The sequence below is a fragment of the Alosa sapidissima genome, chromosome 16 (assembly GCF_018492685.1).
Source record: "Alosa sapidissima isolate fAloSap1 chromosome 16, fAloSap1.pri, whole genome shotgun sequence".
In the NCBI taxonomy this organism is placed as follows: Eukaryota; Metazoa; Chordata; class Actinopteri; order Clupeiformes; family Clupeidae; genus Alosa; species Alosa sapidissima.
In genome coordinates, this window is record NC_055972.1 from 17,550,190 (window position 1) to 17,621,575 (window position 71,386).

Below are 71,386 nucleotides of genomic sequence, written 5' to 3' on the forward strand. Positions count from 1 at the left end.
TTTTCCCCCTCAACCCATTACTAAAGCCCCCCACAGTGTGCCACTAGGTGCAATCTAAAGGGCACGGCCCACTGCTGTCAGTTTAAGCCTGTGCTCCATCATGTGCCCCAACAACGACCAGGGCAGAGAATGACCGCTCCCATTACGGACACAGCTGAACAACAGACAGCGACGTTGGAGGGAGCCAACACCACACATTAGGGGAGAGAGGAACGAGATAGAGAGAGCTGCCTTCCACAGATAAAAGAGCAGCTGTGACAATTCCTCTCTGGATCGATCGCCTGTGTCTCGGTTTGAGACTTTAAAGATCCTGACAAAGGCCTCAGGCACCTCCTTTGAGCCACCCCCCTACTGATTATAGCACCCCTCGAGCCCTGGCTTCTGCTTGCCTGTGGCTTTTCAGACAACTTTTTTTACAGCATGTGGGGAAAGGTATCTATTTATGTCTCTATATAAAGACTCTCAAATAACCTGAGGCTCTGAGATGGACAGGTGGCCTAAGTGGGACTTAGTAACAGTAAGAAAGCGATAGAGGTCGATGCACTCCTGAAGGCCACTTTTACCGCTGAGACTAAGATACTAAATACTCATTCCGTGCCGAGCAACTTGCTGAGCTGGCATGACTTCCAAAGTCAGTGATCTTTAAAGACCATTGTCAGGTAGGCTCTGGTTCAACCCCAGTTAGGAAAGAGTCAAGCTTGACCTTCCTTACAGGGCCCATCACTAGTCTGTGGAGACATTTCTAATAATTTATTGCTCATGCTGCTTTAGTGCAAGCAGCTCTCTCCTCATTATGCATGATCATCCTCACGTTGTGCTCATTAGCAACGTGTCCACATACACTTCATCATCCGGACACAGCCATTTATTACGTCCGTAAACAAGAAGTGGACAAGAGACTGGTTCCATAAACCACTCAACTCCACAAGCACCCACCGTGCAGTAGGCATCCAATTTCCTACTATAGTTTCGTTACATATTTTACTGCCAAGATAGACCTGCACCAAGTATTTAAAATGCACTTCTTAGAGCAGCATCATGATATATTATGTTTTGGAGTGCTGAGACACAAAGAGAGAGAAAAAGGTTAAAAAAGTTAGTGCATGAGAGAGAGAGAGAGAGAGAGAAACATAAAAATGAAGGAAATGTTGTATGAAGATTAACACTGTCCTCAGCTCTGACTGTGCACTGTCCATTTCACAGCTTTTACAATATGTGCATACACTTGCAGCTACCACCAACCCCCCTAAAAAGGTGCCCTGGAGGGCCTTCAGAAGCACAGAGCCTCTGAGACATGGACCACGCTCCTCTGAATCACACACGTCCGATCACCACAAAGCACTGAAAATAATGACACCACTCAAGAACATTACACAACAGACTGGCCCAAGAATATGAACCATGATGCTGTTCTTGGTTATTGTTAACATTCATCATCAGCATGCTGTTTTGTTCCAGGGGCCAGTGTTTGGCTGTTTTGAACACGTGTAGTCGTTTAACCGTATTCGACCTGCTTGTCCCTCCCCATCATCTCTGATGTGTCTGCTGGAAAAAAGAAAACGTCAAATGTCCCCATGGCAAAGGGTACGGCATCAATCAATAACTTACCTTCAGCTTGGAAAAAAACAAGGTCCACCCCCACCACCGAGACAAATGTGGGTTTGAGTTTAATGTTATTAGGCAATGTCATTAGAGACTAAATACTTAACCGTGTTTTTGAGATGTGGCTGTTCGGATTATTGCACTAGGAATGATATGACAAATTGTGCTGACAGTGATGAAGCGGAGCAAACCCACTCGCTTGCTCGAGAGACTCCCTGTGGGTAGAAAAAAAACATTTTTTTCCCCTCTTCCAAAAACAATCCTTGAGAAAAGAAAATAAATTTGGACACTGGCCGGGCACTCCAGTGTCTGGCTGATGCATTGATGTGGACACCCCAATGCATTACGTAACTGACTGCTGCGTGGCTCTCGAAAAAAAGCATGTGCTTGACAGCGAGTGGCATCCACATCCATTTTCCACCGCACAGCTGTTCATATGATTAGAGTAGATCGGAAACCCATGAAAGGAAGCCTTGGCAAGAAGGTGTGATTCCTAAGTAGAGGTGATACCTTTGCTAAGCACCTTAAGCTGTTAAGCTGCCTCTGACAGCACCTCCTGAATTCATCGCAGAGTGACTCAACTGCATCAATTAAGAGGTAGTGTTCCCATCTGTGAGTCTTTTGTTAGTGTCAAGGGGAAAAGGGCCCTGTTAGAACCGAGCCGGGGGGAAAGGCCTACTAAGGGGAAGAAGAAAAAGAAATCAATAAGGCCAGAGCAGCTCCCTGCTATGTATAGCGTGTCCTCACTCCACCTCCCAAACTCCAACTCCTCCTTCGCTCTCCTGATTAACTTTGTTTCTCCGGCACCTTTGGGGAGGTGCTCTGGAGTTTGCTAATGATGAAGGCTTCAGCTCTCTCTCTCTCTCTCTTTTTTTCTTTCTTTCTCTCTCTCTCTCTCTCTCTCTCTTTCTCCCTCTCATCTGGTGGGGAGTGAGCCATTTTAAGAGCTGTTACCTAACGCCCATCTAACTCCTGAATTCATTACTTGAATGGCTTGATGAAGAGTCATTCAATAGCTTAGTTTGTCATAACCTCTGCCTTCCTGTGGAGATGGCGGTGGTGAGTTCCAGACAGCTAATGTGTAATGTGAAGTAAAAAACTGTAAAAGTAATGTGTTCAGGGTGGCTTCAGGTACATTTGGTGAAATGAACAACAATTACCACAGGGAGTAAAGTGCATTTGGCATGAGACAAAAAAAAGTTTCAGACACTCTCCGCTAAAACCTCACCTCACCTCACCTCACCTCACAAAGCTCAAATGGAGGAACACCCCTCTCTTCTACTACCAAGGGGAAAGTCATGAGAGAAAGATTTCCCATGCTCTCCCAAGGCATCTTGTCCAATCACACATTTTTCAAACAGTGTGAAATCTGCTTAGAGAAACAGTGTATGTCAGAGTAAGATTGTTGCCACTTTTCATAGTCTCTCTTAGGACTGAGGACAAAAAGGATTACGAGTACACCAATAATGTAAAAAGACAGGAGCAAGGCTCAGTATAGAAAAAAAGACATTTGATGAGGCCATATAGACTTAAATATCCAATAATCAAACAAACGGTCCACTGGTTTTCCAGTAATTGGGATAGGAATTGTGTTTAAATTATTCACACTTAATTAGTGATTTCTGCCATAGTGCATGTAATGCTCAAATATTGCAGGATTTGTCATTTTCCCGAAATACTGTTCTTCAATGAACATTAATGAATTAATACGTCTGCTGTTTACAGAATTGTTTTTAAAGTGCTGACTGGACAAAAATGATTCATCCATACTCCACAGTGTTTCCAGGGCTCCCTGTATCTTCAAAACATGTATCACAAGACCCAGATTCAGTCTCTTTCTCAGCTGCTCCTATACCATTCAAGATGAGTTACAAGTTCACTGAACTCTGTTGGAGAAGAACTGCAGGGATCTACTGTAAGATTGTATGGCATGTGTGCAAGTAGAAATGTACAGCTAAGATAGGCAGAGGATGGAGCCAAACTGCTGTTTGGTTGTCCTTGAGTAATATATTGCAGTCTCCTACAGGCTCAGCATGATAAATAACCTACAAAATATAAGCTATAAACCACTATATTTTAAAGTATGGTGATCCAGTTCAGGATGTTTCTGACCACACTCGATAAGGACAAACATTATGGATTTATCTGAACTAATTATTGTAGAGAGTGCGCAAACAGATGATGCATCCTGCACAGAAATGTGCGATCAGGAGGTCTTGGCTATTAATTTGCTAAGGAGACGCCTACTCAGCAAAAAATGGGGAAAGGATGAAGTACCATAATTTCTCCATTATTGATAATATATTCGCCGCGGGCGAGTGGTTCACACAAGGACGTCTCTATTCAAGTGCTTCAGGCCGGGGGGTTACTAAGGTGAGAGGGAGGTATGTGCTGGAAGGTAAGAGGACACAATTAGATTGTCAAGAGATATTCTGCCTGCCTGTCCATGCCTAAACACATATGCAATGACATGCAGTACAGCGTATGCACACATAAGCAGAGAGCAGCCTGTTGCAGCATCCCCACGATGGACCAATTTAATTGGGCCTTTTTTACAATAATTCACAAAATCCCTTCTTCAATGTCAAAGTGAAAGCAGATTTCTACAAAGTAATGTAAATTAATTAGAAATATATAATACAAAATAAGCAATTCCATAAATACTCATCCCCTTCAAGTGAGCATTTAGTAGATGCAAATTTGGCGGCAATTGAAGCTTGGAGCCTGCATGATATAGGTCTCAATTACATGTAGGCTTGCACATCTGCTGGATACTGCAATTTTACTCCATTTTTCTTTGCAAAACTGCTCAAGCTCTGTCAGGTTGGAAGGGGATCGAGTGTGAACAGCCATTTTCAAGTCCAGCCACAGATTTTCTAAAGGATTGAGGTCTGGGCTTTGACTCGACCACTGCAGAACATTCACCTTGTTGTCTTTAAACCATACTGTATACTTTGGCTCATTGTCTTGCCAGAAAAGTAAATCTTTGTAAGTTGTAGTTCTCTTGCAGACTGAATCAGATTGTCCTCCAGGATTTCCATATATTTGGCTGAATTTTTTTTTGCCTTCCAGGGCCTGCTATCGAGAAGTATCCCCACAGCATGATGCTACCACCACCATGCTTCAAGTTAGGGATGGTGCATTTTTGGTGATGTGCAGTGTTTGGTGTCCGCCAAACATAGCATCTAGTCTGATGGTCAATAGCTCAATTTTGGTCTCATCAGACCAAAGAACCTTCTACCATCTGACCTTGGAGTCTCCTACATGTCTTTGGCCGAACTTTAGCCAATATTTAATAACAGCTTTGGCTTTGACTGGTGAAGAACTCTGCTGCTGAAGCTTTCAACTTCTTCAGAGCTGTCATAGGTGCCTTGGTGGCCTTCCCCACCATTATTCTTCTTGAACGGTCACTCAGTTTGTGGTGACGACCTGCTCTTGATTTGTACATTTGCCATATTCCTTACATTATATGGATTTCAATGAACTCCAAGGGATGTTCAGTGACTTGAACATTTTTTGTATCCATCCCCTTACTTATGCTTTTCAATAACCTTTTCTCTGAGTTGTTCATGGTGGAATTATAGCCAGGAATACTGACTGACCAGTGACTGGACCTTCCAGACACAGGTGTCTTTATATTACTATACTATCAACATTCACTGCACTCAGGCAATCTCCATTTCACTAATTGTGAGACTACTAGCACCAATTGGCTGGACCGCTATTGATTAAGGTCAGTCACTTTAAGGCTGGTGAATATTTATGCAATCGCTTATTTTCCATTTTATATTTTTAATTCGCTTTGACATTAAAAAGGGATTTTTGTAAATTATTGTAAAAAAAAGCCAAATTAAATTAATCAAGATTCCATTTATAAAAGCAGTAAAAGGGGAAATATCCAGCAGGGTGAAGACTTTTGTGTGATCATGTTGATTATGCCATTGCATAAAAGACCTTTAACAGAAAACATCTATTCTCCGAGACTCTGCAGCTGTGGTGATACAAATCTCATAAATGCTCTGTCTGAGTGGTGAGTGGTGACATCAGTCTTTAAAGGCTGATCCTTATATTAGCATGCTTCAGGGTGATGGAAATCACAATCCCTGGCTAACACTGGCTCCCCATTAAGCTCCTATTCACTACCTGTCTAGATCTCCTATTGATTACGGTACTCAAATACCATGGCAACAACTTCATTTTGTTTTAACCTCTATTGTTAACATTCTAAATGTAAATGAAACTAAAACTAAACTCAGAAATGGGAGCATACCAGGAAAAAGAAAATGAATACTCAGTAGGCTTTAGAACAATCATTTTTTCTCAGAAACACCACTGAAATAGTGCTAAACCAGATTGGAATACAAATTTGAATAAATTAGTTGAATGAATGGGAACCACACATGACGGGTTACAATTTACATTAAAGGAAATGTGTTTTTTTACATTAAAGGAAAAGTATTTCTGTCAAATGAAAGTTTCTGGATGTTCTCAAAAATTGACCAATCATAAACGATCATTGGATGACTGAGATCGTGAAATCCTGAATAGTCGAAAGCAAGAACACTCAGATAAGCACTGCATACATTTAGACATCATGTCACAGTTAGGTGACCAAGGCCGAAATCTTCATCAGAACACCATTCTTTGACTCAGCAGGGGAATATTACACATATTACATTTTGTTTGTTATAATATTGTAACCTTATGTTGCAATATAGAGAAGAAAGCTCAAGGTGAGAAGCTGTTTAAATGGCAAAATTTTAATGTGCCATGAAGCAATTTCCAAATAAGTGACAGTAACAGGACGCGCGCACACACACACACGCACACACACACACGCGCGCATGCTCACATGCACACACACACATAAGCAAATAAGAAAATCTAATGCCTTTACTGACAGACTATGTTTTTCTATTCATAAAACAGCCTGTAATTTAAAACTGCTCTTTGTTGTGTTGTGCTGTTATCTCCTCGTTGCTATTTTAGTATCTTGCTGATCCACTGTATGCATGAACACCAAATTCTAATGAAGTGTGGAATAAGGCCAATTTGGCTCAGTGTCCTCTTTACTAACTGATAGAGAATGATGCAGTCAAATCTGTGAATATGGGAACAAATGACATACACTTCATAAGGAAAGTAAAAATATAGTGATTATGGACCAACACCAAGCGACCACAACTATACGCACAATTCATCCAACTTAATGCCAGAGCTTATCAGCTTGGACAATGGCAATGTCTGTGAGCTAAGATAAGTGCCGCCATGCAAGCATCAATCAATCAGCCCCGTTTCACCAGTCCCACTGATGCCCTCTTACATGACCGACTTCAAGATTTCGGTTCCTATATCATTAGCGGTGGGTGTCACTGTAGCCACACCACCACCCAGCACACCATTTAAGAAACACTGCTTTACAACTAACAGCAGGCTGAGAAGTCGTTTATCATCTAAAATTAATAGTCTGTCTGACCTTGTGGCCTCTGAGCTGACTTTCAAATGTCTTTTAGTGGGGGGAGATCTTTAAAGTAGAGCCCTGCGTTTTACATAGAAAGCATAATGGGAGATGAAGCTTTTTGCATTTTATTTTGCAAAGGTTCATTGTGCTTCCTTATCCTGTCACAGGATTCACAGCCTTAGCTGTGTCTTTAAATCCCCTGTCAATATTGTGTCTGGATGACAAGAAAGTCCTCATTAAGAGCACATAGGCAGAGCTAACAGGGCCATCTCGAGGCCTCATTAGCAGAGCGAACCCTGCTGTCTAGCATTCAACAGAAAAAAAAAAACTCCCAAAAAAACTGTCCCATCTTCTTGTCCACCCCATCGCACTTGAGATTCGGCCAGCCCCTGGACCGTGGACAGTTCCATCTTGGAGGAAATGAGTGAGCCGGGGGCCTTAATGCCTCAGAGAGCCACAACAACCAGGGACTATGAAAATGGAACGCATGCATCAGCTGCAGCGGTGACAGACAGACATGGAGTGGGTGAGGAGGAGGGAGAGGTGGCTTCTGGCCTCCAGAATAGCCAGTGCCTGTCTTCTCATCAAGGAAAGAGAAGAGCAGCGGCTTAATGAAGGCTTGGGAGGTCAGCCAGCATATATGGCAAAGCAGGTCTGCCAACTGTCCAGAGCCAGCCTTTAGTAACCATGCTGCAGTATTCTCTTTTTTGCCATCCCCATCTTTTTCACAGTTTTTTTAAAAAACGTACAAAGTACACAGTACATTATATATGCCTACCTCCCTCGGTCTAAAAGGCAGTGTGCTGTCCATTGACGAGTGCAGGAAAGAGCATGAATAATGGTAAGCCTTCTTACATATGCTTTTAGCTGGAATTAAAAAAGCTGTAGAATATGTGAAAGCCAATTATGCCACCTTCCAAGGCCACAACCCATTGTGGAGGTATTACATTTGCATTTATTTAAACCGCTCAAAGGCGGATTTAGTATATCTGGAACTCACAGAAGCGGATGTAATTGTTGCAATAATTGTCCTGGGATGTATGAATGTCACAGTGCTAACTATCATAACATTTTCAACATACATGCATCACAAGCACATGCCTCCTGTCCAGTTGTGATTACTGAATGTTTTATGAGCTACTTTACACTGGATGTAGCCAGTGTACAAAGGACTTAAAGAAAATGACCACAAAAGCTTTCACTATTTTGTTTGTCTTTATTTGATTTTCCACTGCAACTATTTACTATTAGCTAGCTTAGAAATGTTAAACATGTTGAGGCCTATGAACAGGCATTGGTACTGTTACAGTTAGAGAATTATTTATTACAATATTACAATTTTAGCATATTGCCTGTCGCATTACGCATAATTCAAATTAGGGCCCTTAATGATGTTCATGGTATTCACTACAAGATTCAGATGTAATTGTATTTAAATGTAGACAGCTTGGCTGAGTTAAAAGTGTTATTCCATTTATCATCACACTTTGAATATTTTCTATGGCATACCTCATGTTAATGCCAAACTGAGTTTTAGCCTACGTATTCTCCTTAATGAGAGACGGCAGGGGGATGCACAGTATAAGTATGCCACCTAACCAGAGTAATAAGGCGATAAGCAGAGGCTTTGGTGCCTTTGTTTAGCATCTAGAAGATCATTTGTTGGGTAAATGGTGTGTGGGTCAAGCGGAGCATACATCCTCATTAGGCAGAGTCTATGTGTCCTCGCCTCTGGGTAAACCACGAAGAAGCAGTGGGGTGTTTAAGGCCATCAGTCCAGCTTTGGATGCCAACTTCATCACATTGGAACCAGCAATGTTATTATGGCTAGATTACCTGGGGAAATAAGCAGGAAATCCAGTGGACACATAGCAAGTTCTATGCGATGCCTGAAACAGCTCTCTGGACGGGCACTTCATCCATACTTGCTGCCTGCCAGGCCGCAGTGGGAAGCGATTCTGAGCAACATGAGAGCATAATTGCTGTGTTTCTGCCTGCCTGTTTGCAGGTTTGTTCTTGTTAAACTTAAACTAACCCATTATTCACTGGGAGATCAACCCTGAAGTCCACTGCAGTGCATAGAGAAGAGATTATTTTCACGTGGCACTCGAAATCCCCTTGAAACAACCACTCATAGAGAAACAGCTGGTGCAATTTTCAAGATATTAAAGGGTGGAGCATGTGAAGTGTTTGTAAAAAGATCCAGTCATACTGGAGGAAAGAGATCCAGGACGTGTTTATCATTACATATGGGCATGAAACAATGGTCTACCTGATTCTAATTACAACACTATACTAATCTTTTTTTATTAGTTCCTCATAAGCATAGATGACTCAAATTTTTTGTTAAACACATCCTCAGTGCTCCTAACTTCTTCCTAATTGGCATTCCCAATTGAAGCAGGGTTGTGTTTTGTTTTATATATAAATTTTATTTTTTGTCTCCCTCAAGGTTCACTCACACCCTTCTCAGCATATTTAAAGGGCTGCTGAGGAAAACCATGTCAGAACAAAGTGTGAATAATTACCCATGTGTCTTTGTATCAAAGTGTGTGTGTGTGTGTACAGTACACTAGAGAGAGTGATAGATGTAAAAAAAGGGAGAGAGATGTGGAAAAGAGAGAGCAAGCGAGAGAAAGAGAGAGAGAGAGAGAGAGAGAAAGAGTTTCATAGTTGGTTTCATATGCCTACCTGATCTGATCTGCATAGGCTGCATTGATGGAATTCCTTCCAAATGAAGGTGATTGGATTTTCTCCAGAGGCCCTCTTCCCCCAGACCATGGAGTGAATCCCAATGAGTCCCCTTCATCAGAATAGTCTAATTTCTCCCGTTTTCAATTTGTGGTCTGACGTCTGCCCCTCAGCTTCTTACTCTAGACCGGTGTCATGAGACTTCGCTGAAAGGCTGGATGAGAAAGGAAGGAGTGGACACAGTCACAAACAGGAAAATTGGGCCGGTTGTTTTTGCATAATCATGTGCATATAGACAGACAAACTGCACTGACAACAAGTCCTCCTTCACAGAGATAATTAATGGCAAAAGTGAAATCAGAGTTTGAAGAACAGGATCAACAAATAAAATGCATATAACTGAGACATCGAAACACTGGGCCCCTTCTCTGCAGGGTTAGTTTTCATTGGGTCTTCCGTCTGTGGTCATCATTGGGACTTTGACTGATCCTTGGTCCTTTGGCCTGTGCTTTATTCTCATCCTCGTTCACTCCAGCTGCCCATTGCAGCACTGATTCTGGCAGATTAAATTATACATAACTGATTACAATATTACACTTCCTAGCATTGTGGCTTTTTATTTAGCCAGCTAGAGGATGAAAAATGACAGCCTCTGGAAGTAGCTTTATGGCAGTGGGGAAGGCCTGGGAGGTGGTCAGCCAGATAAGCCCAGCAGATTTGTGATCTATGACAAGCACACACACACACTCTCTCTCTGACAGCCTGGTGATAATGGGTTTAAAGGCCTAACGAGCATCAGAGCAAACTGTGATCAGGGGAACGGTGCCTAAGGGAATAGGAGGACATGAGGTGACAGCCAAGAGCCCTCGGCAGAGGCAAATCCAAACGCCAGAGCAGCAGTCGAAGATTTTACTGTGTCAAAATAGATAAGCGACAACGACATCACACAACTGTTCAAAATCATTCAGCAAGCATTTTTTCCTTAAACTTATTTTATTTTAATGTTTGCGTTTGTTTACATACACAGGACGGTGCTGTTGTGCCAGTCAAATTTCTATACTTTCTATTGACTGTGCCAGTCAAATTTCAATCAGAAGTATTTCTTATTCTTATTACATTTGCAAAAACTATTACAAAAGCTACTCTTGTTAGTACAGTGGCTAAGGCCAGATTTTTACCTGAATCGTTCAGTTTTTGCAGAAAGCACGAAACTTGGTACAGGTATAGTACTACCCCTAGTGATCAAAAATTGAAACGGACCCCAACACATAGCGCCCCCTAGTGGCCCCTATCTTGACTTCAAATACGGCCACCAAAATATGCCCTTTTTTTCTACATTTATAATGCTATGCTGCTTTTAACACATACTATGACGTGTCTATAGCCATCTTTCAGCATTATGAAATGCATAATGAGACAATCATGCATAATTAAAATGGCAGACATGTTGGATTTTAAGGAAGTAGCCATACATTCAAAAACTGGGGTGTGCGTTTAGGCTATGTGTGAAGTTTCGACTGTGTGACTAAACCCTGCACTTCCCTGGGCTCAATCCTTCTAATTTGCCCCCTAGAGGCTGGCATGCTAGCAAGGAGGCTAAAACCCATGGAGGCTAGCGTCTGTCAAGTCTCTTAAAGAAACATATGCTGCCTTTTGGGAAATTAGCTATTTTGTCTTCTAGCCTAGAGTTAGATAAATTAGTACATACACCCAGTCATAGTTAGATAAATTAGTACATAACCCAGTCCAACACATCCTACTGTTAGCCTAATTCAATTGAGGTGGGTGGGGCCAATTAGCATATACTAAAGTTTCTTTTAAGGCTTTTTGTGATTGTTTGAAAAGGTCCATTTTGTTTTATTGTAGTTTAACATTTTGCATCCCATAAAATGATTATGCCTGTCAATGAAGCTAATTTAAATACGTAATACCTTATGACTTTAGCTCCCTCCTGGCACATTAGGACTCATGCTAGTCAGTGAACCAGCACTTTTAGGACACTTGCTAGTGCATTCAGCAGTGCATTGGGTGTGCTTTGTGGTGGAAACACCAAAAGCTCAAGACAGGTAAATTTGAGTATCGTCTGCATAGCAGTGATAATCAAATTCATGGGAGCGAATGGTCTCACCCAAGGAAGTTTGTAAATAAAGAAAAGTAGGGGCCCTAATACTGATCCCTGAGGCACGCCTGTGGTGAGGTCATGTGCCGTTTAAGGTAGGATTTAAACCAGTCAAGGGCTTTTCTAGACATCCCGGTTCAGTTAGTGTAGAAAGGAGAATGTCATGGTTAACAGTATCGAAGGCTGCAGATAAGTCTAGTAGAATGAATACTAATGACTTAGCAACTTAGATGAGGACTTAGCTACTCTCGGTCACAGACAGAAAAGCAGTTTCAGCATAATGACTCTTGAAAACAGACTGCATAGGGTCTAGCAGGTTGTTCTGATATAGTCCAAGACTTGCTTGAAGACCACTTTCTCCAAAAACTTTGACAAGAAAGGAAGAAGGGAGATATGTCTGTAAAAACAGGAATGGTTTTAGAGGTGGTGGCAAATGATACATTTTGCATCTTTATCCTCCTTGACTAATTTTTCACTAGTTTCACATTTGGCTAGGGTCAGTGTCCCTACTGGTAGCATAAGCCAGTACCTGGAGCCTACAAACGTTGCACAGGTAGTCCAATCCCTCCAGAATGGCACACCAATACATTCCATTGCCAGAAGGATTGCTGTGTCTCCCAGCGCAGTCTCAAGAGCATGTAGGAGATTCCAGGAGACAGTTGCTCTAGAAGAGCTGGGAAGGATGGTAGAGGGTCCTTAACCCAGCAGCAGGACCAGTATCTGCTCCTTTGTGCAACAACAAACAGTAGTCTGCCAGAGCCCTACAAAATGACCTCCTCCAGGCCGCTGGTGTGAATGTCTCTCACCACACTGTCAGACTTCATGAAGGTGGTCTGAGGGCCCGATGGCCTTTGGAAGGACCTATGCTCACTGCCCAGCACTGTGCAGCTCAATTGGCATTTTGCCATAGAATACAAAATTGGCAGGTTCGCCCTGTGCTTTTCACAAATGAGACCAGGTTCACCCTGAGCACATGTGACGTCTAAAGATGTCTTGGAGAATGTAATTCTGCCTACAACATCATTCAGCATGACTGGTTTGGTGGTGGACCAGTGATGGTTTTGGGAGGGATATCCTTGGAAGGACGCACACACTTCTACGGGCAAGACAACTGCACCCTGCTCTTAGGCATCAGGATGAAAACTTCAGACCCATTGTCTGACCCTGTATTGGTGCAGTGGGCCCCACACTCCCCTGACTTAAATCCGATTGAACACCTCTGGGACATTATATTTTGGTCCATCCAACACCGCCAGGTTGTACCACCGACTGTCTAGGAGCTCAGTGATGGCCATGTCCACATCTGGGAGCAGATCCCCTAGGACACCATCCGCCGTTTCATTAGGAGCATGCCCCGATGCCATCAAGCATGTCGGGGCCATACAAACTACTGAGTACCATCATGAGTTGCTGCGCTGAAATTCAAGCAAAATAGACTAGCTTGCTGCATCATTTTTTCCACTTAGATTTTCGAGGGGTAATTTCAGTCCTCTGTGGATTGATCATTTTCATTCCCAAATAACAAAGTGGCATCCTTTTGTTCCTAACATATTACCCAGTCCATATCAGTTTGAATCCTAGAGCCTCTAAAACTGTAACTCGGGAATATCCCAATACTCTTTCAGTAAATATTGAAACAATAGAGTGTTTCAATGAAATGTGTGCAGTGTCAAATGTTTTGAGGAAATTGTCACATAACCAGAGCTGCTTACTTCCTGGTTGCACCTTGAGAAGAGGATGACGGCCTCACAGCTCCCAAATAAAAGGTTTTTAAAGTATGTTAAAATAAACATAGGACAAATATTTTTTGTACACATGGTCTTTAAGGTGTCTAGTTATGATATATACATTTATAATTATTCAAATGTCTTTGGTGTGTTTGCAGAATGAGTAAATATGTTAACGGTCACAATAGTGACCAGTGGGATAGAATGTTGTATCTAGATGCACACATACTTCTACACCTACAAACACACACACATACATACACACATACAGAGACATACATACACACACTCACACACATACATACTCACTCACACACACACACACACACATATTCACATATTCACACACACACACACACACACACACACTCACAGACATACACAGACATACACACACACACACACACACACACATACACATATTCACACACACAGACATACACACACACTCACACACACACACAAATATACACACTCACACACACAGATACACACACACACATACATACACACTCAAACATACACACACACACACACACACACACAAACACACAAACACACACATACACACACAAATACACACACACACAGACATTCACACTCAAGGGGACTTCACATTGCACGCGACATGCACTTTGCCTGCTGCTCTCACACACCCACCTGCAGATACACACACACACACACACACACACATATATATATATATATACACGGTCATAAGAAATGTTTACATTATTACTAGGAATTCTGTTTTGAGGCATCACAAGCCTCAAAGTTCATGTACTGTATTGTTTGCGTGTTTGGAGGTATAACTGAGAGGTCAAGACAGACCTGACTGCAACTGACATCATCTTTGAAAAATGTTGAACTCCACTGAATGATCATTTGCTTATTAGTACTGGAATGACAGCTAAAACATTTTGCTCCAAAGCTACATGTATTTTCAAGATCTGTTTACAGACTCCGAAGTTGCAAACCCAGAGACATCTTAACAACGCATGTCTCACTTCCCCCGCTGGGTTCTCATGGGACAGAAGTGTGATGGATGGGACAGAAGTGTGATGGTGGAAGACACAGCTTATCGAAAGGGGGACAGCCCTTTGATCTGATATCCAACACCACCCCTGAAGACCCCAGCAGCACAGTGTTCCTGGGAGAGCAGCATTTGGAAGTCTTGTGTACCATCCCACAAAAAGACCTTGGTCAGAACATCACGAGAAAGATTGGATCAATTTAAAATAGTGGACCTGCTGTGGGCAGAATAACCCCCAAAAACAGCAAGGATCCGAAGGTTCCAGGTAGTCGACCCTGACCTTCAGACTAGAGAATTTTTATTTTGTTGGTATACTTTAACTGGAGAAGGAAAGATTGAAGAAAAAGAAGAGGAACACAGGGTGTGGGGGAACGCCCCCTATTAATAGAGCCAAGCGCCGCCCTAAGCACATTTTGCACACACATACACATTCTAAACATTGTGCACCACATGAAAGCAACCCACCTGTGATTTTATTCTATTGCATTGTGCACCACAAGAAGAATGGAAACTGGCTTTGGTTGCATTTTCTTAGCTGTTTCTATGGTAGATGATGTCAGTCTTTCTACTGTTGTTATTTTTATTCTCCCATGATATGTAACTTCCTTCCACATCCTAAAAGTCCTCTGTTTGTTATAAGCTGATTCATATTTTATGTGAATAGTTTAATGATTCAAGTCTTTATGACTTGAAAAGGGGGATTTGAAAGTGTTGTGAATCAGCCTCATTTCTGTAAATGTACATACTGCGTATTTCTTATGGTCATCTGTGATTTTTGTACCCATGTGTACCCTGTGTGTGTCTTTGGTCTGTATGGAAGCATCCTTTGTTTATCCTTGAATTCAATGAAAGCTTGTCTAGAGGCCTTTTGCCTATCACCAGGTGTGAAATGTTAATGTTTGTAGAACAGCATGTGTCCAGGCCTCTGAAGGACTTCCCAGGAAAGGGGGTAGTTTTAATTAAAAGACAATAGAAGCTGGCCAAAAGGCCACATCCCACACACACCACACCTTTACCTTGCATATTCATACTAGTAGGTCACTCCTTCTCTTTGTGTGTAACTTTGAATATGGTAGACTGTTTCTGTGTAGTCAGAGAAGTCAGAGAATACTGAGAATCTGGTGAAATCCATGATGGGGTGAAACAAACATGTACTTCTCTCCCTTCAGGGCCACTGGCCCCTCATTGAAAAGAATAAAGCCTGGATCCTGATCTTGCATCATCCTGATTGAGTCTTAAGAGAAATATGGTAGTAAAAAATATACTATCAGTTATGGAGGTTCCAACCGTGAGATTAAAATTTTGGATTTAAATTGGATTCAAATTTTGCTGAGAGATCTTCAACATCGTGTTTGACGGCACACTCTTAAGGTAAGGTAATTGATATTTTCTGGTGGTGAGATATTATGGAGCTGAGTCCTAAATAGTTCTTGTCAGACTATCGGGCTCCAGCAGGGAGCTCTGTTGGGCGTTAGTAACAAGCTTGTTTTGTTCCTGTAAATGGCCCCTAAGTATTATTGAAAATACTTTCGTCTCTATGAGACTGGCGTTAGAACAATAGTTCTGGAAATAGCCATGTATGTTTTAGACAAACATATTCGGTCCTATGGACACAATCTGGAGCTTATCGGATTAAGCTTTTCAGGGTAGCCGGGGTCTTGGCCATTCCCCACTTTACGGCTACATTTGGGGGGACTGCTTGCCTTAAGAATCTCTCACCTGAAAATGAAATTGCATAAGAGTCTGTCTTGTCTGTCTTGTCACTGCTATTGTCAACATGGGCCCTGAATGACCTGACTGCAGCTGACGTCATCTTTGAAAAATGTTGAACTCCACTGAATGATCATTTGCTTATTAGTACTGGAATGACAGCTAAAAACCTTTTGCTCCAAAGCTACATGTATTTTCAAGATCTGTTTACAGACTCCGAAGTCGCAGACCCAGAGACATCCTAACGACGCATGTCTCACTTCCCCCGCTGGGTTCTCATGGGACAGAAGTGTGATGGATGGGACAGAAGTGTGATGGTGGAAGACACAGCTTATCGAAAGGGGGACAGCCCTTTGATCTGATATCCAACACCACCCCTGAAGACCCCAGCAGCACAGTGTTCCTGGGAGAGCAGCATTTGGAAGTCTTGACGAGTTGGGAGAAGCAGGGGATTCGGTCGATGAAATGTAAGATTTGGTGGATGAAATGGAAGAGGAGCCATTGAAAGATCCTGGGGGTGCTACTGTTAATATAACTATCAACAGTATTAAGATAGGGGATAGGCTGGCAGTGGTGTATGATGATCACTGGTGGTTAGGAAAGTCCATTGATGTAGATATAGAACACCAAGATGTGAAAGTTGAGTTTTTGCATTCTTGTGGTCCTACTGCCAATTTTCACCCTAAATATAGGAGGAGGGTAGCCTAGAAATCTAGACGTACCCCTAGCAGCTGCAAATGTAATTTGTAGCCAGGGTAGTCTAGCAACTCTCTGTTGGCTTGTGAGCTGGAAAAATCAAACTTCGATCAGGCCAATCATATCGTGTGTAGAGTCGGTGGGCGGGCTTAACATAATGATGACAGAGTTGCGACGGTTCCACATGAATTCCTTGCTACTTGAAAACAAAGAAGATGGGTGCTGGAAAACAGCGGTCTTTGAATCGCGACTGGAGTTAAGCTTTTTTTTTTAAGTTGGCAAAAGTTTGATCAACTAGCCAACTAGCTCCACTGGTGGGAAAGCGCATGGGACTCATGAGATGTAGGCAGTGTTGGGAAGGATACTTTCAAAAAGTATTCTGTTACAGAATACAGAATACATGCCCAAATAATATATTTTTGTAAAGTATTCGATCTGAGTAACATATTCTGAATACTTGGATTACTTCCGCATTGAATTGCAATGCAGCCATCAAATCCTGCTTACTAAGCAGGCCTATTCTGGTGTGTTCTTCTGTTCAAAATGGCTGAAGTGTTAGGCCCACATAGGATAATGTAAAGTCAACTAAGCTACCTGATACAACTATAAAATAGCAAGGTGACCAGTAAAACTACAGCAGGCGACTAGGCTAGGAGGAGGGATGTCGGTTTCTGTCCAGTGAAAGATTTTGAAACAGCAGGGATAGCTTGTCCCCTCCAAGCAAGCCAGACCAGCTCTATGCCATAGCCCCTGATGTTATGGACTTCATAGAGCGTAGGCATGTTCAAGACCTCTTGTCCAATGCCCAAGTCCCGCAGGTTAGACAAACTATTATATATAAATATTTAATACTTGGCTCTACACCAAAGGCAGTAATGATTTACTTACTTGCTGAGAGAAATTGGAGCAAATCATAGAACTTACTTGCCTGAGGTCCTGTAGAAACTCTTTCTTTGAAGTTTGATACCATTTCCCTTGATACTGCCATGTCAAAACTAGGTAAATATCTTTAATCAGTTTGATTCTCGATTAGTTTGTCAACACCGTCAATTGTGTGTCAACCCCGTAAAATGTATGTTTCTTTTGTTCAATTGAGTGTGTTCATACATTAAAACACCAACTTATCTACATGCATCAGTGTCTTGTGTGCACAAAAGCACTGATTAAAAAAATAGTGAACTAAATTAAGGTAATTTAAAATGGCTTATTCCAAAACAATGTAAAACTAGATGTACCGCATAGCGGTACAAAATATGACCGCCGCGCAGTCCTGTACATCCTTTCCGCGAAAATAAATCACACTTCAATTTGTCTCCATATTTTACTCCATCCCCCACTCTTGAAACTTTTGTGTATGCTTGTTTGGCATGCCGGAGTGTGTGTGTGCGGCTGCACAGAGAGTAGCCTACTGGTGCTGAAAAGGTGAATAGATTGTAGAATAGCCAAAGAAGATGTAGCATTGTTATAAAACCTTTAACATCTCTAAACAATCACAAGTAGGGCAGTTCATCACAGTTCATCCATTGCAACTGGATTGATGAAAGGTCACTTACACCTGTAGGCTGTACACATTGTATTTGGGAAAAGCAAAAGGTATCAGCATAATTTTTTTTATTTATTTATTTATTTATAAACAAAAACATCTCTGTCAGTTCCGTGCCGTTTTCAACAGCTATCAAAAACAAAGGTCATTTTTGGATGGATGGATTTTTTGTGAATGTTTCTTCTTCTACATAAGATTTGTCATCTTTAGTTCATGTAATACTTTATTGTCAATGCACAAATTAAGTAACAGTAGTCTGAAACGTTATTGTTAATGCACAAATTAAGTAACAGTAGTCTGAAACGAAATGCTGTTTTACATCTAGTGGTGCAAATAACTGACATGTCCAAATGGGCCTTGATGAAATGCGTCGCTAGACTGTTCATACACATTTTAACGGGCCAAAGTTGAAGAGCTGTTGTCCTTTATTGTTCGTGCAAATATAGGCTGATTCATGTTCCCTTGCATTGTGTAACTGAGGTCCAAATAGCGGGCAGATCAGGCTGGGTTCACCAAGCCTAGTCCATAGGCACCCGATATTGTTCACGCTCTGGCTATTCTAAATGCAAAAATGCATCAGGGAGTTATGAAAAAACTGTAACTAACACACTATCCTAATAGAAAGCTGTTAGCTTCCCTAAGCTACAGGTAGGCTTATAAGGTAGGCCTATTTACAACATAAATTGTCAATAGGCTATGCTGGCGACACAAATAAAATCTCCTTTGGAAACCAATGGCTTACGCCATACAGTATCAAGCGGACTTAAACTGCCATATCGTGGCGAAAAGTTGTAATAAAATTCACGCAGCTCCATGAGTCAAGGAAAGCGCGAATGAAGTAGCCACTTCTAAATGGGACCCACTACACAGTAGCTTAAGGTGTGTTGCTAAAGCAGCCATAATGAAATGAAGGTGTCATTGTTTGGATACTTCACACACACGTGCTTTTTAATTTCACAGACTACAACTACCAAGCTGGAATCAAAGCACATCGATTCCCCTCTCACACCCTGCACGCACTTAAAACAAAATAAACAGGCGTCTCAGTCTCACACATGTATAGGCAAAACTGTATCAGACCAGTGTAACGTTGGTAAATCTTCCATTGAACAGAATGATTTTTGTAGCACATGCAACAAATGACAGTCGAAAGATACAATTACAGTGCTGCTATCAATTTGCTTGGTATAACCGCATTTATAGTTTTCTACAAATGCAATCAATCAAATTGGCCTCCATCACTCAACCAACGCTAACGGTAACATTACCTAGGTCCTTATTGATATTATAAGATTAACGTACCTGCAGTAAAAACCAAGCATGTCCGATAAACATCCTCAGATTTATTTCGGCTTCAAGAAGAAATGGGAATTACATTTCATGTGAACATCATCCTATCCTTATTAGACGTTCTCTGCGGTAAACTATACTTGTAGGAAGCGTCCATTGTTATTCCAACCCACGTTTAACTTCCAACAAAATTACGTCTCACTGCAACGATGCGCCATCTAGTGGACAAACGACTACTTGAAATGCAGCCATGATGATGATGATGAATATATATTTTGGCTTTCTTTTAATCCTACTGAATTTGTAATTATGTATCGGCCGTTCTAATACCGATAGTATGTGGGTGCCTGTGTGTGTGTGCATGTGTATATGTGTGCACCGCCATCTACAGGCCAATGAGTGTACAGTCACTAAATGTACACATAATCTATTTTTTTTAAGACCCCCCCATGGATGAAATTCTACGAAACTTGGGGGGGGGGGGGGTGCAAATCACAAATGAGTGATTATGGGCCAGATTGATGTGGGCCCTTGAGACCAACATACCATAAAAGATTCTTCATCCTCGGTGCCACGGTTCAGGTAGTTATTTAGGAAAAACTGCTTTTTTTGCGGTTCGGGGTCCCAGCACGGGGGGGGAGTGGACCCCGGGGACGAAACAAAATTTTTCCTAGTGGGGCTACATACCCACCAAATTTCATGTGTCCCGGTGGTTCGGTGTCCCGGGTATCGTTGACCAAAAATTCAGGAAGTAGATGACTGAAAAAAAAAAAAAAAAAACGTTGACAATCCCTATATGACCGCTTTGCTAGCTTCGCTAGCGGCGGTCATAATGATATTAAAAGTGTATACAATGCAATTTATCACTAAACCTTGCTAAGGCACACCATTTCTACACACTTAAAGACTTTACAGTGTTGTTGAATTGATCAAACACACACAAAAACATATTTTCATGTATTAGACGGAGTTGACAAATGACAAGTTACTAAGTCAGTAAATGTCAATTTTCATAAAAAGTGGTTAATAAAAAACCTGTTCCTTTTCAGGCATGATAGATGAGATCTATGTTTATGATGATATCCAATTCAAATTAATGTAGTATCGATTTTTTGTTTGTCACTTTTCAAAAGTGCTTTTGTCCCTTATCTCAAGGGACAAAATAGCCTATATATATACGCACACACACACACACACACACACACACACACATATATATATATATATATAGATATGCACACACACACACACACACACACAATATGCACACTAACTCTTACACCCCATGCAGATACACACACACAGACCATATATACACTAACTCTCACAACTACATGCAGACACACACGCACGCACAGACATACACATTCAGGGTTCTATTTTAACGAGCCGAAGCTCCTGGTAAATAAACAAAGTTTACATATTTTTCATATTTATTATTGCCATTGGTCTCAGTGTTCATATCAGTTTGAAAACTCCTGTCAGAATACCTTTATTTTAAACAAAAAAGCAATTTGAGCAACCTTTCATTGAGTATACGCATATTATCCCACCGGTCACAATTGTAAAGTGATAAAATTGAAAAGTGATAAAACTCACTTTTTCATCTACTTTTCTACATTTAAAAAAAAAAAAAAAAATATTGATTACTTCAAAGGGTTGCTAATAACACATGATTTGCATATTTGCATGTCTGGGAAAAATTTGGGCTTAAATGGGTTAAGCAGCTGCCAATTAACCAGGGATGCTGCTAAATAAAAATAAACACTGCAAAGCACCCCTATGCCAAATTAAATACTACCTACCACCACCATCCTGCTCACTGAATTATTACTGCACACCCAGCATTACAGATAGAACTGTGGAGCTCTTGCGCCGGTACTGTGCCCAGGGAAATGGCGAATTGCTGATGGAGAATTGCAGATCTCAGGAGAAATGAGAGTTAGAGATAATCTTAAGAGGACATTTATTCTGTGCCATCACTGTAAGTTCCAGTATGCTGACGACACCTTGTCCTCACATGCCCTTCAAGGCCTCTGCCAAATGGCTTTCCAGGAAATTCTGAAGTTTGTTTTCAGCCTAACTCTCACTTACTGTGTGTGTGTGTGAGAAAGAGTGATAGAGAGAGAGAGAGAGAGAGAGAGAGAGAGAGAGAGAGAGAGAAGGGGGTAATCACTTTCCTTGCTTAGCCTTTATTCTATTTCATGTGCACAAAATCTAATAGCACCAGTCATGAGGACAATGTGTCATTTCACACTGAACTCTCGAAATGCCAGCATGTGCCCATGTTATCTCTTGTCTCTGACATGACTTTCTTCTGAAGATAATGCATATTTCCCTATTCAGATTCCTCCGAAGCCTGGCCAATTCTAGGTGCTCCCCTTTTTAACATCTGATTTATACATACCACTCTTAAAGGTCTAATGGCTCCTTTATCTTTTTTTCTCCTCTTGCTCCCTTGTATCTCCCCCATGGCTACTGCAACACAACACCATACGACCCACTGAGGTCCTATTTATACAACTGTGTGATATTGCATTGCTGACAGATGCTACCCCAACAATGCAAAGAAACACTGCAGATGAAAACACAAGCCCCACAGCTCACAGGGCTACATGCATATTGTAGCACACAGTGTGTGTACTGTACATCGTGTCATGATTCATCCTAGAGACAATGGTGACTCAACATCTCAAACACTGCTTGTGTTATTTTTATCCAGTTTTGAGTTCATGTTGATTGGGCCTTCTTCCATATGTGCTTGCAAACATATTCGTTCAGAAAGTGAGAAAAGCTGTGTCATTTTCATAAATGAACAGAAACAATACTGTTGCTGTAATATCTAGGAGTGTAAGCTTTGTCAGACAGCACATGTAGCCCACATGTGTTAGAGACAGCATGAGTGAATATGTGGTCAGGACAGAGAGAGAGAGAGAGGCAGAGGGGGGCCATATAGATCAGTATTAAATAAATAAATAAATAAATCCACAATCTGAAAAAAGGATATTTTATCTGAAAAAATACAGAGACCTAACATAGGCGTGCATAATTATACAATGACTCACAGTATTTTTAGCTGTGTCCCGTTTCAGGAGTATGGTTAAGTATAAGAATAAATACAATATTTACATCTGTACATTGCGGCTGGGGATGTCCGCCTCCTTGTTGTCCCTGTCAAGCTTGCCAAGTCGTGGACACCTCAACAGGCACAGGCCAGATGAAATATACAATTGAAAAGAGGGTGGGAATAGTGCAATATCATATACTGTAGACTGAGGTTTAAGATTAAATCTAAATATAGTGCAAGGCAGTTCAGTGCAATGATAATGTATTAATAACAATATTGTAACTGTAAGATTGAAGTACACATGAGGTAGATATGCAGAACAATGTTGATGACTTTGTTCAGTGCAAGGGTGGGGGCTGTTTCTGAGTGTTCAACAGAGTGACTGCTTGGGGGAAGAAGCTGTCTTTGTGTCGTGCTACCTAGCACTGGTCTTCTGTGACCGCATAGACCGGACTTGGCTGGACCAACATTTTTTTTAATGAGCCCAAAAGAACGGAATAAGAGGTAAAAGATAACTGAGGAGATGGACACAGCCTGAGCTCTCTGACATTCACTGATGTGCTGTCCAAAGAGCATAGACAATCCGTTAACAAATATAAGGCTAATATAGGCTAATGAAAACCAGAGTAGGTTATATTATTTCCAGAAGTTACAATCACAATCACACCACTAAAGGCCTCCATGTTGCCCCCCTTCTCCATAGGCCTATACCAGGTCCTTGTTTTGCACAAGAACATTTGTTTCCCTGGCTGGAAACTTCATGTGAAGTTTTTATATATATAAGAAAACACTTTTAACATTTGACATAAGGTGATCTTCACCTACATTTCTTTGTTCTTTGTCATCTTCAAAGAATGTTATTGACAGACAAACCAGACTTTGGACATCAACATCAGCAACAAGACGACGTCTGCTCTCTGCCGGTCAATGTTGGAAGTTCGGGAAACGTCATTATAAGGGACCTATGTAAAAGACATGGAAACATTCGTTATTTTAAAACTTACCCTCACTTAAATGCATTCAAACCATGTAACTAAAAACAACAGTGCGATTACTTGTTCAACTGTGAGAAAGGTTCATCAGGTCAGGAGCTCAACAGACAGTGCCAGTGCGTCTAAAATGTTTCCGGTGTGTTGAAAGGAAATCCAGACTCTCATTGGCTAAAAAAAGCCGATGACCGAAGGAGTCCATCCCACATCCGTTTCACTCTGGTGGCAGATTTCCCGCGAAGACTGTAGCATGCTTGCATGTTGTCGAGAGTGGGCTAACCTGCATTATGCAAGATCTTCTTAACGTATATCCTCGAAATAGCTATTAGAGAATATACGCAAAATGGCGAAACAGAGTTCACTTTTCAACTTTTTTACTAAATCACCGCCTGCTGCTAAAAGTAAGCCAAGTCCATCACCTGTCGAGGCTGATTTGCCTTCCTCGGTGCAGAAGTCTAACACATCTCCAAAAGAGGAGGCCAAACAAGCAGCAAAATCCGGCAAAAAGACGCCGGCAAAGCCCAAGGCAACCTCAACAAAAGCAGGCTTAAATAACTTGTTCGGGAAAACAACTCCTTCAAATGTTGTTCGAGAAAGGTGAGTTTTTCAATTGTGCTATTCGTGATAATTTAGCGATGGAGTGTGGGGATTGGCACAATTTACTTTAGCAGTTTTGTTGCACACCTGGTCGTAAGATAACCAGTAGTGCTAACCTGGTTGCTGCCTATGTCGTTTACTCGTGAAGTGATTAATATTGCTTTTTGAACTGAACGTTTCGTTGGTGCGGTTGTATGAAAGTTATTGTTTACGTGTGTCACACATGTGTGGTGGGTAGCATAGTGACCTTGTTGACTTGTAGATGGCAAGTTAATGTACGAAATGTCGATTGCAATGTTGGTCAATAGATAGCTAAGTGCCTTGCTAACGATGTCGCAGAACCAGATGGCTGCACAGTGTCCCATATTGAGCATTTCCTCCTGAGGCCTGAGCCGATTTGCTGGCGGGAATTTTAGGAAAATTTAGAAGAGGGAGGGGGCTTAGTGCTGTGGTCTGGCCATGAGTTGTATTTTTTGATTGCACGGCCCTTCTCTTAATGACCGCGTTACCTGGTTGGCACGGCACATTTGAGACATGTTTAGTTGTTTTACTTTGTGTTCGATCAAGTAATGTTTGTGTTGCACTTGGTCTTTTCGAGGGGCGTGATCATTTTCTTTGCATGTCTTGTCATTCTTGTGCAATCTTGTGATGGTGGCAAAAATACACTTGTTTGTTGATCATGATTTCTCTGTTTTACAGCTGCAAAATTCAGGAGTTTAAGCTACATCAAACTAGTAGATATATGGCACTTACGAATACAATATGCTTGAGTGTAGCTGTAATGTTTCTAAGAATGCATCTTGCTTGTTCGTCTACATTCAGAGTTGTAGTCCTCTGTAGGTCCTCTCAATCCTCTCAGGCCCAGTCTGGTCTCTAACACATTGTTCTTGTGTAGTCCATCATGCACCTTCAGTGCCGGTGGTCTGGTGTGGACAAAGCTGGAAGGGCACCCCTGGTGGCCCTGTATGGTGGTGCCCCAGCCTTTAAGCGGCCAACAGATGCGGGGCAAGGGCCGAGACCAGCGCCTCCATGTCCACTTCTTTGATGAGCCCCCAACCCGAGGCTGGGTCAGCACCAAATATGTGCGAGAATATCAAGGTAAGTGTGCTGAAGTGTACAGCAGCATTGGAGTACATTTGTGTAATCTACCAGTTTATAAATCCAAAAACTCACTGTAGATGTGTGACTGACTGAAAATATAATCTTGGGTGTAGGTTTGTACCACTGCTTTTATGATTAGTAAAGTATCAGGTAAGTATGGCGTGTTAAGGGTTAATCTGAGAGTGTTGTTGACCTTCAACAAGATAACGATAACCGTTGTTTACCGTTTTGTCCATGCCAGGTTCAAACAGCACTGAGGCTAAATCAGGAGGCTTGTTCTTCAGTGGGAAGCCTGTGATTCGGCGCGCCATGGAGCTGGCAGACGCTGCCATGGCCAAAAGTACAGAGGAGAGACTGAAGATGCCACTGTGCACAGATCCATCTGATGATGAGGAAGATGAGGAAGATGAGATGGAGGTGAGGCACTTCAAAGAACAGTTGGATGGAGGTGGTGGTGATAAATAACTTAGTACTACATGATGGTGCTATTAATAAAAAAATATATAACACAATTTTTCACGTAGATCTCCGTTTCTCGAGGTCACCGGGTACTGTCGGTACGAAACGATCGGTTTTACGTAGCTCGAGTTACTGCAGCAAACAGCTAAAGTAGCCAGCTACAGCGCTACACTCTGGGGGCATGAACATGGGGGCTCATGAACATTAGTGTAGCAACGTAGCTGGCTGGAAGCTCTAACTGTTGGCTGCAGCAACTCAAGCTAGTTAAAACCAATTGTTTTCATACCGACAGTACTTGGTGACCTTGAGAAACGGAGATCTATGTGAAAAAAAAATTACTAGACTTTGCTATAGTATACCATAAGTAGTAGCAATACATACAATATGTACTTATACGTTGCATGTAGCAAAGACTCACAACTTGAGATGTTGGCATATACACATTAAATGTTTTGTTGAATTTAAGTAGACCACTTTATACTGCAGGTTGACAACTCCACCGTGAGTGATGAGGCGGAGTCTGAGGAAGAGGAGGTGAAGTCCGGGCGACGCTTATCCCGGATGGCCACTGAGAAAGGCCAGAAGTCCAAACGGCGCCGCATCGTGGTGGCATCCGACAGCGAAGACTCTGGTGACGAGTTCAAGCCCGACAAGGCGGAAGGCAGCAGCGAAGAGGATGAGGACGGTGCTAGCAGCGGTGAGGAAGAGGTTGAGGAGGAGGAAGAGGAGAGCGAGCCAGAGACCGAACCGGACAGCCCCGTCAAGCCCCTGAAGCGCAAACGTCCCACGGAAAAGCCCGCGAAAGCCAAGCCCAAGGCGCTGTCTCCCTCAGAACCACCCAAGAGAAACGTCTCAGCCGCCTCATCTGCGTCGGCAGGTGCCAAGTCCAAACTCTCGGCCTTCTCAGCGCCGACCACCTTTGACAGTGAGAGCAGCGGTGCCGGAGGAATGGAAGGCGCCGTGACCGTGTGGGACCACGAGAAGCTGGAGTGGCTGCAGGAGGGCCGCAGGAAGGACACGCGGCGGCGGCGGCAGTCCGAGGAGGACTACGACCCCACCACGCTCTACGTGCCGGACGACTTCCTGAACCGCACCACGCCGGGCATGCGCCGCTGGTGGGAGCTCAAGTCGAAGATGTTCGACGCCGTGCTCTTCTACAAGGTGGGCAAGTTCTACGAGCTCTACCACATGGACGCGGTCATCGGCGTCAACGAGCTGGGCCTCACCTTCATGAAGGGCGCGTGGGCGCACTCGGGCTTCCCCGAGATCGCCTTCGGCCGTTTCTCGGACGTGCTGGTGCAGAAGGGCTACAAGGTGGCCCGCGTGGAGCAGACGGAGACGCCCGACATGATGGAGGCGCGCTGCAAGAAAATGGCGCGGCCCACCAAGTTCGACCGAGTGGTGCGCCGCGAGGTGTGCCGTGTGATCACGCGCGGCACGCAGACCTACAGCGTGCTGGACGGCGAGCCGTCCGAGAGCCACAGCAAGTACCTGCTGAGCATAAAGGAACGGGCTGAGGGCGAGGGCGGCAGCGGGCAGTCGCACACCTACGGCGTGTGCTTTGTGGACACCTCGGTGGGCCAGTTCTATGTGGGCCAGTTCCGCGACGACCGGCACTGCTCACGCCTGCGCACACTGGCGGCCCACTACACACCGGCGCAGGTGCTCTTCGAGAAGGGCAACCCGTCGGCCGAGACGCGCAAAATCCTCAAGGCCTCGCTGTCTTCGGCCATCCAGGAGGGACTCAGCGCCAGCTCGCAGTTCTGGGATGCCCAGAAAACTCTGAAAGCCCTGGCCGAGGAGAACTACTTCAAAGAGAGCGCTGAGAAGAGCGAAGACTCTGGAGGTGCCGCCCTCCCGTCCACACTGAAAAGCATGACCTCCGAGAGCGATTCATTATGCCTTACCCCTAAAGAGGGCTATGAGCTCGCCCTCTCGGCTCTTGGAGGTTGCATCTTCTACCTGAAGAAGTGTCTCGTGGACCACGAGCTGCTCTCCATGGCCAACTTCGAGGAGTACGTTCCAGTGGATGTGGAGATGGAGAAGTCGGAGGGATCGTCCAGCTTTTTCGCCAAGACCCGCCAGCGAATGGTCCTAGATGGGGTGACCTTGGCCAACCTGGAGATTCTCCAGAATGGATCCACAGGTGGTCTGGAAGGTACTCTGTTGGAGCGTCTGGACACCTGTTGCACACCTTTCGGCAAAAGACTTCTGAAGCAGTGGCTGTGTGCTCCACTGTGCAACCCGTCCTCCATCTCGGATCGACTGGATGCCTTGGAAGATCTCATCGGCGTTCCGGCCCAGGCGTCGGAGGTGACCGATCTCCTCAAGAAGCTTCCGGATCTTGAGAGACTCCTAAGCAAGATTCACAGCATCGGCATGCCTGCGAAGGGCCAAGACCACCCCGATAGCCGGGCCGTCATGTACGAGGAGGTGGTCTACAGCAAGCGCAAGATCGTTGACTTCCTCGCCGCGCTCGAAGGGTTCAAGGCCATGCAGGAGATCGTGGCCGTCCTGTCGGCTGTGACCGAGGGGTTCCGCTCCAAGATGCTCCGCCAGGTGCTGGTCCTGAAGACGGACGATGGCGAGGGACTCTTCCCGGACCTCTCCCCCGAGCTGAAGCGCTGGGACACGGCCTTCGACCACCAGAAGGCTCGCAACACCGGCGTCATAACCCCCAAGGCCGGCTTCGATCCGGAGTACGATCAGGCCTTGAGTGGGGTCAAAGACTGCGAGAGGAACCTGCAAGAGTACCTGGACCGTCAGAAGAAGAGGCTCGGCTGCAAGACTCTCTCCTACTGGGGCACCGGCAGGAACCGCTACCAGATGGAGGTCCCGGACAGCGTGTCTGAGCGGAACATCCCGGAGGAGTACGAGGTGAGGTCCACCAAGAAGGGCTGGAAGCGCTACTCCACCAGGGAGATCGAGCGCTGGTTCTCCGAGCTGCAGAGCTGGGAGGAGAAGAGGGACGCCGCACTCAAGGACTGCATGAGGAGGCTCTTCTACAACTTCGACAAGAACTACAGGGACTGGCAGACGGCCGTGGAGTGCATGTCTGTGCTCGGTATGATAAAAACGTCCGATCTTTTACACACACACACACACACACACACTCCTACTCAGACACTGAGAGAAAGTGGAACACACTCACTCACGGTCTCATTCTCACAGTCCAAAGATTCTAAGAGATGGTCACGGTGGTGAATTTAATTAGCTCTTCCAAGTGTGGAGTAATTACTCCATAATGAGGTCAAGCATAAGTGTATGAGTAATCCATCTGTGTGGAGGAGGAGGACGGGGACAAAACTGTTTGAATGGGCAGATAGGGGAAGGGTCATAAATATATTATGGAATTCGCCCCAGCTGTGTCAATAAGTGTTTGTTTGGCCCGAATGATTTCCCACCTCTTGGCCCTCGGCCTCTTTCCGTTTAGTGCCCTCCAATGGGCTGTTAATGCGGTTCTAGAACAGGCCATCGCTAGCAGAGAGGCTTTCCTTTGAATAATTGATATTGCCACACTGGCGCCCTTCATTCAGAATGCAAAGAGTGCACTGTAGCCTTTAGTGCGGCGCTACTAGTGGAAGCCGGGCTGTATTTGCCCAGATGATGATGATGATGATGATTATCTCGGTGAGCTATCGAAAGCGGCCTTTGGCCATTAATTAGCTCTGCAGATGAAGCGAAGAATAAGCGCAAGGGGGAAGACGTGTGTAGTCATGTCTTCGATCCTGAGAGTGTAAAATGAGAGCTGTCGACAGTCGAGAGCGGGAGTCTCTTTTATGAAACTGATCATTAGCCTCGTCCCCGTCTTCACTCATCTGTTCTCATTTAACACAGAGACTTTAAATATTCAAAAGCTCCTTCCGCCTCCAGGTAGAGGAATTATGGCAGCACATTCTATGGTGACTGTTGATTGCGCTGATCTCTAATCTAACTCGGGCTGCCTCTTTCGTGTCTTATTAGTCTGAATTGAGTAGACATGGCTGGGGCTAAAAGGATACGTGCTCCATTAGTTGGTGAGAGAGCAGTGCTAGTCAAGGGGGTATTTGCTCAGCGCATGCAGAGAGAAGGGCCTTTATGTGGTCTGTTAATTAGTTTGGATGTATAAGTATATATACTCTTTTGATCCCGTGAGGGAAATTTGGTCTCTGCATTTATCCCAATCCGTGAATTAGTGAAACACACTCAGCACACAGTGAACACAGTGAGGTGAAGCACACACTAATCCCGGCGCAGTGAGCTGCCTGCAACAACAGGATGTATGTGCGTGGGATTTCTCATTTGTCAAGTTTAAAGTCAGTGTGAAATGTGGCTACATGTGTTGGTTCAAATGGTGTTCACGTTGCTGAAGGATAAGCCTGTATGTACATTGTGTGTGTGGCAGATGTTCTCCTGAGCTTGTCGCGGTACAGCCAGGCAGGAGACGGGCCCATGGCCCGGCCGGAGGTGCTGCTCCCGGGGAGCGACCAGGACGCCTCCCCCTTCCTGGACCTGCGGGGGTCCCGGCACCCATGCGTCACCAAGACCTTCTTCGGGGACGACTTCATCCCCAACGACATCTTCATCGGCTGCCCGGGCGCGGAGGAGGACGAGGGTCATTGGGCAGGGAAGGAGAGTGCAACCTGTGTGTTGGTCACTGGACCCAACATGGGGGGCAAATCCACACTCATGAGACAGGTGGGTCTCCACAGACAGGACTGTTAGTGAGATGCTGTGGTTAACTTAGAAATAAGTTACACAGTAAACAAACATCTCTCACCACCCACACCTTTCAGATGTCCCCAAAAGTAAAGTATTTGTGTTGAATAATAAGGCAACTTTTCACTGGTTGGTTTTTGTCAACCTTCATGCTTGATTGTTGCATACCCTACACCCACCACCTGTGCCAACAGTTTGTTTGGTGAGGCAGGAAGGAGACTGTGGTTTAACACAGGCACACTACTTATCTTAGTTGTACCACAACAGGCAACAGCTCTATAGTAAAATATATAGAGTTCATATTGACAGTTAGGAACAGTCAGTTGCTAGTTATTTCCATAGCTTCAAAATGATGAAACACTAGCCTGGCGAGCCAGACCCACATTAAAATGTAGGGTCTGGGCACTCACCGTTCGCAGTGCTCAGTCCGAAGGGCGGGATAATCGGTTGTCTTTCAAATTCCCTCTGCACGCAATAGGATATTTGTTTTCAAGTAGCAGGGAATTCAAGCCAAACCGTTGCAACTCTGCCATCAATCATTATGTTAAGCCCACCAAACGACTCTATACACGATTTCAATGCCCTGATTAAGTTTCGATTTCTGGAGCTCACAAGCCAACGGAGAGTTGCTAGACTAGCCGCTGCCGCTAGGGGCGCGTCTAGATTTCTAGGCTAATGAAACACATTTGCCTTAAACATTTTATCCCTATGATGTATTCGTCTCATGTTGAATCCCTATTCTTCTCTGCGTATGATGAAATTTAATTCATTATGAAATCAGTTTAATATTAACTCTTCATGTAGCTTCCAAATGAACGTTCAGTCGGTAGGACCAATGTACCTTCCGCAAGCGTGGTGTTCCCCCTGCCATTGGTTGATTCCCCCTCTACACATCAAACTGGTGTGAGCTTTCTGACACAAAATGGCTGCCATGTGTCACCCAGATGGGTGCTACACATTGGTGGTGGTTGTAGTGAGAGAACCCCCCCCCCCCCCCCCCCCCCACAGCAAAGCGCTTTGGGTAGAAAAGTGCTTTATCAATGAAATCAGGGATGTAGTGGTAAAATAAGAGGTGGGTAAACTATGATTTCTGTGATCACGAGGTGGACTGCGCCATGCTTTATTGGATTTTTAAAAAAGGCATTCAGAACATGTTTGATGATGGTGGAGGTTATTGTCCAATGTTTATAACAATATCAGTGGTGGGCAATTCCATGCAAAACTGTCACGTCCATAACGGCAACTAAATACCATGGCATTGTGTTGGTGTTATGGGTGTGACGGTTTTGCGTGGAATTGCCCTGGTATTAAATGGTTCCTAGAGTATACATATCGTGAATGTGGATAATACAGTGTGATTTTCGAATGTTAACAGTTGCAATTGGTGAATAAACTCTTTTGAGGTAAGAGGTAGATAAACTCTTTCTGAAACTTCAGAGGTGGTTAAACTGTGTTTTCTTGCGTTTAGCCTCCGCTACATCCCTGAATGAAACGTGTTGTTCTTGTTTACCAACCTGCTGACTCCTCTCCTTCCCGTCCAGTGTGGGCTGATGGTCATCCTGGGCCAGCTGGGCTGCTACGTGCCTGCCGAGTCCCTGCGCTTCACCCCCGTGGACAGAGTCTTCACCCGCCTGGGGGCCTCTGACCGCATCATGGCTGGTGAGTTAAAAAACCACAAGCCGGTGGTTGTGCACCAAAGCATGGTACTGGCAGTGCCACATACAGATCAGATCACTCTGCTGTCTCTCTGCTGGTTTGATTCCACTATCGTGATGTTCACCAACTACACAATGATTGAATGTAAGTCTTAATATTGTTAATATTGTCAGTCACTGCCTTTGGGAGACGTCATTTAAAAACTGTTAACTGTTAATTATAACTATTGTAAGGTTCATTTTCTGTAAGTCACTTTGGACAAAAGCGTCTGCTACATATAATAACCATAACCATGTAGTTTTAGCTGCGTCACATTTCATGTCTGGGTCCTGCTCAAGGTTTAACTTACCATTCAGGCTTTTGGCTTTCAACGATTATTAGCGCTATAAAGGAAATTAAATTGAAATTGAACATGCACATCAATGATGCGTGGCTGTCAACAATGATTGAATGTAAGTCTTCTGACTGAGTTGGAATGGCCTGTGGGAGAGCAACTCTGACTCATTTCTGTGTTCCAGGGGAGAGTACCTTCTTTGTGGAGCTGAGCGAGACAGCCAGCATCCTCCTGCACGGCACCAGACACTCCCTCGTGCTCCTCGACGAGCTGGGTGAGGCCATTAGCAGTCATCCTGGCTAACCTCTGTCCTGCCTAGATACAGTCCTGTTTCCGTGTGTGTGTGTGTCCTAACGCCATTGTTTGTGCCTTCTGTGCAGGTAGGGGCACAGCCACGTATGACGGCACGGCGATCGCCAGTGCTGTGGTGAAGGAGCTGGCCGAACGGATCTGCTGCCGCACGCTCTTCTCCACCCACTACCACTCCCTGGTGGAGGACCGCGCCCAGGACCCCTCTGTCAGACTAGGCCACATGGTGAGTGCTGACTGGCCTGGAGGGGACACCAAGGACATGGTTTAATGACAAACCTGACGGAGTTAATTAGGTACTCCTTTGGTAAACCTCTTACACGAGGAGCCCTGCAGGATTGTCCTTTCAAAACAAAGCCGTAGGGCTCTTCTATTTGGTTTACCCATTTGGGTCTACCTACTCAGGTTTGTCATAAAACCACATACTTGGAATTCCCCACAGTTCACTAATGTCAGGGGACCACATTCAGATATTATGGTAACATATTCATAATGATGAGATTTTATATTTCAAAATCATGATTATATATGATTACAGTAATTTGGTCAGACTCGCCATTCCACGTATCCCTCATTCTGGATGTGTACTTATTGGTAAACTTTTGTCACATTCTGAATCCAGACAGCCAGCAGCCCTTGTGTTACTGTGCAATGACCAAATGGCGCATTTGAATGCAGTTGCACCAACATGTCCTTTTTTTGGTTGTTTTGTTTACACTAGTTGTACATGTTTGCCACAAGGGGGCATCATAATGTAGGTTATTGGCCAGGGATCAATTTGATATTTTGCATTGAACAAGTTGATTGAACAACGATTGAAGGCTGCTAATAGTATTTTAAGTGGTAATCAAATAATCATAGTTAAGGATAAGGTGTTTTCTAGTATTAAAAGAATCTCCATTATCCAAATATTTCTGGAAATGCATGTCGAAATTGACATCCTGCAGCATACTTTCTTTTTTGCCACTGGAGGGCAGTATTTTGTGATCATATACAATTACTGGTATGCAAGTGTTGAAGGACTGTTTGTCTCAAATAATCCATCACCAGAACGTGTCTATCTGAACCCTAAGTGAACAAGCCCTAAGAACAAACTTATACAGTCATAGGGCTCTTTGGGTAAATCTAGAAGTTGGCCGTAGATCATTTGTCAACTCTTGCCAATTGCAGACTTGTCTCTGAACCATGTACTTGAAATACCCCACTGGGTTGTAAGCCCAATATTGACATGGCATCTTCGGTCTTGTCTTCCCCCTTTCCGCTACCTTGACAGGCTTGCATGGTCGAGAATGAGTGCGAAGACTCCAGTCAGGAGACTATCACGTTCCTCTACAAGTTCATCGGCGGTGCTTGTCCCAAGAGCTATGGCTTCAATGCTGCCAGACTGGCCAGCCTCCCAGAGGCGGTCATCCAATCTGGCCACAGGAAGGCCAAAGAGTTTGAGAAGAGCACGGTCACCCTCCGGCTCTTCAGGTAAGAACTGTGTGGATTCTCAGTAGTAGACAACAGTGTGATTTGCTTCTGAACTTATCACATATTATATATAGATTGATTGCAATTTTGAACAGTCCAACCACTCAATAATTTGCCGAATCATGCCCCACTTCTCACACTAACCCCCCCCCCACCCCCTTTCTTCTCTCGCAACAGGAAGCTCTGTGCGTTTGCTGAGGATCCCTCTGCCGGCTTGGAGCAGTTCACCCCCCTAGTTGAGATGATTGGCAGTCTGTGATGGAAGCATGCTTGGTTCCTTCCACTGACCCCACCCCTCCCATGAGTTCTGTTTCCATACTGTTTTTCTACCCCCCCCATGTATCACAACATTCACTACTGAAATGATCTAATAAAGTTTATTTTTAAAAATGAAACACTTTCCTCTTTGCCTAGGAAATTATACCCTTTTTGATTAATACTAACATCTACATAATGGTTATTGAATACTCCACAATATATTAAGTCTAGATGTTATGGAACATGCATACAATTCAGGCTGTATGAGAACCCACAGTCACCAAATACACTTGGATTGGGGGAGGAAAACAAACAAAAAAAAAAAGCAAAAAAATAAAACAGCTGTCTAGATACTCGTCTCAGCTTCACTGGAGCAGAAGCTTCTCCTTGTAAGAAGACAAAAAAGAGAAATATCTCCAGCAATGTGTACACCAATGGGAACCGACGCCATTTTGGCCAGCCCAGTTGAGGCTAGATCAAGGCTTGGTTCTGACATCAGTGCTTCCACGAGACTGGCCCTCAAAAGTTGACTACACCGTCAGGCTGATCTTTAATCACAGTCAATTCTGGAGGATAATCTCACTTTGGGCATTTCAGAGGAGTGTTCTAAACACACGCACACATCAGTTCACCAAAAACCAGGAAATGAAAGGAACAGGATTGGGGACAGGGCAAAGGGTGGGCATTTTTTTTTTTACTAAATCTAAACACACTACAAAAATGTTTATAGGGCCAAGAAAAGTGTCACACCACCAGTCTCGTGAAAACACTGTATTATGCTAAAACGGTTAAAATCCAACGTCTCTTTTTCTTAACACCCCCCCCCTCCCTCCCTCCCTCCCTCCCTTCTCCTTCTATACCAATAAATTCAACATTGCTGGAGGGCAGTTAGTGTTATCCATTGCTTCCCTCCCCTTACCCCCAATAATCTCTTTCACAGAAAGAACTTACACCCTGCAGCATGAGTACAATTACAGCAAGTCTAAAGTATAGTAACCCCACCCTCCCACCCTCCCTCCCAACCCACCCACAAATTAATATATTTAATAAAATAAAAGATATTCAAGTACATTAAGATTTTTGCTTGAAAATACAAAACTACATGAGAAAGCATTAAAATCAAAATCTCAATAACATCTTTTCTTTTTAAAAAAAAAAAAAAAAAAAAAAAAAAAAAAATGATGAACCAAAAAAAAAAAGTGAAAAAGCTGAAGTGCTGGGTCATCTGTCCGTACTTGTACACACACACGCTCACACACACTTGTCCATACTTGTACACACAACAGGGCTGCTGCTCGGAGGGCCGGCGGCACACGCATCCTCGGGAGATTCCACTTCCTGTCGGGAACCATCTCCCAAGTGACTTGGGGACAGGACTTTGGGGTGGGTGTGAAGGGAAGGGGGGATAAAGGAATCTCTCTCTTTCTCTCCCTCTCCCATATACCCCTCTGCCTCCAGGAGGGGAGGGCGGGCGGGGTGGGTGGTGGGGGGGTGCTGAGCGCCGGTTACACACCCAGTTCTGCATGCTGACAGCTCCATCCCATTGGAAATCTTTTTTTTTTTTTTTTTTTAAACTTGGGGTCGCAAGAAAAGAAACAGAAAAAAAGCCAAGTCCACAGCAGAATGCATTCTTTTTCTCCCCCCCCCCATGACTTCTGTTTTGTTTTAAATATAAATGTCCCCTCTGCTTGCGTTGTCCAAGTGGACATTTTCTTTTTTTTTTTCTCTCTCATTAATTTTTACGTTGAACAAGTCCAAGTGACGTGTAACTGTTTTACATCTAGCTTGTTAAGCCCTGTGAGCTGGGTTTGGAGCACGCGCATGATGGGCTGGGGAGAGGCGGGGGGTGTGTGTGTGTGTGTGTGTCTGTCTGTGTGTGTGCGTATGTGGTGGGGGAGCGGGGGAAGAGTCTTGGAGAGGCGTCAGGGGGCCAAGGCCTCGGGAGCTCAGTTGTGCTGCAGGGTGTTGGACTCGATAGGGGGCGCCGAGTCATAGAGTGTGTCCGTGTCGTGCGTGGGCTCTCCGGCCAGTGTGCACGGGTTTGACAACGTCCCTGCGCCGCAGTCACAGAAAAACCTGGCAATAGAGACAAGGCAGGTGAGTGACTATAGCACTAAAGTCAATCAGGGGAAAACATTTTTACTAGTTACTTTACTTTCAACATAATTTCACTTTCAATTAACTTAAATGTTTATTTCACTTTGAAAGTGTGAAGCATAAGGCCTTGTTCACTTTATTTGAGGATACCACTGGAACCACTTGCTGAACATCATTTGAGGAAGTAGGGGAGAGGACACTAACCTATCATGCCTAATAAACTCTACATCATGCCCTTGGTGGCACTTCTTGATGCAGTTCACACAGATGGCGTTGCGGTCTGTCGTGTTACAGGTGTGACACCTGCAGGGAGAGGAGATGAACATGAGGTAGGGCCAAATTCTGCCAACATTTAGAAGAGGTTGACCAGAAGAAGACAAGAGTGGTTACCTGTAAAAATCGTGCATTGGATAGCTGGTGTAACTGGAAATCTTGTACAGGCACTGACCTCTGCTCACAGCCTTCTCGATAGCATCTTGATTGTTCATTATTTTATTATCTGCAGAGATGGAGACAGTGAAGCAAGCGGGACATTAACGTCTGCTCACTCAAGATATGCACATCTCATTACTTTCAGCATTTCTACGTAAATATACAGAGAAAATAATCTTTGCTTTTTACCTTTCATAGTAACATTGACACCAGATGCTAGAAACAACCCTCCAAAGCGATTATTGAAAATCTGATTGCCCTCTAACGTCGCCGTAGCATGATTTGTAATCTCGATACCTGTTCAGGGAACACAATGCCGGCTTTTACTTACAAATCAATCATTTATTAGATACAAGTGACATCACCATGTTTAATCTCATTCCATCCTACCTGCGGCGAAGCCATCAAATATCCGATTTTTCCGTAATACGGGATGACTGTTGGTACTAATAAGAACTCCGGCCTGAGCGTTCCTGAAGATGTCATTCTCCTCGAGCAAACCTGAACACACACAAAAAAGTATCAGTACTACTCCATCCAGTAGGTTTCTAATCTCTCCCAATAGATCTATTTGCTCCCTGTGAGAGTGTGCCAAGCCATCTTTGCAGACAAATGAAGAGAAGTGGCTTGAATCTTCAAGTCAGAGAGACCAGCCGGATGTCTCCAGACACAGGGAGAGCTGACTAGGCCAGTTGAAGACTAGAGGGCACCAGAGGCACGTTCAAATTTGGCAAACAGTGGCGAACGTTTGTGGTGAACATGTTTTCTCTGAACAGTTCAATTCGAATGATTTGGTGTTAACATTATATTGTAACGGTAATTGCATTGTTACCTTCATTAAGCTCACTCCCAGTTCCACTGTATGTTCGTAGAGAACTACCTCCGCAGATTGTGTTCAATTGTTCGCAAACGTTCGCATCTACGGTCACCCTGGAAGCTCACCTCTTCCGCCGTTGAATATGCAGATGCCTCCATCCCTCCCGTCGTGGATTTTATTCCTCCGTAGCGTGGGGTTGCTGTCCGTTTTGATCCACACCCCAGCCATGGCATTGTCAAAGATCTCATTGTCTTCAATGAAACCCAAACCTAAGTTGAAGAAAAGTTAAGATATTCATCGACGGTGGCATTGGTGAAATGGCACAAAGCAAAAATGATTCTTACCAGATTCTTACCAAGGCCAGGGGCAGGACTTTTTGAGCACTGACAAGAGTGTTTGGGCTCCAGGGGAAAATAAATTCAGAGACTAATATGATAGTACTCACCAGAGTTGTAAACAAGGATGCCACCATTTTGCCCTCCCCAGATCTTGTTTCGTCTGATCTTGGGGTTACTGCCAGTTCTGTTTATTGAGGAAGAGCAGACAGGCATTAGCAATCGATCGGCAGCAAAACAGATATGATGAAGTAAAAATCCTCATTATGACTGTTGCAGGGTCATCACTCACCTGATCTGGACACCAGAATACATATGATTGTAGATGTCGTTGTCCTCTAAGACACCATGGCCGTTGTCATAGAAGTAAACACCAACCTGCGTGTTTACATACAAAAACAAATATTTAGCATGCAAATTCATTACTGGCACTACAGATAATTCCTTTGAATGAAACACAAACATGGCACACACACACACACACACACACACACACACACACACACACACACCTGTTTCCCACTGTGGATGCGGTTCCTCCTCAGGACTGGTGTACTTCCTGTGGTCACCCACACCCCAGCTAGCGTGTTACTGTACACTTCATTCTCCTCGATCACACCCTGGCCCTTCTCATGCTTCAGAGACACAAGAAAATCAGTCTTTACAATCTTACGACAAATTAAAAACAGATCTTCCATACATAGCTTAGTTATGGTAAAGCTTGCTTTTTACCCCATGCTGAAGCGGAGGCAAACTAAATTTCTAGATTGCATGTTTACATACCACGTAGATGCCTCCGTGCTGTCCGTCGTGGATCTTGTTGTGCCGGACAATGGGGCAGCTGTTAGTCCTAATCTGGATACCAGCTAAGGCATTGCCATAGATATCATTGCTTTCTATAAGCCCCCGTCCATCGCCAAATATGTAAACTCCGCCTTGGTTCCCATTGAAGATGGCATTACCCCTGTGTATAGTAGACCAACTTTAGTCTTCCAAAGCGCCATAAAGTACCATTCATACTTCTTGAACAAACCCATACATGTTGTACTAGACAGAAACATATGGAAGCAGTGTCATTCCTCTACATGAATTAAGCCCAGTCCTGAATTAAAGATGAACTTCAATGGAAATCTCCATTGAAAGAAACAAATCTAGAACTAAGCCTTGGACTAGGCATTATCCATGTATGGGAAAATCAAACATCAGTCATGCATATACAACAGAGCATAAAAGATGATGTTATACTAAGCACCTGATGGTGGGGTCGCTGTTGGAGGTGATCCAGACCCCAGCAAAGTTGTTTGCATAGATCTTGTTCTCAATGAACTGGCCCCGGCCCTTCTCGTGCACGTAGATGCCACCTGTCTGACCGTGGTGGATCTCACAGCGTACGACCGTAGGGTTGGCGTAGGCCTTCACCTCGAAGCCCGCTATCCGGTTCCGGTGGATGTTGCAGCTCTCGAAGTAGCCCTGTGAGGGGGAGAGTGTGGTTTAGTTTTCAGAGGTGACTTTCTTTTAGGGAAAGGGGGGGGGGGGTGTTCATCCAAAACTTCAAAGTAACAAAACAGCACTGGGCGGATCTCCATAAATTTACAATTTACTCCTTTTTGGAGGAGTTGAATTTTCCGGCACAGGATTAAGACACTTATGTAACTGCTGTGGTAGAGGGGTCCGTCAGTGATGAGGATTAAGCTTCAGGATAGCAATGCTTGCCTCTTCAAGGCGATTAAGCAGTATACCACACACACACACAAACAAACAAACAAACAAACAAACATGTTCATACACAGCCCCATGTCCCCACACACACACTTTGTGCATCTACTGCTTTCTGAATGAAGAGGAGGGAAAACGCCACTCAAGATCCTAAAGTCTAAAGCCGTTTGTTGTCCGCCGTTGTACGCACCATGCCATGGTCAAAGGTGAACACGCCCACGTCTCGGCCGTGGTGGATGTGGTTCCGTCTAATGATGGGGTTGCCATGGTTTTTCACCCAGATGCCAGCTAAAGCATTGTTGGAGATCTCATTGTCTTCATATATACCCTAGAATGAGAGAGGAGGGGCAATTATTAGCTTGAAAATGGTGTTCTACTGTGGCCATTTAATACAATACATCGTAAACACAACACACATTTGACTGTGGAAAGGAATTCAAAACCTTTCAAATTTTTAATGTTTTCGTATGCATCTAATTTTTCTTTGTGAGAAAAAGAATGAGTTTGTCTTACCTGTGCGTGGTCTGTGATGTATAGGCCAACGTTCTCACAGTCGCTGATGTTGCAGTGTTTGATGGTTGGACAAGCGCCCTGGCCGCTTACGCACACGGCTGAGCCCACTGCAGGGACACCAGAGCACACACACACACACACACACACACACACAGAGCTTTGGCAAAGGGCTCACACCAGTATGTTACAGGGGATATGGCCAAAACACTCACACTAGCATAACCAAAAATCTGTCCTAACACCAAATGCTCAAATGACACAGTATACCTGACACCAATGAAATAGATCTGGGTTTAATGCAGAAGTTATATCGCACAATAAGATTATAGAGAAGAATTCAGTTTAGGCTGTAAACAATATGGTATTCCAATCTGGTCTAGGCTCCAGACTGCTTCAAACTTAAATAGTCAAGGTCAGCTAGGACAGACACAGAGAGTAGTTGTTATTCATACCGGTGCAGGTGCTACGGATGATACAGTGGTCGATGATGGGACTACAGTTGACCGTGATCTCCAGGCAGTGATGAGCGTTGTGGTGCTGAGCTGACTTGTCATCAGGGTTAAACTACAGAAAAGACAGACAGTCACACACAGACAGATCAGGATTTAGCGCATAGAGGCACAGCCTTATTTACCTACTGTTTATTACCACAGACGAGGATAAAAACATCAATTCTGTAACATCCAATGATGTTCACAACCTACCTTTATGGTCATATAGCCCACGTACGCGTCCTCAGATCCCTCCATAAACACAAATGTGGAGTCTCTTGTGTTTTCAATGATGACTTTATCAGCTACTTTGCCAGGGGCTAAAATTAGGGACAATAAATAATTGTGAAATTAATTAAATTAAAGTAGTGCGTGTACAGAGGCAGTGTATTTACAGACCAGGAAATGATGTCATGAATGACTATGTCCAGGCCACACCACATACCAGCTCCTATCATTGTGATTGGTGACTCAATATAAATCCACTCATCCGTGTAGATCCCCGAGTGGACAAATATCAGGCCATCAAAGTGGGCCTCCTGGACCCCTCCAAGGGCATCCTCGATGGTGTCGTAATACTGGAACAGCAAGATAGGGAGTGGTGTTAGTTAACAAGTTACTGACCAGGATGAGCTTCAGAAGACCACGACGACCAAATACCACAACTCACCAGCATGTTCTCCCTGCCTTTGTATCTGGCTGGGTTGCTGTAAAAATGTTCAGCGAAGCCTGGCTTAACATGTGCTCCTTTGTACTGCACAAACAAACAAACAAACAAACAAACAAGCCTGTTAGTTGTAAATAATGTTACTTGAGAGCAACTGTGAAACCCTCCACCTGTAAGGCTCCACCTGGCTTTTAGATCACCTCCACAAATGAGGAAACTAGCAGGCTGATCAGGTCTATAACTGAGCAGAGGCAAAACTAGTGGGTGTTTACAGAGACGCATACCAGCTGCTGAAAGCTCTCCTTCCAGGGGTTGGGCTGTTCGTACTCATCGGGGTTGATCTGGTAGAACTTTCCAGACTCGGGGTGCATCATGGGACGTGTGTACTCAAACACATCCATGTAAAGCCTCTTCCTGTAATGTGTGTGCGGACAGACAAACACAAGGTAACAAAGAATAGAGATATGAGAATAGAAATAAGCATCTGGAGATATGAACACGTACAACGAACAAGTAAAGCAGAGTAAATGATACTGCAGTCAAGCAGAAGTCTCACCATAGGATGGGGTCGTTGGCCAGCTCAGTGAAACGCTTGCAGACACAGGCAGCCCGACAGAGGTCCTGCTCCAACAGGTACGAGAAGATCTTCAGGACCACCTCGTCAGGTAGTCTCACCTGGAGATACTGCTCTGCTGGTGCAGCTGAGACGGGGAGGGGAAACATTCAATTGGACTTTGCAAACAAGGGCTGACTCGTATGCTATGGATTTATTGGCCCCTATCCTTACAGAAACTTTAATATTTATCATAACTGTTTTGTTATGATACATTTTTACAGTTCCTTGACAGAGATATGACGGAGATTTTGCATGATGACTGGACTGTATATCTGTAGCAGCACTGGTTTGATGTTGGTGTAAATTGTGAGAATTTTTTTTTCTGTGTGTGACAGCTAACACTAATCCTAGCTCCTTACCTGGCAGGTCTTGCGATTTTCCACATACTCTGGCACGTTTGGCTCTGTGACCAAAGTTCTCTGTGGTTGAAGTCGAGGCACCCTGTGAACACAAAATATGATTAGCTACAAACATCCCTTTATCCATCGCCATATGTTCCATATGTTCAGCCTACTTGGATTGACATGACCAGGCCTTCCATTCAAAAAAGAATTCATGAGGTGATGCGATCACCTCTAAGTTAACGGATTCAAAATGGTGCAGGTGCTGACTGATTTTGTCGGACCAAATTAGGCCATTACCTCAAATGGCCTTTATCTAAATGTCAGTTGGTTTTAATGAAGCGGGGACTCCAAATGAGTTAAATAACAGATTGAAACATCACCTTTGCAATGAGAGAGATAAATCACCATGGCAGCTGAGTCTGGCTCTCTCTCAGACACCAACAGTAATGAATTCAGGAGGATAGGGAGAAGGGGGGGGGGGGGTTAATTCCACTCTCTATGTTATCAAAGGCCCGAGTTTTTCTAACAGGACTTCACATTTATCTGAGGCCAGAATATGTTCTAAAAGGATATTTCAACCGTTAAAGGCTACAAACGGTTCCGGATTTGTAATCCCTGTGCAGTTAACACAGAAGCTAGTTGGAGCGGGACTATAGTGGCCTTTGCCTGAACTCAGACTTGCCTCCATGCTCGTTTTGCTCATGGGACAGGCTGTTCTCTTCGGTAGCAGTGACTTCCTTCGTAGCTGGTACGGACTATTTTGAGCTGCCGGATTCCCAGATTCCTCTGCCACCATATCTGCTGGAACCTCTTCATCTGTGAACAAAAAGCATGAAGCTCATCCTGTGTGTTCAGCAAAGATCTGATGATCATCATTGTGCTCCATAGTTAGGTCTTAACCTCGGTGTAGTCATGACTGGTGTAAACCCTCTCCCTCAGTCATCAAGCTAAAAACCAAACAAGCATGAACATGGCTTAGTCACAGAAATTGTTACAGACAACAAACGGTACATTTACATGTTGGGGGAGGGGATTAAATGATTGTATTAGTAACTAAAACCGCCTTACACATTACTATCAGGGCTCTACAGTGCACCCATTTTACGCATGGCGTGAGTGCAAAAAATTTTTTAGGCGCAGTGGCACTGGTTAATGACTTCTAAACATGTCAATCTTTGTCTGCAAAATACACCGCAACATCGATGCAGCATAACAACTACACCTCCCATCAACGTTAGCAGTTTCGCAAAACCTTAAGTGTCTCACTCGCTAGTCGCTTCTATCAAATTCAAGGGTGCGCGGAAAAAGTTTGGCGGAACGTTAGGCTAGCCAGCCAAGTAGATCTAATTTCTTCAATCCACTTAATTCATCTGGAAAATGTAAATGTACCAACAACGAAGAAAGATATAGGAGCAGCAGGATGAGATTCTGAAAATGCAGTGAGAGAAGGAAAGGAAATATGCCTTTTAGCCCAGTTGAGGGATTGACTGCAATATGCAAAATATAGCTGTAGTGAACAGAGACAAAAGTAGCCTCCGATAATACTCCCGTTTTCTTCAAAGGTAGAAAGCTACAGACAACTCCAGGCTTCCATGCATGCTTGTTTACACCGAATAAAAGCTAAAGTACAAGTAACATTTGCCTTCTGCCCCCCATCAATGCAGATATTTCAAATAAATATAAATATCCTTGATTAGGCTACGTTTTGTGGAAGAGAAAATGGGCTGTTTTAGTAGTAGTTTCGGGCAGTATGCAGATAGGTCACCATGGTCATATTCAGATTTACAGATGGAATCACAAATAAATAAATTACATTTTGCAGGATACTTGATATACAAGCTAAATGCAAATATGGCAATGCATTATATAATTTGGAGAAATCCGGACGATTTTTACATGGATCTTTCATAGATCGCTAGACGTCACTAGGTACTGTCGATAGTAGTGTTGTCACGATACCAAAATTAAGACTTCGATACGATACCTGCCATAAATATCACAATGCTCGATACTGAAACGATACGATGGCAAAATCCTAAGATATCTGGAAAAGAAAGGACTCATACCTCCTCCAAGTGTATTGAGTCATTTGTGTTGAATTCGGTGCACTTTTGTAGTGTGCAGGTCAATTCTGGGTTCTAAACTTCCTACATAATTATTATTTTTTATAGTCAGTAAAATAGTAGGCCTACTTTGTGTAATTAAGTCCTTTATTGTTTGTTATAGTTCATTTACATTGTGTTGTGGCAATAAAGTAGCTTTAAATAGCCAAACTAGGCTAGATCAAGGTCCGTGTTGAAATTACTGCATGCAAATCACTGAATGCTATGCAGAGGGGCCTAATCTTTAGGCCATCTGATGTACAGTATAGGCTACCCTAGGCCTTCCCGTGTTCATGGGATTTTTTTGACAGTTGCAAAGGGATAAATGTGAGGATAGTCTTCTTTGCGCCCAGTGTACAAGTATGACGTTCCAACCACTCAGGTCTTTGTCAGATAGGCCTACACCATTACCTGTTGCAATATATCTGTGTGCATTCCTACATTACGTCTATTTCTTTGATAACATGATTTGCTACCACGTAACAATAAGCCGCTATTATTATTAGGACTCAACAGGCTTTGGTGGTATTATATGCTGTGGGCTTTAATTAGCGCATTTAGGTAGCCGTATCACACCGTATACCGGTGTATATTTTCGTTATGATACGAATTTTTAATATACCGCCATACCGGTATATTTGATTACACAACGTTTGGAACGCTGCGCCGCGCGACAGTGTTTCAGACGGGACTTTTCACACGCACGCATGGTGCCACTGCAAGGCATAGTGAGGGGAAACACAAAACACAATAAGTTTTTCCCCTGAAGTATGACCCTTAAGGCTTAATTTCTCCTTAGGTAAGGGATTTATTTAAGGGTTTTGCACAGGATACCTTAAATTGTTTCTTTAGTTAAGGAAAAATGTTAAGGGATACTGCATTGAAAGGGATTTACCAAAGATCCTTGATTACTAGCTCCGCTTTAACCCTTTCTGGATTTACCGTCACGAAAATTCTATTGAGATTGTTCAACAACTAGCTGGCTAGTAGGTGATGTCGTTAGTTAGCAACCAACCGAACACAGTGAAGTTTAATGTTCTTATCATTCATCTCACCTTAAGAATATTCGCTGAACAAAGCATGTTATAGACATGCACTGAGCAATACTATCTGGCTAGTTAGAAATTATCCTGACTCATCAGTGCACCAAAACAAACTTTTTTTGTTAATGTTTTGCCTAGCGAACCGAACCGAAGCTCATGGCAGGCTAACAAGACATCCACATGAAGTTAACGTTAGCCTACCACTAACGTCATGTAAACCACACAATAACAATAAGGCATGTTTCTGATAGGCCTATTTGACAGAGTAAGCATATTAGCAGAGAGGTTTTATTTTAAATTGTATAATTTTCAAAAAAGTATAATTATTGCAAGTTGCACTACTTTTTGTATTGGTTTGATACAAGATGTTTGTGAAATTTGCACAGTAAACGTTCTGTATTTTGACTGCAATTGTCTTTGCATTCTGATTAGATTCTTAATTAGAATCATGAGTGGCTCTTTGTAAACAGCATCATTTTCTGGGGCCATGCAAAACTGCATTACCACTAGAGGAGTTATTCTACATCATGACAGTAAAATAGACCATCCTTAGTCAGTGTACTGCAGCAATTCCAGTGTACTGCAGCAATACCGTGATATACATTTTTGGTCATACCGCCCAGCACTAATCTGGGCAATAATTATTGAGCAAATAAACAAAGTTATGGTAATGTTATTCTGGCGTGAACATTGCGCTTTCATCACGTTAGCACATGATAACAGCTCATTATGTCTCGTCAAAATTCATTGATGAAGGAAGGTTCGCTTTATCCCAGAGAACCATACTCGTTTAACTTAGGCTAGACTAAAACAGAAGAAGAACTTGGCACTAACCATGTAGTCGTGTTTTCTATAGCATATTCGTTAACCTGTCGTTCTTTGAACTCTTTAAAAATGTTGGGATATGTCTGCGAAGTGTTCAGCCAAGTTCCATGCGTAGCCTACTGCTTTTAAATGACTTTGAAACATATTTTACAAACGGGCCTCTGTGTACCTGATGACTTGCCTTCACTATTCGCGATGTATCCGAAATAGTTCCAGATTTCACCTTTTGTTTTATCCACGCGCACTCACTCACTCAGAGCTGCCTGCTTGACACGCCCACTTGCCTAGATGCGTGCAAGGAGCAGTGAGAGCAGCACAGAATGTTATTATTTTAATAAAGTATCGATTCTAAAAACGTAGGAAATCGTATCGTTTTTTTGCGTGAAGGCATCGGGATATCCCTTTTTAGTATCGATACACCGTGCAACACTAGTCGATAGGAAATAATACAGCCAAAATCGGTGCTACCGAACTGGAGTAGCTGCAGCTAATAGCCAGTGCTCCCAGTAAGCTACAATGCTAGGTGTGGGGGCATCATCTAAATGCCTCTTAACAGACTCAAAATGTCATTTTTTTATTTTTTTTTGTCTGTGTTCCTACATTTTTGAGCTTGGGTGCTCAAGTGCTACTGGAAAAAATGTCCTTTCCAATTTTTTCCTACATGTATGCGTTCAATTGGACCCATACTGGACTAGGCACTCACAATTCTCTCCCTGGGCTTTGACCTGGAATAACAGAAGAAATGATGGCGTCTGGCTTTGGTAACACCACTACCACAAGGGATAACGTAAAGAGTAAAGCATACAGCATGTACGAAATGTACAGAGCTGTAAAGTTATCCAATTTACTGTGACATGGCCAGCTAATTTGTTTGTCAATAGTTTTGATTTGCGATGTAAAAGGTCAACTGTAAAGAGCCCTTTTATCAACAAGCTGAAAAGAGCTCAACTTAAACTGTGCATAAACATACTGTGTCCTAAACTTACAGTGCTCTGTAATGCTCAACCCCCTCAATTCTTGCCATGAACTGTGTGTGTGTGTGTGTGTGTGTGTGTTTGAGTGTGTGTGAGTGAGTGAGTTTCAAAAGCAGCCTTCCGGAGGCCCCTGACTGACAGCAGTAATATTTGCCCACATTCCTTCCTTGCACAATGGCAGTTATGAGTAAGTGCCGCCCACGCTGACTGTCAGTGACTGGGAGGGCTGTCACTCCTTCAGCCCCAAGGACAAATGTCGGCTGCCCCCACCTCCTCCTAACGCACTCACGCACAAGTGGCCGGGTCATCGCAGGCCTACCCACGTGCCTTCACCTCAATAACAGAGCAGAGACAGCGTGTAAACACCGCAGGCCTTGTTAAGAGAGTGAGCCACAAAGACACAAAGCATCTTTCATCATTGCTGATTACATGAAAAGAACTCTTCAATGACACTAGGGGAGGGGATAGGACAAGTGTTCCTGTAGATGTCCTCATCAAATGCTCCAGGCCGGGTGAGACACGGGCATGGGAGTGCAGGGTTGGATTTCCCAGCTCTTCCCTGAAGAAGCCCTTCATGCCAGCTGGAGGCTCCGCGTCGCTCGGCAGCTGCGTGGGAAGAAGCAGGTGAGGGACAACCCTAAAGGGCTCTGTAGAGGCCCAGGGGTTGTTTTTGGAGAGGGGGGGATGGGGGCCGTAGTCTGGACACTACACTGGCATGCCTTTGATGACCGCAGAGTGCTCAACTCAGCCGGACACCATTCCTTCAACGTGCTAGGTGACTACCTTTAGGGAGCAGTCGCATTACGAATGTCCGCACTCATTCAACTCCCTTCAATCAAAAGCAGACAGAAGACAGACCAGTTGGCTACTTCCGTTTTCACATGGGCCCATATGCGTTTCTGATGTGAGGGCAAACTGCAGCAGCTGGTAATGGAACGTGGTTAATCACAATCAACCAAGAGCTCATCATAACAATGAGCCTAATGTAACAATAAATCCACTTGATGAAGGGCTAGAAATGACTAAGTGCCGGTGCAATTAGTGCTCAAAACACTCAGTCTGGGGTATAAATAGGCTATATGTTTTCCTGAGAACTCCTTGATAAATCTCATGACAAAGACAGCAAGGCAATCACTGAGGAGCAGAGGAGCTACAGGCCTTCATACTGCCATTTCTATGCACTGGCAATCCTCTGCACTAAACAGCACTGCACCCTATTATGATTAGGCCATTTACACAATTATGTGTGTGAAGGGGAGTTCTAGCCTTGATTGTGGGATACTCTCTGCCAGTTTGCCGATGTTGCTTCCATCTCTAGCTTCTGTTCTGCCTCCCGATCCCATCAACCAGTGGGGTAGGAACAGCAATCACTCTAATCACCTCTGAACAATGGGGCAGCGGTCTCATTAACCAAGATGGCATACAAAAACACCAAGTGGGGTGACGAAAGCATCGGAATTATCACCGGAAAAAAAAAAAAACGGGTTGCTTGCTTTTTCACAAATGTTCATTTTCTTCCTCCCGTGTTGTCGGTGAAAGCAAAACCGCCTGTGTGTTTCCTTCAGTAAGAAATCATTTCACGGAGGACAAAACTCATCAGGCCGGGAGGAGAGAGCTGATGAACTCCCGCTCTGCTTCTCTGCAGAGCTAATAGAGAGAGCAAATAAGAGTCCAGTGAGAGAGAGAGAGAGAGAGAGAGAGAGAGAGAGAGAGAGAGAGAGAGAGAGAGAGAGAGAGAGAGAGAGAGAGAGAGAGAGAGAGAGAGACAGAGAGAGAGAGACAGAGAGAAGGGGGGAGAGAACATGTCTAGGCCTACTCTAGCAGACTTGCGGCCATTTTGACTTCATTGAGACCATTTGCAAGCGCGAGAAGAGACACGAGGCCACCATGCCTCCGAGCTGCCTGCTATCAGAAATCAATGTAATTACTCAGGAGAGGCGCACGGCTAACCAGGTTAAAGCGGCATACAGTTTCACAAGGTCACTCGCTAAAGTGGACGAGGTGACCCCGTTTTTAAGTGCTGAGCTGCACCTCTGTAGGAAGCCACTGATGATCAAGGAGAGGCAAGCACACAGCTGTTCTTGACTGAAAGGGAATCCCCAAATAAAAACTGCATTCCCATTTCCAATCTAACACCCTTGAGCATGCATGTTTCCAGTCCACTGGAGATGTATTGCATTCTCTGCTCCAAACAAATCACAAAAAGAATCATTAACTGTTAAGTCATTCTAGGCTATTCTCTACTATTTATGAAGTAGCCTAGGCATATATATTTGTTTTAGTATTGTCATTTCCTTAGCAGCCTTATCTATAGTCAAATCCATTCCATAGTAAGCGCTCTCAATGGAGAGCTTGTTCAGCTCCTTTAGAATGCTGTAATTATGCAAAATGCCATAATTCCATCCAGTCTGGTTCACGCTTGCCTGCATCCTGGAACGCCGACTGCACAGCAACCGGCTGCCGTCACCCGGAGAGGGGACGGACTGGCTTGCTGTCACTACTTAGGGTTAAAGCCAGTGGGATAAAACAGTAAGCCGTGAAGAAGCATCCCAGACAGCTGCCTAACCTCTGACCACTACAGTGCAGCAAACGCAAACCTAAATCATTGCCGTTCACAGAGCAGCGACAGAGAGAGTGAGCGAGAGAGAGAGCAGAGGAGAGAGGGGGCAACCACAGATGACGAGGTGGCTCACTGCCAGGCACTGGAAAGCAACACCACTTCACGGAGAAAAGAAAAATGAAAGCAGACAGCGGAGAGGGAACAACTGAGTCAAGCAGTGATACACTGAAGTGCTTAGCATGTGTGAGTCACTGCCGTACTACACAACTGGCTACACGGCCAAAAAGGTATGGGGATGTGTGTAAAGAGCAAGCACTGGTGTGAATGAATCAGACATCCAAATGGCCACCACAACTGAGAAAGGAAACTTCTAAAAGGGGATGAATTCGACATACCAGATTCTAACCCCTACACTAGAAGTCATCAGTCACAATATTATAACACACCACCATCTCCAGGCAATTCTCTCAGGTGATGCCCAGAGTTGCAGGAAATTATAGCAACATACACAATTGGTGTTTGTAACTGGACCTATAAGTTGTACCTAAACATGTGCAATAAATCAAATTAATCAATTAATCATCAATTATGACAATCAACAATATAATTGAAAATTATCGCATTCCTGCATTCTATTTTGCAACAACGCTTGCATTTTGTCTTGAGTTATAAATCCAGTTGAATTATCTTCAATAGAGCCTATATTTTTATCACATTTAGAAAATGGATGATGGATCATTATTGATTCAAATAATTATGATGATTTTTCCAATAATCGATCAACCCTACATAAAACACACTCCACCTGCAGACACATTACTTATTTGTTCACATGCCATTCTTCCAGTCCTTTAATAGCAGTCAAACAAATCACTGAATGCAGACCTGAGAGCCAATCACAGGATTTAGTATGCATTATTCTTGATCAAGCATCATAACCTGCCATTATAACCAGAGGTGCTCTTAGCAAATGGTTTCTAATTACAAGCCTAAATGTACACTATCCACCATTCATTTTTTAAACTCCTGGCAACTCCCACAAAGGCTTTTGACCAAATATAGGCTAACGCACATTTATAATTGTACTAGCACTAGCTCTATGTATAGCAGACATTTCATTAGTACAGGGCTTCCTAAAAGGCAGGTTGGGATTGAAAGGTTACCTGGCTGGGAATTAAAGGAATTATCCGGAGTAAAATGCACTTTAGATCAATTTACGGATGATTGGGAGTACATACGTTGAGGTGACATCCAAATCGTGTCATTCGGATGTGTTTTGAGAAAGTTCGATGTTACCGTTTTTAGTCAAAGCTCGTTAGCGTGGAAGTGAGAAGGGCATATTATTTAGCCGCTACAAAACGCTATTTTTATACCTCTTCTACAGTTCCAAACAACATTGCACTTACGTGGTAGTGAGTAGAGGGTCCCTAAAGTCCGTAGGAGTCGATTGCCAAGTGTGCTCTGGAAATTCACAATTTCGTCGCAGTTTAAAAAAAAAAAAATAAATAAAAAAAAAAAGTCCAGTCCATACAATTTCATTTAAATTTCAAAAGAAATACTGGACTATTTTTTTTTTTTTTTTAAACGGCGACGAAATTGTGAATTTCCAGAGCACACTTGGCAATCGACTCCTACGGACTTTCCCCTAAAGCTGGCAGCAAAGATGGCAACATTTCCGGAAAGGTACTGCCTTGATGAAATTCATTCTGGACTCGCTATCCGACCACATAAAGACCTCGGGATACTTCGGTTTGGCTTTAGGGACCCTCTACTCACTACCACGTAAGTGCAATGTTGTTTGGAACTGTAGAAGAGGTATAAAAATAGCGTTTTGCAGCGGCGAAATAATATGCCCTTCTCACTTCCACGCTAAGGACCTTTGACTAAAAACGGTAACATCGAACTTTCTCAAAACACATCCGAATGACATGATTTGGATGTCAACTCAACGTATGTACTCCCAATCATCCGTAAATTGATCTAAAGTGCCTTTTACTCTGGATAATTCCTTTAAGATATCACAGTTGTTTACTTTATGAAACCACTAGCCTACTAGATTGAAATTAAAGCTGACAGTGGCTCAAACAGAAGGGAATACTGCAATGCTAAAGTGCAACCCAGACATAGCAAAACAACCTTACAACTCAGATGTCCTTTCCAAACCTGCTCAGCATCCAGTGTGGACAAAAGAAATGTCATCATCTAAAACCACCCATTCAGTTAATTATGACTGACACCACGCTGTCTGAGCTGAGGCGAGAGATGATGAAGCAGAACACACAAAAACACTCTTTTCCAGGCCAGGCAGCGCTTAGCTTCCTGCAGCAAAAGAAATTGCATTCCTGACCTATATTAAGAACAATGATATGGCATACTTCTAACCCACTTTCAACTTTTTTTTAAATAGCAATCATTCAAACAGGATGACTTGAGATCTTTCATCATCTGCTTGCCTCCATGTATACTACTTATCAACAGAAACTCAAATCAAAAAGAATCCTAATACTGTTCCACCTGTCTGTCCCTCACTAACATAACACTAGAGCACGTGTACCAAAGCAGACATACATAGACCAGGCGCGCTCAGATCATCGGACAGAGGTGTACGGGCGCCGTGATCCCATTTTACCTGCAGGTGAGCGGGGGGACGCCATCCATAAGGCAAACAGGCGACCATGCAAACCCCCACCGGTGGAGTCACCAAACGCCAGCCTGTTGCTCAGGCAGCAAAGGTGCTCTCCCAGGCTACTCGTCCAGTAACCACTACAAACACTACGCACCACACCACAGCACAACACAGGGCCTCATCACAACAGAGACAACAGAGAGACTCCACGTAAACATACGTATGCATCACCTGGGAATGGGTGATTTTTGGTGACTGACCTAATGAACTACCTAACAGGCATAAAAGTCTGCATTCACAGCACATTATTTAAAGCACAATAGTGCCAATAGAAATTCTGGGCTGCCCTCAAAACATCATAGTCTGTGAAAGCTACCCCTCATCCAAAATGCATGATTCTAGGCAGTTGGGGATATTCCGAGTCAATCTTTTTTTTTCGGGTAGAAGAAAACTGAACAGTGTTTCAAGAAGTCTTGCCTTAAGGTCTTACTTTCGTTCGATCTGGTTTTGTCTCTCAATGTGAGAGGGTAGTCTGTGCAGCTGCCCTGTCTGACAAAAGCAGGCAATCCTCCAAGAATGGACAGGGGTAGAACACAGAAGACGGCAGGGCTTGAGATGACAAAGGGGCTTGGTGCTGTGCTGAGCCCCTCGGTGGCTCCCTATTGTTTTAGCCACAGGAGTACATCATAAAGCTGATCAATGAGGGGAGGTGCATGCACTAAGGGCTCTGCTACCATCTACAACTGAATAGACCTGTCTCTCTTTCTGTTAGAGTGTGTGTGTGTGTACATTAGGGTAGACTAGTCAGTTGTCAACAAAAACAAAGATTTTCTGAAGGGACTGGTAAGACAACATCAAAAAAAAAAAAAAATCAGTAACAGTTCATATCATCCCACTTCTGTCTACATAAGTCTAATGAAATGTGTCAATTTCATAGTGGACAGTAATTCCAACCAAAACTACCTGTAACGGCATAACAACGAATCAGTGAACTACAAATGTCTTTTAAACAGTGTTCATTTTGTTGCTCGCTTGCTCGCTCATGAAACAAACACTAGAGCAGGGGTGGGCAAACTGCGGCCTGCGGGCCGGATCCGGCCCGCCAAGCACTTTCATCCGGCCCGCCGAGCATTTCATTTGGTTATCAGGCTGCTCCCTATTTTTTTCCTGCGATAGAGACGACGTTGGTTAGCTTTACTGCAAACTGCTTTTCACCCGCCTTAGAGAACATTATGTCAATGTCAAAACATCATGTTAAATAGAGATAACATCATGTTAAACTAAGTTAACTCTTAGTTATCTCCTTTGCAGCAGATCTAACGTGAACATTATGCGATCCATTTCATTGGGAACGCGTCTGCACTCACGAGAGGGAGAGAGAGCCGCAGGTTCCAGCTGGCTTGTCATTGTTGATAATTGATATCTCCTTCTTATAAGAAAGTTTTAAAAGGAAATTATGAAGGCAACAGTAGTTCCCACTACTGACCATTTAAAAACTGTGAGAGGGCCCAGCTGTAGGTACAGCACTAGCCATAGCGGAGCAGGCAGAAGATCGTTGAGAAATAAACGTGAATTAAAGCGACTGTCTTAAAGCGACAGTGCACAATTTATACATTTGTTAAACAGCATAAAATTAGCAACATTTTTAAGCAATTCATATTTTAAAACAAATACGTTTCATACTAAATTATAGGCTATAAAAAATGTATTTTTTATGTGTGTGTCGTGGGGGGGGGGGGGGGGGGGGGTTGTTGTGCGGCCCGCCAGCCAGTTTTCAAAACCCAATGTGGCCCTTGAGCCAAAAAGTTTGCCCACCCCTGCACTAGAGCTTTGTCACCTTAGCCGTTAACTGCTTCTTACAATTCAATATTTTGGATAAGCTTAACTGTTTTCAGTCAGTAATGACTGAATGACAAAACAACATCTACAATGCAGCTACCCTAAAGAAAATGCAGCTACGATTTCATATGCTACAACTACGTTTATCTCCATCTTGCACCACTGAGTTCAAAAACATAAAAGTAGCCAGATTTGTGGATTTACACTGACTCTAGTCTACACAGTTTAAGACTCTGTAGTTCTCTGTTGAGTCTAGCACTCACCTAACCAACGTAAGGCCTACACTTTGTTGAGTATTTAGGGACGGTGTTAATACTTGTGCGCTTGTATGTCAGTGTAGCTCGGTACTTCACCACACTGGTTGGGGACACGTAAACAAACTCCGTAGAGGGCGTTACATAGAAAATATTTCTAATTTGTAGGGATGCACAATATTATCGGTAGGACATCGGTATCTACAGATCATCGCCTAAGAATTGTATCTGCAGATATGAACATTTCTGCAGATATTCCTGGCAGATAAACCGGTAAGATTAGGCCTATATTTGGCACACCCTATCAGGTTTTCAGATGCATCCTACAAATCTGTTCAAAGAGATCTACATATCAAATTGCATATTTTACATCTATGCCATGTTGCAATGATTTCCTTATTTTAAAATGAATTGAAATAATTGAAAAATATGGGCATCTCTTTACTGCCATCAGCCAAAATTAGTTTGAAATGGCATATTGAATAATAGCAGAAGTCCAATATAGTGCAGTAGAGTTTTCGCTAACATTTTGTAAATGTTACTGATATGTTATTCTTTCCTGCTTCAGCTTAGCTTCAGTTCGAGGAGTAGCAATTTTATTCAATCCAACAGTTCAAACTGCATAACTCACCTTCACTACCTTTGCTTTGGTCACAAGCTTCCCTCCTTCATCTTCCAGCTATTTGTGTACTCTCTCATTCTCTCTCTCTCTCCCACTCTCACTCATTCTCTACACTGTTCTTAATGGAGCTACATCACTTTTATAATAAAAACCGTTATATTTTTTAGTTTTAGTTTGTTGCTGCTGTACCGCTGAAGGAGAGGCCTAATATGAGTTCTGTATATCACTGATAACAGGCTTGGGTAAAATGACTACGCTACAATTCAATATTTTCATACCAAAATGACATTTTGAGAGAAAGTAAGCCACATTTTGAGAGAAAGTAAAACAGATTCAATTGTGTTCAAAAATTGTTCTAAGATTTTCTTCTCATAACCCCCCTGGGCCCCTATCTAGCAGCACAATCACCACCTCAATATGCTGTGATGGTCCTTAACAGGGGAAACACTGTATTTGACGTAGTAAGTTGAGGCACATATGAGATAAAACCTGTATAAGCATCTTCTCACAATGTCTCATATGACTGCTTTTGGTCTTAGTGGGCAGCCGTGGCCTACTGGTTAGTGCTTCGTACTTGTAACCGGAGGGTTGCCAGTTCGAACCCCGACCAGTAGGCGCTGTTGTTGCAGCTCACTGCGCCGGGATTAGTGTGTACTTCACCTCACTATGTGTTCACTGTGTGCTGAGTGTTTCACTAATTCACGGATTGGGATAAATGCAGAGACCAAATTTCCCTCACGGGATCAATAGAGTATATATACTTTTGAAATTATGAACTGAACCGTGGCTCAGAAATCAAGGTATGAACCAAACCGTGGATTTGGTGTATCGTTGCACCCCTAATAAACACCAGACCATATTACCTACATAGCAGTTGGTGTATTAGAGACTTAACACAAAGACAAAACCAATCAGAAAGAAATGGGTGAGCCTTTACCAAAAAGTTTCTTAGCCATCATTAACATAAGATTAGTGTGAAGAAAATTATGTTGAGCAACCAACCAAAGAGCCCTAAACAAAAGGCATGCATCTACAATCTAACAATGATATCTGCCCTAAAGGTCCTCAAAGAACACAGAATATCATTACAATCTTTTAATTAACAATGGCACTATGGCAAACTTCATTCATTCTTTATCATACATTTCAATGACACCGAGTGACATTATCTAAACTCTTACAATTTTGTCACCGAAGTACTGTCTTTTTAGACTTCATTATCTGAGGAAGATCCCAGTTAATCTGCATAATCCATGGTCTCCAGTTTCCACACAACAACAACAACAGTCTTAAAATCACAGTTATCAATTATTTTTTTAATAAACGAAGAGTCTATCGGAGTCGGTGTTGATGGGTCAACTAGACCAGCGTCCGTCCAGTGAGCATGACCCTAATCCAGACTAATTTTACATGGCTTTCTTTGGAGCGATTAGCCTGATACATTATACAACCCAATGACTACTCCATTTCAAAATATATACTTCCACCCATTCCTAATTATATCAATCAATGTCTGCACTATTTCCAGGACATGGACAGACATTGTATTTTACACAAAAGCTCACAAAAGCTCATATTTGCATCCAAGCCTTAATCCACATTACCTTCTGAGCAGCGCAGGGATCAGTCAGTTGCATGCCAGAGACAACCCCATCAGTGGCTGAGAAAGCTGCTTTTTGGTCAGTGTTGGCACAAACCTGGCTTGGTTGGGGATGGCAAGACACGCCACTTCAACTAGGGCTGAACTGAGAGTGGGAATCAGGGGACTAAATCAATATCAAAGAGGGCTAGCCTACACACAGAACTGAATGCACACCTAGTCCACCAAAGAACATTAAGGAAGTCATCAATGCCTGAAGCCTTTTAGATGGACTTCATCAAATAGTAGCCATGTCTTCTTTCTCGCACAGTAGCCAGTTTAAGACAACACTTTTTGCCAACATAAGGCTCTTTAGAAGTTCTGAAATGTTAAATTCATATTTGTTTGTTTAGCAGATGTTCTCATCTCAAGAGACTTACAGCACAAGGCAGTCACTAGGGCTGCATGATTTGGCGGGTGACAATTGTGCAGCCCTGGCAGCAACACATTTCATTAGAATGCTGACTGAGGGCACTGCTAGCACTGTGGTCTAGCCATTAGGATACATGAGCAACATTGTTCACCAGTATTCCACACACAATCAGGTGTGCATTACAAACAAATCTACAAATGGCAAAACACAGCATTCTATAGCATGAGACATCACGCTCACTTAAACTTTATGCTGTCAAGAACAAGATACAGTCCTGTCTGTATTACAGAAACATAGGTCTATCCTTTGCGTATTTGAAAAGATTAGGCTATACAACAACCTACTACTGATTTCCCTCTCTCTTAAAACGATAAACCACAATTTTCCTCACCCTAAAAATACTCATTACATAGGCTGAGCCCTACTTGACAGCTGTATGTAATCCTGTCAAAACGGAGCATGGCTGGAAAAGAATACAGGGGCATAACGTCACAATGAGGGTTCCAGTTTTGAGAGTAGAGGACTCATGTATATTCAAATTAGTCTGGCCTATCCCAAAGGATGTATGAAATTCAAATTTGCATGATAAGCAACCAGGGAAGAAAGACTGGTGTGGAGGTACCTACCCTTCATCACCATAACCTTCTTTGTATTATCAATGTATACCAATGACAAAATTACACGTTGTTTTGGTCTGTCATTTGACTAAAAAAATGCCCCACACCAACCTTGATGAGGTGACATGTTATACTTGTAAAACAACAATCAGCAACCAGATAACACCGCTTTGTATACATATTTTAACATGGAAACTATACACACACTGAGTGGCAAACAATATGTCAATAGACCTCTGAAACCCCTTACATACCTCTAAAAAAAGGGTAATGGGACTTCTTGCATAACGTGCTTGTCTTCAGTTGCGACTTAAACGAGCGAGTTAGGTCATGAGATTTTTTTTTTTTAGGTTTACTAACTTCCAACTCACAAACGTTTACACACAGTAACCATGGTCTAGCGGACACCAATTTGCCTTTGATCAAGTTGTGCATCATGCACAAAAATCTGTCTGGATGATTACTATCCAAGATTACCTGTAGCATACTATGTTGCATTAAGACAACATTTTAAGACGAATGGAGCTATGGAGTTATGACGGACTTTCAGCAGCGTATTTATGGAGACTAACAACATTTCCAATGTCCCGTGTAACATTAACATTAAGCTACTTGTAAATAATAATTTACAGAAGTTGTGACAGTTGCCTTACTTTAAAATGTAGCGAAGGCATATAGACCAATTCAATTGACGATTAAATTTTATTAAAATAACCACTGTTAACATTTGTTTGACAAAACGTTTAGTTACTGGGAGTCAACACAGCTTCTCCAGGTTAGATCATTGCTGACGTTTATTGGCACCCAAAAGCAACGTTAGCAAATTAGCTAACGACGTACGTTAAGTGAAAACTGATTAATGTAACATTACGACTAGATGCACAACATAGGTGACTGCTGTGTTAACTGGCTACTTGGCAATGTAGCAGACAAATGGCAAAAATGAATAAAATGTGGCTAAATAAACCATTTTAAATCACAGAAGAATTATCGTTAACCTTAGCAAACATAATGGTGGCCAGCTTCTGCATGTTCCGTCAACTATCCGAAGTTAGCCATCCTAGCTGACCGACGTGAGCTAATAACGTTAACGTTAACTGGGTAAAATAACGTTAGGTGACAGTGATGTTCCATGTAATTAGGCAACTTTCGGTATGCAGTGCGTAAACGGGTTAACTGCGTGTTGCTTAACGGCTGATCGTCGTTACCTAGTTTGATCATTGCACCGGTTGGGCATGCTAATTCGTTAGCATAGTAAGTTAGCAGACTGATCAACGTTACAGCAGTGCGAAATGTTTGACTAGCATAGAAACTAATGAGTCAATCCATCAAGTCGTTATGCTATTTAAGTTGACGTTACAGACACTGTGCATCGCCCAACAAAAAACAACAAACGTCCGCTCTGAAACCTAATTCACGTAACTGACCAGACCACTGCTTTTCCAATTACACTTTTTACACTCCATCCTCGCTAAAAAATGGCAGCTCTTTCCTCAGACCCAGCGCAGTAAAAGCAGATTTTCAATGGCTACAGCTCGGTGGCTAGCATAGCTTCTAGGGTTGCGCACCGGCTAACATTAGCAATATGCTAGGGCAGGTCTACGAGTCAATGTTACTGTTCATAACCATTCAAAAAAGGAAAGATTTGAGGAACGCTGTATATAGTTATGTGACAGTTCAAACTCGTGAATGAGAAAGGGGCAATTAAAACATACAAACATGAATCAGAAAAATACCAGATCAGTAAGGATTAAGAGCAAACCAAGCCAAACAAAGCGCGGCCTACGCTAACGTCCGATTATGGAGAAGCCTCGGTGTTTCCTACTGACTCCAGATTAAGATTAATGGTTTGTCAACCCGCAATATACACACATTGTAATGTATAATCTGTACACACATGACAAGACGCAATCTGTCAAAGTACTAAAACTGTTAAATTCCGAATCAGACATAAAGCGAAATGTTAAAATCTGTGCTGGTTTGGCTACCTCTTTCCTGGTTGTTCCTTTCCGGCTGCACCGGGCGCGGCCTCGACACTCGCCTGGGTCTTCGGTTGGTAGCTCTGACGGAGTTCATTTGAGGGTTTTAGAATTTGAAAGAAAACAGAACCCTTGCCAATGATTAAGACCAAGCTCAATTTTTAAGTGAAGATTAGAAAAGGTATAACATTGCACTAAAACGCCCCGTTGTAAATTTAAGGAAGATTTGATCAAAGTGTTTTTCCTAACACTACCCCCGTAACACTCCGCTCAACCCAATCTTAGCCTTGCAGGAGGAGCCATTTACTCTGAAGCACCAAAAGACTGAAAAAAAAATCACATGGGAAGAATCTCCACCAATTGCAAAGCGCAATTCATGCTCCTCTCTGGCGACTGCAAATAAAAACGAGACTCTTGGATCATGATTCTCGTGAGATTGGGACAGAAATAAAATGCAGAAATATTGTGGGACCATGTCAGTGAGGTATGTTGGTTTTGTCTGAATGGTAAACTAGTCTTTTTAAACAAAACGTTGCAATGCCTTTTTCGCCTCTTTGACGATGTGAAAATACCGGAAACTGGCCATACAAATAGTTAAAAAGGGAGTCATCTGGTTAAATCTGTGGACAGGTTCTGACCATTGTTAGGTGTCTCACATTCACAGGGTCTACTCGAGATAGTGTTGAGTGTGCTTTGTTCATGTACAATTAAGCAGGTGTTACACGAAATAAGCTGTTGTTTATCGTGTGTGTGTGTGTGTATATATATATATATATATATATATATATATATATATATATATATATATATATATATATATATATATATATATATATATATAATATACACATTGCACAAGATAATATGTTTAAGCCATGTATATAGTGAAAACCTGAAATTAGCCCAAATAATTTCTGACTGTAAAAGGGGGCCATCTGACCGCAAGGTTCACATGTTGACCAGCTGATTTAGCTACCCTCGTAGGCAGCGGAACATTGCACTTGGTGGATGGCATGCAACCACAACCCCATACATAGGCCTACTCTGACCTAAAATGACTACTGGAAATGACTAAATGTTTGTGTGTAAGTGGATGATTGTTTTTTTTGTTTTTGTCAGACAATGGGTTGGAAAAGTTCTGATCACACTGAAAACAAAAACCTACTACCTGATTGTGCCCTTTTTGCTCTTCCCTGTCAAATAAATGACCACATTTCCAGAGTGTTGAGATATTTGAGAGCAAGCCCCACATCTTTTAAGACTGAAAATTCCTTAATTGGTGTGTGTGTGTGTGTATGGCAGTTTAACAAATCTTTCTTTGAGGAATCGATAAACTACAAACTACAGATAAAGCCTCTGAATTTCATCTTTCACTATGTGTAAATATATCAAATACCCTAATTTTACCTCCTTTTTGTTTGCATACTGTATTTTATCGCCTCCATAACTAAGTCAATCTAAATAGCAACCTAATATTTCATCGTTTTGTTTTTTATTTTATTGACAGCAATAGTGTTTTGCCAGACCTACATTGTTATATGTGGATTATGTTGACATAATATTGTTTGTTGTTTCTCTGGAAAACTTTTACATAATTTCAGACCAATATTATTATAATACTCACTTGATTATTTTATCACATAAATGCGTTAATCAGTTATGCACAGTGATGTTCCCTCACTGGTCTTTATTTCAATAATGGTAGTCATGCTTTTATCCTCTAGATTGTATACAATTCACTAGTTCTGTTATTGCTGCTAATGCAGCAATATTAAGTAACTGACAAAATAATGATTGATTGAATGAATGGATGTTGATGATCTCAATGATTTGCTAGAAAAACATAAAGGACAGACACACACATGCTAACCACTTTAAAGTTACAAACCCCAGGAACTGATAAAACATAAATGTGGTTCCATGTTGGTGGAATGAGTTGCCCAGTTCCCTGTTCAATTTCCCTGTTCAATTTTAAATTTTATGTTGTTTTGTATTTGTGTGTCGCTTTGGACAAAGGCATCTGCCAAATCCATAACCATAACCATGTGCCTTATGCGTATGCATGTTCCTTCTGCAAAGGTCAGTGGGGTAGGCCCCACTGCATTGTTCTGTAGTTGTAATTCTCAATTTTGCCACTAGATGTCATAATGTAACAATGTAATCTGAAGAGACATAAACAACTTTTGCTGTTCAACGAGGTTTAACCTTTTTTTTTCTTTTCAGAAAATGATGTGACCAGCTTGAATGGTTGTAGTAAAAAAAAATGGCATTATCCAAAAGGTTTTTGTTATGCTTATACAGTCCTTAGAAAGAAAATTAAAGTTTGTAGCGGGTAATGACTCCACTTGTACACTTGCACACTTTGCAACTTGTTGTTGTCCTGAAAACACAACACTTCTGCTGCTCTTACATAACTTGCACCACTATGTCACTTGCTTACTTAGGTCAAACAGAACTACCTCAGCCATTTATTGGCCTGACTTTGCACTAATATATTGACTGTCTATGCACAATTTCAACCCAATTTTGCTGCTCTTATTTCTTCATTGTATGTGCCTTCTTATTTACTCATTTATTGTTTACTTGAATGTTATGTTGGTCTGTGTACTTAATTGGTAAAATATGTCTTGTCTTCACCGTGGGATAGTGAGAAACATAATTTCGATCTCTTTGTATGTCTGGGCATGTGAAGAAATTGACAATAAAGCAGACTTTGACTTTGACTTTAACTTTGACACAATGGCATCAGAGCAGTAACAGGGAGGTGTGTCTGTCTGTCTGTGCGTGAGTGAGTGTACACGAACACACAAACGCATGCATACAAGCGTGGGATTGCACACACAGCAGGATGTGGCCAAATGACAACCGTCAGAAGAAAGAACTTCCCATGATTGAGAAAAGAAGAACTGAAAGTTATTGTTCCAAAACATGGCCACCAAGATAAAGAATTGTGCTAACATGTGTGGGTTGTTTGATCTAAAGGCCAAGATCATGCCTCTGGCAATACCGTAGGCTCATGGTTTGTCATAACAGTTTAGCTTTCATTACTCACAATCACAATTTAAAGGCCTTCAGTATAAGGACATAATTGTGCAATGCTTCAGTTGCCATAACCAGCCAGCTAGGTGAATCAATATTTAGGCTAACAAAATGTTTCCTGTAACATTCTCAACCATTCACAGCAGTGCTTTAAACAGTATTTGTACATAAAATCCTTCCACATATACAACCAGCCTACCGTCACTCTATATATCAACTAACATCTCTGTGATCAGAATTGCTGCCATGGCAACGCTTTTACCCAGTCATCTTAGGCATGTGTCCAGGTCACAATGTCAAACATCAGCACAGGAGTCATGTTATATGAGGAGGATGTGGCTAAGGTGGTGCCCAATGTTTATTGTGTGATGATGATCGCACACTCCATGGTGTGATCTTTGTGAAACCACAAGACCATGGAGGCCACAGGGTGAATAGACAGGGATGTCTTTGGCCAGTGGCAGTGAGTTGAAGCTCCCTTGTTTGCTGAGTGCAATTGCACGGTTATATAGAAGATCCTGTATACCTATCTCTCTCATGTCTCCACCAGTCTTTCACACACATAGATGTATCACATTTGTCCTGGGCTTTTTTTCAAATTCAGGAATAGACTATATTTTTCTGAAAGGTTAACCTAGAAACCAGAGGCCTATGCAGAAAGGCAAACCGTAGCTCCCAACTTTCCAATTTAGGAGGCACTTTTTCAAGATAATGGGCATGTCAGTTCTATGGCTGATAGACTTGTATGTCTTGGCAAACTTTGGTTTAGGCTCCACAATTGCTGGTCTCAAAACTTTTAATACTGATTGCTTTAGTATTTCTGTAACACCAGAATTCCTGTCACTCATTAACTCGAACACCTCTGAGTTTATGTGTGTCATAATAGTCTTTGTGTGCACCCCAGTGGCTTCCTTCTCACCCCAAAAGGCCATCTGTCCTGAGATATAGGCTAGTAGCCATAAACTCATGGAGGATGCCCTTCTGAGTGCTCAGTGCTCTTTCACCCCACACACGAAAGTTACTGGGGTCATCTCAGGTCACTCGCCCCTGGACATTACCCACTAGGCTATTGTATCATGTGAAACCTGTAACTTAAACTGCATCCATTAAGGGGTGGGTCAGTGTGGGTAATATTTTAAATGTGTTCAATTCCATCCTAGGGACTTTTTGAAACCATGATATTGTGGTCTCTTTCACTCTCTCTTTCTCTTCCTGTTTAAAGTGAATGTGTGTGTGTGTGTGTGTATGTGCACTTATGTGTGTGTGAACAGCTGCTTACCTTTCATCGTCCAGTGTGATTAGACTGGTGGTAGTCTGTGATGATGGCAGTCTTAATGACAGTTAGGCCAGCAGGTGACTGAACACAGGTGGAGGGAACTCACTCACTATCACTGTCTGTCTCTCTCTCTCTCTCTCTCACTCTCTCTCTCACACACACACACACACACACACAGTCAAGCACACTCCCTGTCTTACACATACTCTCTCTCTCTCTTTCTCTCTCTCTCTCTCTCTCTCTCTCTCTCTCTCTGTCCACGTGATTTGTGGGTCACCTCTACTACCACTCTTTCTCATTCCTTACATCTGAGTGGCTCTCTTCAGTGTGCGTCGCCGCCGCCACCACCACCAGCGGTAAGGGACAGAAGCAGTCGCTCACTGTGCCCTTGTGTCCCGCCAGCCTGGACCTGGCCTCCCAACGCCCTCCCTGTTTGGGCGGCTGTCAGAGCAAGGGCAGATGGCTCATTACCATAAATAGGACAGATAGAGAGAGAGAGAGAGAGTGCATGAAGGGAGTGAGAGAGGGAGGAGTGGAGGGAAGCTCGCGCACCAGCCATAAGGACCCTGCCATCCAAACCCGAGGAAGTGGGAGGCCGTTGCTAGGAGCGAGTGAAAACAGCTCTGTGATCATACAAAGCAAACCAACCCTCCCCACCCCACCACACCCTAACACACCCTGCTCCAAGCCTGATTCTAACCCCTGCCCCCACACACACACGCCTGCATGCACACACACACACACACACACACACACACACACACACACACACACACACACACACACACACACACACAGTAGCCACGTTTTTACTGCCTCCTCTCACCGTGTACTTGGAGTCGGTGCCCGTTGCTGCTGGTTGTGGACAGATGGCCAATGGGCCCCACTGGCCCTGCAGCTGGGTGTGGTGTGATCCAACACAGTGGGATCTGGCGCAGGGGGAAGTCACACCTTCTCCGGTCTGTGCCGCTCAGTAGCAGGCGGGAGCCACCCAGCACCGCGGCCGCTCTCACTACAGCTAAGAATAGAACCACACTTGTTGCCTCCTAGGTTTTATGACATGTCAGCGTCAAAACACACACACAAACAAAATGACACTCACTCTTCCATGCACTGATGACAGCAAATGAATCAGATTTTGAAAGGTTATATAACACAAATCAGAGTGACAAACTACCTGTGTAAACTCTCATTTCAAAGCATTCAAAATCATTTGTTAACGTACCAATTATGTAGTGTAAGACAGCAAAGCTAGATTTAAGTTAGTCTCTTACTAAATATAACAGCACACACATACTATATCATCAATATAACACCTAAATAGTCATTGTTCTGATTGGTAATGATTGCTACACATTTGAATAAACAGATCCCACAGAGAAACAGACGGTGTTTGCTAACTGCTCCCAACTGTGTGTGCATTGGTGCGCTGGAGGAAAACCACAGCGTTCCTACTGTTGTAGCCAGCTCATTTAATCCACATTGATCGTGTTTTGTTTGTGGTGTAATGCATTCATGCCTCGTGCTTCAACAAATCGCCCTGAAAATCATGATAGCAAATGTGAAGACATTAACTAATGGATGAGAAACAGAAAAACAGCCAACGGGTGGCGGAGTAAAATTGCGGAGTGGCGGAGTTGCTGCTCACTCTGGGGCAGGAGAAGCGGCGACGGCAGAGAAAGTACAACTCAGCAAAAGCCCACAAGAGAGAGGGACGCCACAGGACGACAGTGGGGCCATGTGGAAATGTGGGAAGAAAGGATGAACGAGGCAAGAGGAGGGGAAGGGAGTGCATGGGGTGGGGATGGGGCCGAGGGAGGCAGAAGAAGAGCAGCGGCTCCACTCTCTCTCCCTCCCTCCCTCCCTCCCTCTCCCTCTCTCTCTCTCTCTCTCTCTCCCTCCCTCCCTCTCTCTCTCTCTCTCTCTCTCTGTCCCTCTGCCTTGCCTGAACACCTCCCGTTCAGTGGTGGTTGCGTAGGAACATGGGGCCCAGGCTAACCTGCGGCCACGCACAGTCCTCGCTTCATTAGCCCGGGCTCAACCAGGCGGAGAGAGAGGAGCACACGCTCAAGTGCAGCTCCTCACACACACTCACACACACACACACACACACACACACACACACACACACACACACACACACAGATACAGCAGCAGCAGCGGGACTCACACCCTCCACGCACAGCCAGGGTCCCCTTAGTCCTCCCTTAGTGCAGCTCACTGAGACCACAGATAGAGTGAGAGAGAGAGGGGGGGGGGAGGGAACAGAACAGGAGGGCTCTTTCATTCATTTGCTTTTTAAATCTTTATCTTATTCAGTCAGTATTTATTGCTCTATCACAAGTTTAATGTTGGACATAAAATCCCTTGGGGATCTTGTATTGATCATGCAAATCTGACTCTTAAATTGCACACAGTTTTGTATTATCATGCTCCCTGCACATGAGAAAATACTGCCGTCACTACATTGGCCAGATTTGCATTCTTAACTCTAAATACATTCTAAAATGTAAAATGAGTCGAGATTCTACGCACACAAACACATGCGCTCATATACATTTACCCAGTGTTATTATTCTTGCATATGGGGTTGGGTGCCGGTTGCTGAGACAATGGGCTGCCTTCGCATGTTCCCCAGCCCACGCCAGGGCTGATGGTGCCAGATGACATTGCCAGGCACAACATCTCGATTGTCCCCCAAGACAACAGTGTTCTTATGCTGGAGGCAGAAGGGTGGGGGGTGGGTGGCGGTGAGAAGTAGTGTGTGTGTGTGTGTGGGGTGGGGGGGTGGAGGAGGGTCGAGTGCACAAAGTAATCAGTGTTGCTCTGACCGACTGCTGCCATTTAAAACTGTGTGGCTTCAGAGCTCCTATTTAGGGGAAGACGGCTCCCAAGTATAGCATAACTTTAAAGTGGGCCACAGGGGTCCTGCCGCAAGGCAAGACGAGGACATATTTTGCTGTTACCGCAGAGCTTGCATCTTTAAAATGAATGTTGGGGAAGATAAAAGTCTCATCAATGAGTAAAGTGCCTCCTCCCCCCCACTCTGTTTTTTCACAGTTGATCTTTTCAGGTAATTGACTTCCAGAGGTGTTCATTTGCCTGCATGGGGCAGTCATTACTGGTGAAAAACATAATTTACAGGGGCCATAAACTACTGCAGGATCAATGGGCTAATTGAATCGGCCCTGCAAGTGCTGTATTGTGTTGCAGAGCTGTTTGCGAGGTCTTTTGTTAGGGACACACTCTAGAGTGATGCAGTTTTAGTGTCCTACTAATGACAGAGGATCATTTTAAAGAAAAATAGCCAAGAGTTTGAAAGACTTGAGATAAAGTGAACTGTATTCTCAGAACTGTGTTGCACAGAATTGTCTCACATAACTTTTTTGGGGTTGTAAAGCTAGGTTAATGGTTTGCCCAGTAGATAAGGGTCCACCTATAATACTGATAATAATATAATAATAATTGTGAAATGTGATATAGTTAATTTACCCTTTACACTTTAATTGAACACTTCCCCACCCCATCTCATTGACAGAAGATCAAACAACGCAAATCACAAGAGATAACCTGGTTGAGATACAATGCATTTACAACATGTGTGGTTAAAGCTCAACTACTTTTAGGGTGTCACATAGTTCTGTGAATGCTATCATCAGATGATGTTTTCATCTACAATAGTTGAATTACACAAACAAACAAACATGCACACACTCTCTGTCACGCACACACACACACACACACACGCACACGCACACGCACACGCACACGCACACGCACACGCACACGCACACGCACACACACACACACACACACACAGTAAAAAGTGTGATCCAAATAGCAAAATCTTCTGTGTTGGTTTTGGTTGAATCGGGAAGATTGGGATGCTGGGTCCAAGGAGTGGTCTGGTGATGCCTGGTCACTAGCAGAGGTTCTCCTGCATACGAGGCAGATCAGAGTCGGACCGTCCTTCAGTCCATCCGTCTGTCCGTCCATCCCTCCAGTGTGCTAGGAAAGGTGGCAGCTGGACGGTCTGGTATCCCACACACACACACACACACACACACACACACACACACACACACACACACACACATAATGACCAGCCCAAACAAAAGTGACATGATACACAGACAAACTAAAAGAGTGAATAATAAATAAAGCGTATTCCTAGCTCTTAAACTCATTCTTCCTCATTCTTTTATACCCCCATGCTTATCTTGTGCATCTCTGATTTCCTGAGCCAGTGTCTGAATGTCCTTCGCTTGCAACAGAGACTCTAGGAGCTTCACTAGTAAACGTAGTGTGAATTTCCCACCACACAACAAATGAATGTGATAAGCAACAGGTCATGCCTTAAATTAAGTGTTCAATTTCACACCCTGGCCTTCAAAGACTGAGGCAGGCTTATTAAGGTCTTTTTTTAATGCTGTGCACTTCATATGATTTTGTTTTTTGAGAAAAAAGAGAGTCATAAACACAGCACTCTGTTTATTTTTAATCTGACTAAGTAGGTCAAATCGATATGAAATTGCCCTTAATTAAGAGGGATGGCTCATAGTATTTCCTCTTAGTCTGTACTCATTGAGCATTTTATTGCACTAGCATTGAGAAGGACCTCTATCAGCCTACAGATAAGGGAGAACCCAAGCCTGTTGACACAATTCATAAGGCCTCGACACTCACAAAGGCCTGTCAAACAAGGTGCTTCTGTAAGCAAACACACTCGACAGCGTTGTTTAATATTACTCTCTGTGGGCTGTGGGCTGCCCGGGGATATCAGTCCACTCTTTACGAGGAGAAACAGTGGGGCTGTTGATGAGAGTCAGTTCAAACAGTGGGGCTCTCAAGAGAGTCAGTTCAAACATGGCCATGATCCTGGTCTCCCATACTTGACTGGCTTTTGGAGTTATATTCATCCACAAGGTTTTGGTTATTTAGGATTACATGAGATGTGTCAGGGGTTCGATCTCTACCTTCAATCCCACAATACCTCATGTGGAATGGAATGTGATGATAATACAAGAGAAGGATCTCAAATTACCTCAGTCATATTTCTAATTCTAAAGTAAAAAAAAGCGAACAAACAAAAAAAAAACATTAAATATGAAATATCCAAAAGAAACATGAAATACCCAAAAGATTTGAATTGGGAGGCAGAGCACTCATTTGTGTCCTGACATGTCATTACGCTTGATAGCTTTGAAGCTCTTGCCAGTGGGTAAATGCAAATAGCGCCTGTTTACCCAGTCTGACACCCCTGAGACCTTTATCTATGAAAATGGACCTGCTAGGGCATCCAGCAGGTATATAGGTATGTATGGAGTATGAATGGGTATGGGTGTCCTAGGTATATATAGGTGCATGGGTGTATGAGTAACAGAATGTGAATACCATGCCTGAGTAGGATTGTAAATTGATAATAGTTAATATGTCTGTACTGGTATAAGCAATTTCTGTTACATGTATGAAATCAAATAAATATAATTACATAAAAAAAAAGAAAATGGACCCAACCGCTGGAGAAGTGAGGAGTGGTGGGTGTGTACCTGGCAGCTTATAACACATCAGAGCTGTGCTTTCAATTTCAGTGCACACTACTCTATAAAACTATTTGTGATTCCAAGGGCACACTAAATAAAATTAGAGCACCTTTGTGTATAAAACCTTCAGTAGATGTATATCATACTTTGACCAAAACAGAAACCTTGAAGTGAGAATATCTCATTTCCTTACTGTATATCCAATTTTGCTAAATAAATAATATTAATAATAATAAAATACATGAATTTAAATGCCTGGATGGATGTAGGGCTTTGTGTCTTATCCAGTTTTCCCAAAGCACACACAATGGCCATTCGACAGAGTAGCTCTGACTCAGAAGATGCTGAAGACAGCTGATGAGCAATATAACCCTCACCTGTCCAAAAAGATGGATGGACAGGCAAGGGGTAATGTCAGAATGTGTGGATGAGTGCATGTGAGTGGCAGGGGAATACATGCATCATGCAGACAACACACACACACACACACACACACACACACACACACAGAAACATCATCCTAACCGAGGCCAGACAATCTTGAAATGCAATCACTTTCACAATCACTCCCTGTTGGGATCTCAGTTACACCCCTGCATAGAGGGATTAAATGGACCTTTCTTATGATTAAAGAATGCAAGAAAAAGACAGAATTGGCATGACAGAAAAAACTCATTGCATTGTACATAATTACCACAGAGTGTTGGATAAATACACATTGTCTGTGGGGAGGAATGCTGGTTTTCTAAATTATTGTTTTCATCTTACAACTACATTAAAAGGTTGTTTTGAGTCATTAGTTTGAAACCACTGGACAAAGTGACTTAGTAGTTAAAAGAAGGGTGTCATTGATGTATGTGTTTGTGAGTGAGTGAGTGTGTTTGCGGGGAAGAGAGAGAGAGAGAGAGAGAGTGTGTGTTTGTGTGTGTATGTGTGTGTATGGAGGGAGGGTAGCAGTGCCTGTGTTCTCACTCCAAGAAGGCTAGCAGAGCCAATAGGCAAACGATAATGAGGGCGAGCGAACAAACACAACTTGTCAGTAATGAAGTGTTTTACAAGCTTGAAGTGCAGCGTGTGTGCGTGTGTGTGTGTGTGTGTGTGTGTGTGCCGTCTGTGGATGTGAGTCTTATCTATCGAGCCCGGACAGAGGTGTGTGTGTGTGTGTGTGTGTGTGTGTGTGTGTGTGTGTGTGTGTGTGTTTGTGTGTGCGATCCCCGGTGCTGGCGCTCCCGTT

General features: G+C 43.2%; 2 protein-coding genes and 1 long non-coding RNA gene across 5 annotated transcripts; 1 reads left to right on the plus strand and 2 right to left on the minus strand.

Moving 5' to 3' along the window:
• Positions 1-22,865: 22,865 nt before the first annotated feature.
• LOC121685411 lies at positions 22,866-24,059 on the minus strand. Its single transcript, XR_006023354.1, has 2 exons — positions 23,995-24,059; positions 22,866-23,901 (listed from the first exon to the last, which is right to left on the minus strand). It is a non-coding gene; the product is annotated as an uncharacterized LOC121685411 (long non-coding RNA).
• An 86-nt stretch (positions 24,060-24,145) lies between these two features.
• msh6 (mutS homolog 6 (E. coli)) lies at positions 24,146-34,950 on the plus strand. The gene is made up of 10 exons (XM_042065789.1): positions 24,146-24,525; positions 25,421-25,623; positions 25,868-26,043; positions 26,572-29,149; positions 30,470-30,762; positions 32,325-32,442; positions 32,958-33,047; positions 33,154-33,308; positions 34,356-34,555; positions 34,733-34,950. The coding sequence occupies exons 1-10, from the start codon at positions 24,272-24,274 to the stop codon at positions 34,812-34,814; spliced, it is 4,149 nt and encodes a 1,382-aa protein (XP_041921723.1). The 5' UTR covers positions 24,146-24,271; the 3' UTR covers positions 34,815-34,950.
• Positions 34,951-35,977: 1,027 nt separating this feature from the next.
• Positions 35,978-60,601, minus strand: fbxo11a (F-box protein 11a). 3 transcript variants are annotated; one of them, XM_042065787.1, is made up of 23 exons: positions 60,304-60,601; positions 57,291-57,431; positions 43,524-43,657; positions 42,857-42,938; positions 42,438-42,582; positions 42,166-42,295; positions 41,885-41,968; positions 41,660-41,792; positions 41,428-41,534; positions 41,176-41,287; positions 40,724-40,830; positions 40,401-40,538; positions 39,747-39,964; positions 39,278-39,458; positions 39,007-39,129; positions 38,787-38,872; positions 38,605-38,681; positions 38,285-38,428; positions 37,733-37,843; positions 37,532-37,639; positions 37,301-37,409; positions 37,115-37,213; positions 35,978-36,889 (listed from the first exon to the last, which is right to left on the minus strand). In XM_042065787.1, the coding sequence occupies exons 3-23, from the start codon at positions 43,635-43,637 to the stop codon at positions 36,760-36,762; spliced, it is 2,538 nt and encodes an 845-aa protein (XP_041921721.1). In that variant the 5' UTR covers positions 43,638-43,657; positions 57,291-57,431; positions 60,304-60,601; the 3' UTR covers positions 35,978-36,759. The 3 variants fall into 3 exon arrangements, with proteins under 3 accessions (XP_041921721.1, XP_041921719.1, XP_041921722.1); XM_042065785.1 differs by lacking the exon at positions 57,291-57,431; XM_042065788.1 differs by lacking the exons at positions 57,291-57,431; positions 60,304-60,601 and adding an exon at positions 43,742-43,760.
• Between the last annotated feature and the right edge of the window lie 10,785 nt (positions 60,602-71,386).

Coding starts and splice junctions, on each gene's coding strand:
- msh6 (XM_042065789.1), top strand. CDS start 24,272: ATGGCGAAACAGAGTTCACTTTTCAACTTTTTTACTAAATCACCGCCT. Junction 30,763..32,324: donor AATCCACACTCATGAGACAG/GTGGGTCTCCAC, acceptor CTTCCCGTCCAG/TGTGGGCTGATGGTCATCCT. Junction 34,556..34,732: donor GTCACCCTCCGGCTCTTCAG/GTAAGAACTGTG, acceptor CTCTCGCAACAG/GAAGCTCTGTGCGTTTGCTG.
- fbxo11a (XM_042065785.1), bottom strand. CDS start 60,391: ATGAACTCCGTCAGAGCTACCAACCGAAGACCCAGGCGAGTGTCGAGG. Junction 42,296..42,437: donor GCCAACGACCCCATCCTATG/GTGAGACTTCTG, acceptor CACACATTACAG/GAAGAGGCTTTACATGGATG. Junction 37,214..37,300: donor CCAATGCACGATTTTTACAG/GTAACCACTCTT, acceptor CTCTCCCTGCAG/GTGTCACACCTGTAACACGA.